The sequence below is a fragment of the Mya arenaria genome, chromosome 10 (assembly GCF_026914265.1).
Source record: "Mya arenaria isolate MELC-2E11 chromosome 10, ASM2691426v1".
Classification (NCBI taxonomy): domain Eukaryota; kingdom Metazoa; phylum Mollusca; class Bivalvia; order Myida; family Myidae; genus Mya; species Mya arenaria.
Window position 1 is genome coordinate 57727661 of NC_069131.1, and position 72089 is coordinate 57799749.

The 72089-nt window shown below is 34.3% G+C and overlaps 1 protein-coding gene, 1 long non-coding RNA gene and 1 pseudogene across 3 annotated transcripts; all 3 read right to left on the bottom strand.

Annotated features, from left to right (window-relative positions):
- Positions 1–287: 287 nt before the first annotated feature.
- On the bottom strand, positions 288–4781 carry LOC128206866 (uncharacterized). Its single transcript, XR_008256606.1, has 3 exons — positions 4547–4781; positions 3444–3587; positions 288–2653 (listed from the first exon to the last, which is right to left on the bottom strand). It is a non-coding gene; the product is annotated as an uncharacterized LOC128206866 (long non-coding RNA).
- Positions 4782–28018: 23237 nt separating this feature from the next.
- Positions 28019–41086, bottom strand: LOC128206297 (uncharacterized). Of its 2 annotated transcripts, XM_052908665.1 has the most exons (9): positions 40931–41043; positions 36990–37018; positions 35571–35647; positions 35174–35356; positions 34671–34847; positions 32963–33057; positions 31688–31842; positions 29867–30036; positions 28019–29471 (listed from the first exon to the last, which is right to left on the bottom strand). In XM_052908665.1, the coding sequence occupies exons 3-9, from the start codon at positions 35641–35643 to the stop codon at positions 29428–29430; spliced, it is 897 nt and encodes a 298-aa protein (XP_052764625.1). In that variant the 5' UTR covers positions 35644–35647; positions 36990–37018; positions 40931–41043; the 3' UTR covers positions 28019–29427. The 2 variants fall into 2 exon arrangements, with proteins under 2 accessions (XP_052764625.1, XP_052764624.1); XM_052908664.1 differs by lacking the exon at positions 36990–37018 and having other exon boundaries at positions 40931–41086.
- Positions 41087–65570: 24484 nt separating this feature from the next.
- On the bottom strand, positions 65571–67386 carry LOC128204849 (putative nuclease HARBI1; annotated as a pseudogene).
- Positions 67387–72089: the final 4703 nt, after the last annotated feature.

The window sequence follows — 72089 nt, forward strand, 5'->3', positions numbered from 1 at the left end:
AAAAAAAGTAGTTTTCTAGTTATGCTCCGGACAGGAAAAGGTACAAAGGGAATAACTCTTGCAATACGCTGAAAAAGAGTTATTGTTCATGTACACTGCAGTTCTAATCATATTGGGGGAGGGGGCAACGTCACCATGCTGGAATGACAACTTGTAGGGAAGAATAAGTTTCCTCATTCATCATGAAGAAGTGATATGAAATAACAATTTAACAATTTTTGTAGTACCTTAATAAACATTATCATTTCGTCTGAAAGTTGCAAACATAAATAGAGCATAATTATTGAACTGTTATATAAAAAGTGAACATTGTTTACTAGTTGAAATGCATTTATAACATGACATGCCTTGTTTTTAGCTGTTTAATAATACTAAAATGTAATGTAAAATTGCATAAAAATCTGGTCAATGGAGTTATAATATTAACTTCTTTACATGGTAAAGGAGAGTTGAAAATGGATGTTTTTAGTTGATAATGATATTAACACAAAAACAGCATGTGTCTTAATGGACAATGGCAAATTTTTCAAATATGATAAAAATAACGCATTCAAACTGAATATGTATCAGACTATGTATGAAAGAAATAATACTGTTTCTATTTTTCACAAAGGTTTCGAAATACAACAATGCACATATAAGCATAAATAGGCCAAATATGCAAAAAAATAATAGTAAACAATGTGTGAAAGTGATACTTAACACTTAAAATAATTTCTTTGTGCATTAAATGAATATATACCAGAAAAGCAATACTAAATCAAGTCCAAAATGTATAATAACATGAAGAACACCCCTTTATGAATATATTCATAACAAATCAGAGTACATGTAAACAATAATCATTTATATCATTAGTATCAAATGTGTCTAGTTTAAAGTGTGTTTTCATTTGCATTAAATTACATTGTAATATATACCAGAAAAGCAATTATAAAAATCCTTAAATGTATAAGAAACTGAAGACAACAAAGAATAACACCCATTTATGAATATCTCCAAAACAAATCAAAGGTCACCTAAACAATAATCATTCATATAATTAGTATCAAATGTGTCTAGTTTTTGTGTGTCTGTTTATTATCTTTTAATGAGCATCTTTAAAGTGAAACTCTTATTTGAAATCAATACATATGATTGTATTTATAACACACATCAAATTGGCTGATAAAACAATAACTACTTACTAAATAAAGCATTTACTGAAATATTGTTTACTGATAACAAGCTTGTGACCCTGTTTATAATAGCAGAAAGCATGACAAATATTAAATGATTGGTGATTGCTAAAAGATTTACTGTGGTCTACTATAGTATCACAAGGCAGAAATACCATGTTTTATGTCCATTCTTTTTAGCAAATTGAACTCAAGATCCTTCATTAGAAACATTGTTGTTGACATCTATCAACCCATTTAAAAAAATCTAAACAATATTAATTGTGATAAGTCTTATTTGGGAGTAAGAGTGCATCTTTAAAAATAGTGTGTGTGTTTTTTCACTTAAATATGTAACAATTCAATTTGACAAATGAGACAAAAATTTAAAAAAATAAGTTAGGAAATAGAAGTATTAATTGTACATAATACAAAACAACAAAAAAAAAATGAAAAAGCTCAATATAACAGGAACTCTTTATGAAAACAAAAACCTTAAAGGCCATAATTATTTAAACTGAATTAAGGTATAAGTAATACACACTTTTATAAAGCTTTTACCGACAACATAGTTATTATCATGGCACACTATGGGACTTTTATCCAAATTTTGAAGATTTTTTACCGTGAATTAAAAAATATTTTGTCTATATTTGATTTTTTTCACATTATCAGAGATTATGAAATAAACACAACAGTTTCTGGTAAAATAAACTTCAGTTAACAGAAAACTTAAGTTCAACCGAACATATTATTGATACACATGGAAAAAAAATCATTTTGATTGATCTTGTGAGTCTTCGGAACAGAGCAGTATTTCGATGTTTGAAAATATATAGCAGTTTTATAAATTCATAAAAAATAGTTAATAATAAGACAACCTGCTGAAATCATTTTAAATATTTTCTATGATGTATAATGAACAATTTAAAAGACAATTTATGATAGTTTACCATTCAGTTTTGAAGAATATATACATAATGTCATGTAACTATACATTTTTATAACTAATAAAATGCTTAAAAATCAACCTTTTTCTTGTAAAAATTGATAAAGCTTAATTGGACTTATTCATAAAATGTAATCATTCAAATAAATGAATTTTACTTATGATACTAACTCAGAATTCAGATTTAAAAACAATGAATGTACTTTTAAATTAAAATATGTAAAGAAACAAGAACACTCAGTAGGCGGTAATGCCCCTCCAAAAATGTCAGAGTGAATTTTAGTTCTCAACTAATGTCTTTTTAATATTATAACATGTATACAGTCTCTGTGGGTAATCGGTGTCTATTTGTTTTATTAAGTCAATGGTATTCTAACATTTAGAATTTTTCACAATAATTCTTCACTCTTCAACATTTGTAGTTTGGTTTGTTCCCATGCATTTGTAATTGTAGTGTGTGCACAGATGATAATTACTCAATGCTGAGTCAATGCTGATTTGGTTTTCATGCCCCTTCAGGTTCTTTACCAATCTAGAATGTTTAGTGCTGTAAAAGAAAAAAAAGTTCTTTCTAACTAATTAGTATAGATAATAATCAGGGTGTGTATACCACGTGATAAATGACGTCATATATGCTACATCGGAAGGCAAATATGTGCTTAAAATGAAAACTTAAATCAGAGATAACTTTTCATTCACAGCACCATTTGGAATGACACAAAGGGCAGTCTATGCCGCTTAAAGAGCCCAGCATTTGTTTTATTTCCGAAATTTGATGAGGTCATTAGTTTCATCAAACACTTCGACAAACCTGTTTCCAAAATAATGTTTTGACAATGCTCCGTCAGACGGCCGTATTGTGAAAAGGTTTGTCGAAGTGTTTTAAAAAACTAAAGTCGTTATTACATTCTGGTAAAAGACTGAAGGTGGGGCTCCGTAAGCGGCGTAGACTGCGCTTCGTTTTATTTAAAATGGTGAAGAAATAGTGAAGTAATCTTTGTTTAAAGTATTTTTTTTAAATCAAAATATTGCCTTCCGACGTAGCATTTATGACGCAATTTATCACGTGGCTTACATACACTGATAATACTGCCATACATATACAAAATAAAATATAAACAGTTTAATATTTCTCGACATTATTTAAAAAAACCCACAGCAAGCTGATACATACATGTATATAATATAAGAAAATTACTAAATTTATCCATAAAATTCATCATAATCACTATCACCACCACCACCACCACCACCACCACCACCACTGGATTATTGAATACAGTGAGTTTATAAAACAACAAACACTAACTCAAATATGTTTTATATGAAATACTCACATCATCTCTATCAGATGTGACTGCCTTGTGGATAGACATGGATGTCAAATCTGTCTCAATGATCCAACAAAGTATTTAATGCAGGCTGGAATTCTTCATATAACCCCGATTTGTTGACTTAGTAATATTTAGTCATTTTCCTGCCTGAAAGAAATTAGACTTCTGATTATCAACCAACAGAAACTACAACAGTAAAATACAAATGCACATGTATTAATTATACATTCTGCACTAATATCCGTTTTAGCCAAGAGTAAGGGTTGGTAGGCACAAATGTGTAGTTGTTTTGCATATGGTTGATAATGATTCACAACAGTATGGCGTTCAACGAGACCTACACCAAGCAAATGAATGTCGCTTGTGTCCAAGCTGTCGTGGCTTCCAGCCCGAAACCATGTACATCTTTTCTTACAGGTTTATTTTGAAAATATGCAGTTTGTAAACAAATAATGGGTATGTTCATGTATTATGGTATGTTAGAACACATCATTTTTAAACAAAATCTTAAGTCTATTATTTTTCTAAGATAAAACAATCAAATAAAAGATTACATACTCATATCATATACATAAATGATGTACATAAGTACATTTAAAAATATGTAACATGTACATAATGCACCAGTCAATTGTAACCACGCCCCCCCCCCCCCCGCCCAGGTCTGGGGATATGCCGGGGAAACGGGCTGTGTTTTTACCTTTCAGGTGGCCTCGCAGTGCCGGGTGAATGCGGTGGTTTTGTCTTTGAGCAAAATATAGCAGGGAATATGCCTTACCTAGGCTCCCTGGGGTACGGGGGCATATGGCGGGGATTTGACCATCAGTTCGTCCCCACAGGACGAGGATTTTACCCGGGGTTGGCTGGACCGAAAGTCAAAGTCCCAGCTTTTCCTCGGACCTGGGGGGGGGGGGGGCGTGGTTACAATTGACTAGTGCATTATATTAATTAGATGTAAAGTATGTAACATGTATATTTATAGTACATGTAAAAATATTAACACGCTGTCTTAACATTTAGCAAAATGATTTAAGAATTCCAAAGATAAATTAAAAACCAAACTTTTTTGAACACATAAACGTACACAACTACTCAAGGATACTTACATGAATAGCCCTTTGATACGAATATCCCAGTTCCATGCTGATTGTTGACATTCGTTTTTTCGACAGAAAATCTTCTCTTAGTCTTACGCGTATAATTCACTTATAATCCATGTTTTACTGTAATGACTCAAATTGTTAGATGTATCGTAATCAACTGTCAATGTGCACTTTTAGTGTTTACTTATTTTAAACGTATATTCATGAGAAAGCATCACCCAGTTTCCAACTATTAAACGACGATGTAGAAATTCAATTATTGACTTATGAATAGCGGGGAAATACCTTCTGGTTCTAAAAATTGCAACATCCGGATATCCGATATGTGTAGTGTTCTAAAAATAAAACAACTCGGGGGCAATCGTAATAAAAGTTTACTAATGTCACCTTCAACACATTAACAAATAAAGTTAGGTGAACATTTAATTCCAATATCGATTAAATTAAAGAAAACAGCTGCGGCGCCAATCAAGGGAAGCAGACAACACAAAACATTAGAAATGCAGCAGACAACTCTCTTCACGAATGTTGAAATATTCACAGGGCTACATTATTATCTATCTATCTATCTATCTATCTATCTATCTATCTATCTATCTATCTATCTATCTATCCATCTATCCATCTATCCATCTATCTATCTATCTATCTATCTATTGGAGCGTCATACAATACATTCAATTGTTTTTGTGATATGTCTAAATCAGAGGACTGTTAATATGATAAAATTAATCATTACCAAGTGTGGTATTTACTTAAAAGAACACTTTGCAGAAAGAGTACAGTTAGATATGTTCGGGATTTCTGATCTACATATAAATTGTATATAAGAAACGATTCAGATTTCGCTCGCTTATATTTGGTAACTGGTAACTAAAGAAACATAATCTACTTTTTGCATCTATTCCGTTAAGTCGATCGAATATTATATTAGGCAAAAATAAAATAATCTCACACTTGTCCACAAACAAAACACATTATACATGCGCTTGGCCTTAACTTCCTTATTTAGACGTGGGATCCCACGACAATCATTATGAGTCGATTAAATAGAGATTTCTGAAAATCAACTTTCGGTTTCGTTAGATAGTTTTTGTTTCATGTTTACATTATTGAAAGCACACAAAGTAAATAAAACCATAACGAACCTCAGACATTGCCTGTCATAATCATTTTAAGTTGAAATATTCGAATAACCGTTACTTTTTATTAATAATGTAATTAAATGATAAGTGTTCTGCATGTTATAACAAGTTATGATGTAATAACATTTGTTCTCACTGCAAAACTAATATAGTTGCAAAATCCGCGGAAGAAATACTAACTTTCGCTTTCGCATATATCATTTTGTTTGTTTGTGGAAGAGTTACACGCGTAATATGTGCAAGCTGTACTGAAATAAACAATCTCTTACCTTGCATTGATCAGTTTAATCCCAGGCTAAAACAAACCCATTATCTGATTTGAAAACATTAAATCAAGCGAGATCCCAGTGATTTTTGTAATAATTTGGGGAAGGTGAAGATTTCTGATAATTTAATTTTGATTTTAGATTAAATTATCATCATATTGTCAGTTAGTTGTTTTAGGACCAAAAATTTTGCATTAATATGAGAAATTGAAATGAAAAAAGAGATACTTAAAGTTTACTTTTTACTTTCAAAACATTTAGATTTATTAGATATGTATAATAAATGAAGTTTTCTGCAGTTGTTTGAAAAGTTTTACTTTAAAATACGACGGAAAAACATGGACAATTTTGAACATTAGTTAAAGTGACGTCAATACATACACATGTGTAACAAACACAAATTTTGAGTGATAAACCTTTAACTACTTACAAAATAATGCATTTATGGAAATAGTTATATATGATAACAATATTTTAACCGTGTATTAATAGCTGAACGCGCTCATATATTTATTGACGGGTGACTGATGTGTCCTAAAAAATTACAGAGATCAATGATCGTCTCATAAGGTTGAAATACCGTGTTTTACATGTATGCACCTTTCTTTCATTTTAAACCCGATATCCTTCACGAGGACCATTTCTTTCGCTATTTATTCACCATTTTAGGTAAATTAAAATTATTGTATTAGATGTACATCTTATTTGTGAGTAAGAGTGCATCTTAAAGTAATTGGATGTACGGTCATATGACGTTTGCATGCCTGGGAACGCTATACAGATGTTGTTTAATTCGAAAAAGAGACAGAATATTAAAAGTCAAAAAGTAGATCATTTCACGCCTGATTTCGGTTAAAATAAAGAACACAAATAGAAACTGCCTTCCCTTTATCTATATCCCTTTTTCGGTTAATTATGTTGCATAATAGTAATCAGCATTCACTGCTCTTTCAATTAAAGGGCTAGACACCAGATGGTTCCAAAATTGGCAAATTAATTTCTTCCACAAAACTAGACTAGAAGTGTCAATACGAGCCAAATGATGAGGCCGATGATATATCATTTTACGTGATTAAAGATGTCGCTGTCTCATCTAAGTTTACCCGTTTAAGAATAGCGCATAATGGTTTACCAGTTTATTGTGTGTATATTTAGCATGTGAAAGGTACGTGAAGCAAAACCCATTCAAATAAAACCAAAATTATATGTTGTCTCGAGAAATGAAAAGTTGACATATACAGTCGAACCCCGTTGAAAGCGGGAAAACATACGTTCAGTTAAAAGCATTCGGTCCTTAACATTCAGTTCGAATCATCGAGGAATTCGAGCAAAGCGAGTTCGAGCACACGGGGTTCGACAGTAAACGATAAATGGAAAACCATATTTGTTTATCGTATAACTTAAACTTATAAACCAGAACGTGTTTATTATTTATGAAAAGCTATAACTCATACATACTAAGGAAGGAATTATTTTTGGTTTCTGGATTGGATAACCATGTTTACAGAACAATCGGAATATATGATTTCAGACAGAACACACATTTTTGTATGATGTTATTTTTTATGAAACCGGACCCCTGGTTTATTGCTATGACCATTGTTATTGTCGTTAATATTGTCATAGCTGCTTATGCTTCTTATACTGTTACATGATTATGTGTTGAAATATATAAATGCCCTACCAATTTATTTTTGTATTAGTACAAGGCATTTTGCATGGATGAATGTAGAAATATACTACATGCTAATCTTTATTTTTTTAAATAACAGTCCAATATGTTATTTTGTACACTCTTTAGTTATACATGTGTGTAGTAACAGAGTTACAGTCGAACCCCGTTGGTTCGAACTCGTTTGGCTCGAATTCCTCTTTGCCTCGAACTAGTGATGGGCCGATGATCGATTATAATCGAAAATTGATCGGAAAGCTTCAAAATCGGCGATAATCGATTATAAATTATCATAATCGATTATCGCGGAACATCATACAAATTTATCAAGGGAGGTTACTCAGTATTCATTTACGATTTTTTTTTAATCTTGCCGACATTTCCGCTCATTTTTCTTTGGGTACAATTCGTAAGAATGGCAGACGACAATGACGATATGCTGTACAATTATCCGGGTGGGAAAGCAAAATCTAAAGTCTGGCTCTTTTTTGCATTTAGAAAAATCAAACCAGGACCTCCAACCAAAGAAAACCTTGACATAAGCAAGGCGTATTGTTGCCTAAATGCAAAAAGGCTTACGCAAAATAGGTATACAGTAACTAGATCACAGGTGATGAGCAAGAAGAGATGTAGAATGAACCCATATCTCATTGACCAGACAATATTTCTAAACAAACATTTACTGGTAGATTCATACTGGTGACTTTGAAATTTCTGATGTATACATTTCAGTTTAATGTTTTTTTCTTTTTAACTTAAAAATATAAAAAAAATTATGTTTTATGTTTGTTAGTTTCCTGAAAAATGAATATGTAAGTTCTATTGTTTGGTTTATATATTCAATTCAGCTTACATAGACGAAGTGATACCCATTACCTTCAAGTATATCACTAGCAACCACTGCTCTATAATATCCGTTTATAGCCGATGTCTAATCGGTTGATGGTCTCCGATTGTAACCGATTATCGATGGTAAAATTCAACCGATTGCCCATCACTACCTCGAACTGGATGTATAAAAAACGATTTCCATTAACTGAATATAAAAATTCTCGCTTGGCTCGATTATTCCGAGGCTCGAAGTATTTTCGCCGATCCCTGTAAGATCGAGCCAACGGGGTTCGACTGTATTGTGAAGTTTAATGCGAACGAACCTCTTATCTAAACATAACAAATATTCATAACTAGTTAAGTATGAGAGTCATAGTGTGTCACTTAAGTACATTCGTATCATATACTTTGCTTGTAACGTTATCTCAAGGCATAAGGACCGATTGTTTTATACATGCACTCTTACTCCAAAATAAGAATTACCCCAATAAATACAAATGTTTTAATAACCAAAAATGATGAAAAAATGTCGAAAACAATGCTTCATATAAAGGATTCAGAGTTTAATTTGAAAGAAAGGTACAGAAAACACGATGTTCAGTAAAAAGCATTCGGTCCTTAACATTCAGTTCGAACCATCGAGGAATTCGAGCAAAGCGAGTTCGAACCAACGGGGTTCGACTGTAAACGATAAATCGAAAACCATACTTGTTTATCGTATAACTTAAACTGATAAACAAGAAATAATTTATTATTTAAGAACATTTATAACTCACACAGCGGACTAAGCAAGGATTTCTTTTCGGTTTTCGGATTGGATAGCCATGATTACTGACCAATCGGAATATATAATTTCAGACAGAACAAACATTTTTGTATGATGTTATTTTTTTTATGAAACCGGACCCTGGTTTATTGCTATGACCATTGTTATTGTCGTTAATATTGTCATAGCTGCTTAGCTGCATATGCTTCTTATACTGTTACATGAGTATGTGTTGAAATATTTAAATACCCTACCATTTTTTTGGTATTAGTATAAGGCATTTTGCATGATTGAATGTAAAAATATACTGTTAATCTTTATGTTTTTTTTTTAATAAATCGCTCCCCGATTGATCGGTTTCAGAGCTTTACATGAAAGGAAATCATAACACTGCTTAAGGCGTTCATAGAATATATGTTTATTTATGAGGGTATACAGTTGATACATAGCCTCCTTAGCATAGTAGGTAAAATAAATTTATTTCTACAAAATACAAATTCAACATAACAATATGTTAAAAACATAGTAATATATCCATAAAAAATACAATAGCATCGTCACAACAATCACACATTCTTAATATTTTTTACGTATAAAATATGTGTATTTTATATTGTTTGATCGTGTTTTCTTTGATATTGTCAACACCTTAACATCCACATTGGAACGGTTAACTAATAACTTAAACTTCTTTGACTCCAATATGTTATTTTGTACACTCTAGAGTTATACATGTGTGTAGTAACAGAGCTACAGTCGAACCCCGTTGTTTCGAAATCGTTTGGCTCGAATTCCTCTTTGCCTCGAACTTGATGTATAAAAGCGATTTCCATTAACTAAAGGTAAAAATTCTCGCTTGGCTCGATTATTCCGAGGCTCGAATTATTTTCGCCGGTCCCTGTAAGTTCGAGCCAACGGGGTTCACCTGTTTTGTGAAATTTAATGCGCACGAACCTCTCATTTAAACATAACAGCTATTCATAGCTACTGAAATATGAGAGTCAAAGTGTGTCACTTAAGTGCATTCGTATCAACATGTACTTTGTTTGTAACGTTATCTCAAGGCATAAGGACCGATTGTCTTATACATGCACTCTTACTCCCAAATAAGATTTAACCCAATAAATACAAATGTTTTAATAACCAAAAAGGCTGAAAAAATGTCGAAAACAATGCTTCTTATGAAGGATTCTGAGTTTAATTTGAAATAAATGTGCATAAAACACTGTACTTCTACCTTATGAGACTATAGTAGAAAACTGTAAATCTTTTAGCATTCACCAATCATTTAATATTTTTGCGTTTTCAGCTATTAAATACATGGTTACAATCCTGTTACTAGTAATAAATACTTTCCATAAATGCATTATTTAGTAAGTAGTTTAAGATTTATCACTTAAGATTTATGTTTATTATACATGTGTGTGTATTGATTTTGAATATGAGTGTCACTTTAAGCAGTTGGTTCAACATGATCATGTCTCTTCCGGAATGCAAGTTTCCAATTACCCCAATTTGGGTAAGTTAATTTTCGACGTTTCTTTCGACTTCTACCTACATCGACAACATCTATTATCTTCGGAATGGGCCCTTTTTCCAAGCGCTTCAATGCCTTTTTTCGGAAAACAAACAGCGTGTGCTCTGTAACATAGTCCTCTATCTGCCGAAGCATCACAGTCTTTCCACAATATTTTCGGAATATTGTGTTTGCTAGTTCCTCTTCGTCTTGCGTATTTCCAAGATGGAGTGGAACTCCCTGATTCAGTACCTTATAATCAGACATTTTGAATGTTCCTTCATACTGAGAGCATGTGTTAAACGTTTTTTTCATTGCCCTGAATGCCTTACTATGATTGGCAAAGTGAATGAGATGGTATATAACACTATTATTTTTCCCTCTCATCTCATAGAATTGTGCATACTTTGATCGTGTGCGTTCTTTCATATGTTCTATATAACTCTTGGTGCAGGATTTTGGATTTTCGGATGTTCTACCTTCCGCGTTTTCTCTTACGATTCTCACAAACTCGTCATGATTTCCTCTAGGCGTTTCAATGCCATACAGTTCTGCAACAGACCCTGCATGTCTTTGACAAAATCTATTCACGTAACCGCTCATAAACGATATCAAAACCTCACTAGTTTGGTCAATAAAATCCTGTACATGTTGCATTGGAGTATGGCTGTAACCGAAAGGATCAAGGATAGTCAATGTCATTGAGTTAGCAACAAACTGAGGCTGGAATTCACCGAACGTTTTTCTGTCAAGATGTATTGTAAAAGGAAACTGGGGATTAATCACCCTGATGATAAAATTTCCGTCGATTTTGAAAATATTAAAATGCTCACGTGAACAGAAAAAAGCTTTCATGTACATCAGTATATTCCTTTTCAAGGCTTTGAAGTATTTCGGATTGCTCTCCACGAGATAAATATGTGTTCTTCTGGTGTCGCCTGACCCCGCATCCCTGATCTCTCCTTCGTCCTCTTCGTTACTTTGGTGATTTAATCGACCGATAGCAGCTCCATGTAGTTTATTCCATGTAGTACCTTTCTTTTTTAGAGATGTTTTCACATCTATATAATTGCAGTAAAACTGCAAGACCACCATCAATATAATCAGCGGAGAGCCATAGCTTTCTATTTCTTTTCCCCAATTACTCACATATCTCCCTTTTCCAGCAAATCCATCAATGACCACAACGTCTAATTTAGAATATAAGATCTTTGCTACATATCCCTGAAGGTATTTCTTGTATATCACTCTTTTCAGCAACCCATGAGGAGAGTCTTTCTTGAAGAAATCATCCATTGCAAACACTTATCTCAACTCTGATCAAGTCGTTTAAAAATCTGCTTTTATACATATCAAGTTATGAGGAGGGATTCCAGGCGCGCAATAGCATTAAAATCAGACCATATTTATATGTCGTGCGCCTAATTTACTGCACCTGTTTTTCGAAAATGTGTAAAAAAAACCCAGAAGCAATCTAGCGACTGCTCCATTTTTTCCCCTCAGATTAAAAGCAAAAGAGGTTTATACGAATATTGTGATGACAAATATACATGTTATCGTTTAAAGAATCGGTGTAGAAAATGAAAGGGTTAAATAACTGATTACTACGTGTGATATTATCTTTAAATTACGATTAGGCTGCAAAATAGAGATCATATATCTGTTCGGGATTTTCGTATCAAATATTGACGCAATTGGTAAAATGATTTTCGGCTCATCAATTGGAATCCCAAAACAATCATATGATACCATTAGATAAAGATTTCTGAAATTGAAGGTTAATCATTGCATTTTTGCATTATTAGTTTTACTACATGACAAATAAAATCATAACGAACGATAAACATTGCCTACATATTCTTTTCCGTATTTATTATTTTTCTTCCGTGTTACCAACCAAGCCGCTTTTGTTGGACGATGCGATGATAAATTGAGTAGTTCGACCGGACTTAGCGACCCATTACCCTTAATAACTTCCGTGTTTTCAGGGTGTCCATTATTGCGACATAAGGTTCGATTGGTTAACCATTAATGGGCCAATCTATGCCATAACTGTTTACTTATGGGGTACCATTCACTGATTACTGGTAGCAAAACCTCTAAATTGCATAATGTACTCTGACGGTTGATTGTTAAAACTAGTTCACCGGTAAAACAACTGAAATCGATAAAACGTTGAAGAAAAGTAAACAAGTGGAATAAAATCTCCAGTGGAATAAAATCTCCATTAAACGCAAAAAGAACAAACTGTGCATCCCTGGTTAGACACAGAAAAACGCTTAGCTATCGTATTTATATTTCGTAGTCCTTAAACATTAACTTGCTATTATTTCGTTTTTGAATATTTCCGGATTTTATCAAGAAGACAAACCTTTAAAATGAGTTCCTTCGTCGACGTGTATTATTTCAAGATGAATGCCAAACCCTTAAGAGGAATCGTACGCGAATTGACCATACAGATGGCCAAGTTCCGTCTCCTTACGAATCAGGAAGACGCCACCTTATACTAAAAAATGGTCAAACGACCCAAAAATCAAGGCAAAATCATCCGACTGAAGATTGTTCTGAAATAAATTTTGCTGACTGGCACAGATTTGGGAAATGATCTCAAAATATCTGACCGACAAAAGCCGAACCAAGCTTCATTATAGATCGTGAACTTCGGATAAAGTAAATAAAGGTCCTAATCAGCATAGAACACGGGGGAACATGCAGATATATAAACTTTATCTGATTTGTATCACATATAAAATCATCAAGAGGGATCCCATTGAAATTTATAATGATTATGTCAGGTTAAGATTTCTGTGAGCTCATTTTTAATTATAAATTATTGATAATTATTATCATTAATGTGTTTTATCAAGAAGTGTAAAACCTATTTTAGATGTCTTATGTATTTCGGCTACGATCCGTATACTATAAATATACCCTTCAATTTACCAGCATATGAATTGTTCTGCGCTATAATACCCCGATAGTTTTTCACGATCCGTATATTTTACGACGTTTCATTGTGACCATATTTATTATTTGACATATCATGTTTTGTCAGGAAACTGTTATTTACATATTTACGACAATAAAGAACTCTGTCTGTCTGACGTATTCTATAAATATACTCCTCAGATTACCAGCATATAAATAGTTCTGCGCTGGGATACCCTGATTGTTTTTCACAAAGTTTAATGATAGAAAGGATGATATCATTTATATCGGATGCATTGTAAGAAAGCTTGAAGTTGATATGAAATGAATAAAATTGGCTGGAAACACCGCCTGTTATTTGCCTATAATTACACGCTAAAATTGATTGATTCATTGATTGTCTGCTAGTAATCCGGTAGCGTTACGCCCCAGCGTCTAATTTCTAGATGTCGGATTAAAATACATATAAAATGTATATAGAATGGGTCAACCGAGAATTTATTTACTGGATGACCCCACTTTTGTCATTTTTAGAACATAAAATGCAAATGAAAAAAAAAAAATGCTGACAAATAATATTTTATTGTGAAATGTTTACATTACAATTAAGATTATCCACATGGTTCACCATGAACCACCTTGCATATATATTTTCGGACGGAATTGCTTATTAACGCAATTATATAATAATTGAAAAATACGTGAAATTTGTCGACAACGCTTATCATGCTATACATTACTGGATTCATTTAAAATACTAAACGGTTTTATCAAGGGAAAGAACCAAGTCTCTTACTTGAATATGACATATACATTTAGTATTACCTCAATTTAATGATTAATGGTACACGTATTCTATATACGCCTTTATTTTTGACTGTGTTTTGTGATAAATACCACCAACGGTGTCAATCACATTGACTATATAGTAGTTGCGTTTACTTTGACCCCCAACATTACATTAATAAGAAAAAGTTATGATAAAAAGGTGAAAAATCGCTTATGATGATACACTTGTTTATTTCACGACTGACACGTAACTGATGGAGGTCTGTTAAGGACGATCGGATCGATGATACATTTGTTATTTAAATGTTAAACACGTAACTGAAGTTTTTGATGACTGGATAGATATTTCTTTATATGCAATCGCTTAATAGCGAGCAATTTCAAGCAGTTTCAACACACCTTAAAATGATAGAAAACGCGTCTTCAGTAAGTGATATTTACAGAAATGTAAATAGTTTCGTTAAAAGTATTGCCAATATTTGCAAGTCTTTATTTTCTAGTAATATGTATGCAAAACACCAAAGGCATATAACATAAAATCACAAACAATAAACATGAAAGAACTGTCTGTAGTATAATATAAATAATACCCTCAGATTACCAGCATAATAATAGTTCTGCGCTTGGATAGCCAGATAGTTTCTCACAGAGCTAAACACTAGGAAAGATGTTTTTCCTTATATCGGATGCATTGTATGATAGCTTGAAAATCTATTGACTTGAATCAAATAATATTTGCGTGTAACACCGTCTGCAGTTTGGCCTATTATTACTCCCTAAACAACCATACTCTGACCAGATAATTATCAAAGCACTGAAAGTGCTGAGGGTGGTTCTGATTAAAGCAGGCAGCAGGAGTGGTGCAAATGGGAATATAAACGTCAGTTATGTGGTAAGAGTAGAGTGAATCGGACAATACGACATCACAAGTTTGTGTTTTCTGTGAAAAAGTACCTTGTATGGCAATTCAGGACTGTCACAATTTAAATAGGGCAATCCTAGGCCAGAGAGGGCGCTTTTGGTGCTTATTGGATGAGTTTTACATTCATGCCCTGTTTGATATAAAAGTGTTTTCGTTATTATTATTTATAGTGCATCAAATAACAGTAAACGGAGCAATAATGCTTTTTATCTGTAACGAATCTCAGGACAATTATATAATAGAATGTGTAACGCTTTGCTATCATAATTGTAAAAAACAGTACCAAAGTGTAAAAAAAAAATTGTGTCTGAGACGGGTTCGAACCCGTGTCGCCAAAATTGCAGACCAGCCTCATATCCACTGAGCTACGACGGCTTACTATAGTTGGGTGACATAATTAAGCTATACACCTACCTCGGTAATATCACGTGATAACACCGACTAGCCAATCACGCATAACGAATAAATTCTACCTGGTAGACATAACCAGTAATCTTCTTTAAAGGAAAAATACGATATAAATGCTAAACTTAAATACATTGTAAACTATGTGTTACTTCAGTTAGTAAGTTTCAATGCATTGTACACATCGATGCCAAGTTTATGTCAGTTTTCGACATTTTTCTCTTTTTTCGCTATTTTATCATACAGAGTACAGCCCCTTTAAATCGGCGAAATTGAATTAATTAGAAATATGTCATCAGATTTTGTTTCTGACACGCAAACCTGTGGTCATAAAAGCTCTAATGTGTATCATTGATATGTGTTCTGTTTAGATTTTTAGCTCGATTATGAATATAAAACTGCAAAATATATCAACACCTGCCGTTTGTTAAAATCAATTTAAAAAAAACAAACCCATGCGTGTGGAAATTGTTCCATAAATATACCAAAAACCTACCCATGAATCGAATAACCCCCGAACGTGAAACAGTTTCTTCTTGGGATTCTTTAAATTAGCCGAGCGTACTCCAAAGAATGAATTTTCGGGCAAGTCATCTACACAAAAGTTCATGCGCACACACAAACTCTTTAATAAATATTGTTGTTAACAGAGTACACGGTGTTTTACGATTGCTTTACGTCTGTGTTTAAATAGTTCCGGAGACCATAGTAGCCTGTTTTTAAAACTATGATATATAGATTATGAGTTCGGATGTATTCACGTAAAAATGTTTTGTTCTGTTAATATCATAGAATTGTTTTCGGACCATCTATTTTGTTAGGTGTTCTTATTATAATGACACCAAACCGTTACGTTATTTCATACAGTTTCAACACAAATGTAAAACAACGCAAAGGTTACAACATGATGTGGACATTTGGACTAAAACTCTATTTATCCAAAATTCTCAAACTATACTTAAATACATATAATTATGTGGGTATGTTTTGTTCTTTTGTTGAATTTTAAGTAGCATGTGACCGCACATATACTGAAGAATTATCTTTGATTTACAACTAACTAAACTCATAACAAATTGTTTTCTTCCTGTTAAATTATCAATATGCATTAACAAAAGCCTCTTTCAGTCCACCTCAAAAGCCTCTCACAAAGCTTCGAATGCGAAGATGATCTAATGATCTAAGGGGGAAAATATTTGGACTGTGTTCGTGTCAATTTCGTTTCATTTGGCAAACAAAGTATTTTCTCATTGTTTTTGCATTTGTTTCCTTCTTTCCAATCATAAATAACATGCCTTAGTTTGTAGACGTTATGAAACATATCCTTATATAGTAATAATGCAATTTGAAAATTGAAATATGAAAAATGTATACATACGAAACTGCCAAAGCATCAGCGGACATAATCGTGGAATCCTTTGCATGGATAACAAGTGAATTTATACTTTTATCAGGTATGAGTTATATTATAATATCCACTATACATCATCCTTATAGGATCATAAATGTGCATATAAATATTTTGTATTAAGAATAACTGGTAAAATATAACTAATATAGAGATGTGGGCATACGTTTTTGAATTGTGCATCAACAGCGAAAACAAAACTGTACACGCATCATCTAGTATAAATAAGCTGTGTAAAGTTAATTACTGTTGTAAGTTGCCATTATAAATTTACAATATTTAATGAATAGTACATAAGATGATATATTGTAACGGTGTATTCAATTTTTCCAGTGAAACATTATTTAATATATATCCATGAATTGTAATTCCATATTAAAGTTTTGGTCTTAAGAAGACCGACACTTAAATGAGTCTTATGATCAATTTATGGTGACAGGTCATCCAATATGCATCATATATCATTCGTTAATACTTACTTAATAGCCAATAAAATGACCGAAAATAAATCTTACCTGAAATAATAATAGTTTGTATATTTGTTTTTTTTAAATGAAATGAGGCTTTAAATTTCTTATACAATCTTTAAAGGCCTGGAGAGTAGAAACCAAAGAAAGAGCACACATGTTGATCACATTTAAGAAATATAAACGGTAACTAATCAACATTTCTTTCGATTTGTAGGAACGAGAAGACGGTTAAAATAATGAAACAAAAAATAAATCATAAATTCAATTTCATTTCATTGTTCTTTTATTATCGTTAATTTCAGAACAGCAAAACATCTATGTTGGTAATAGTTAAAGAACATCATCGGCTTTATCTATGATATCAAAGCACGCTACAATTCAAGTCGGTAAAAATGACACGGAAGTGGCATTAAAGGTTATTGCTATCGTAACACCATTATGTCTTGGTTATGTTAATCTACCAAATTTAAATGTCTAATCTTTATAGAGCCAGCTTCACGAATTTACAAATGGCGAATATTGGACAGTTTCTGAGCTTTTTGATGCTCGTCATAATCCACATAAGAACATTGCAAGGGTCTACAATCGGAAACGACGTAGAAATACGGGAAAAAAATAGTCCGGATCGAAAATAAATTCGATCGACAGGAACAAATGTGGACAGCCACACTGGTAGGTTACCGACAGGAACTTCATTACCTACGAGCGGAGAACGAGGCTTTAACTGTTGCTGCAAATCCTGGTATGTAGTCAATTTTTGTTCGGATATTTTCAAGTGGGTTTTACACTGATCAATCAAATTAGATATCAGTCAGTTCCAGGTTTCTGGACAATGTTCAAGGCTGTGCAATTTAAAAAGGTACTGTATCTAGCCAATAAATGGAAACAAATTATTTCTTCATATATTGATACATGTCTTATTTCTGATCCATTTTTAGCGTTTGTTTCCATTAATTTTTCTGATGAGAATAATATATATGGATACACTCTATAAGAGTATATGTTTCTAACAAAGAAACAACTACAAAGTGTTGCTCCATGTTGAGGTTAATGAGTTATTGTGTAATAACTTTATAACAACTCGTCTGGTAAGTATAATATATACAGACCGTACGTGGTAGCTATTTGCGAATCACTACTAGTCCAGTACATGCAACGGAACGAGTAAACGTCGTAGTTGGCCTTCATTCACAATCTCACTTACTCTCACCAAAACGATTTCTTTTGCATTACCGTTTATCTAGCACGAGAACATAAACTGCAACCTGAATAACGTTATATGAATAAGTATATTATTGATACACACAGTACATATACCTGGATGACGTAGCACTTAATAATAGTTCATAGGTACGCGCACAAGTACTGTTCCGTAATACTTTCATAATATCACAACACGTTACATAGCTAAACATTACCTAATAGTCGTCACGTGATGTACGCATTCACTAGAATGCTAGTCTTTATACGAAAAAAACAAAATTTTAAATTTATTATCACTACACGTTTTTGCATTTACACTTTGCAGAGGGAGAAGTCGTTGCGTTCAAGGCGATTCATGCAAGAGATCGGACAGTGGATAAAGGTCAAATACTCGTGTTCAAAGACTATGTCATGAATCACGGTAACGCTTATGACAACCTGACGGGAATCTGCGTGGCTCCAACAAAAGGTCTATATTTGTTTAGTGGACAGATCTGCACTGAGGTGGGACAAACCCTTTTCTTTGGACTGATGGTCAATTTCAATGCGTATATGAGAGACCTACCCCATGATACTAGCTCTAGAGAGTGTTCTACATTCACAGAGCCAATCGTTTTGAGCGAGGGAGACAGAGTCTGGGTGCAGGCATTTCGTGATAATGAGAACATCTACGAAGACGAACATAGATGGAGCTCTTTTGCTGGAATTCTTATAAGAAATCTATAAGTATACTTGATATGTCGCATCTCTGTACATGAGACTTTAATATGGACGAACTAGTAAAACCCAATTTGACCAGAATTTTCTCGAATATTCTTTTGTAATGCTCTTTATTTTTGTTTTTCTTTTGTTTCTTGGAGGACGGCGGGTTATGAAAGGGCAATTGCTGTAATTTTCCTTAGATCTATATTATTACCTTTTTATGTAATGTTATCGCATTATGTATCGCTTCACTGGCTCGCCATATTTGTTGGTTACAAAGTCGATTTGGAGGGATACAACATATCTACAAAGTCGGTTTTATCTTACGTATTACAATAAAAAGGAATCCATTAAATTCGTAAAGTTATTGGTTCTTTTAGAATCAAATATTTGTGGGCAAATGACATAGTAAACATGTAATAATGAATTAAATATAACATTTCTGTAAGACTGATGATCGTTAATAAAATAATTCATCTCTCATTAATAAAAGGTTATATACAATTTTAAAAACTGATAAAACAATTAGAGTTTGGACTATTGATAGTTTTGATTGCATATGTAAGAAACAATAAAAAACTATCTTTATTTAAAAATACAGCTTTATCGAAAGGAACCATGTTATTAAATTTCACTGAGACATGCTATGAAACACCACATTTAAACGTATATGGCCATGTTCAAAGTATTATATCAGTTATTTTACACACTCGATTGCACAACTGTTTTATTATGTTATTATACAATACGCTCTGGTTTTCTAAGTTACTGGCTCATATGCATATTATCTTGTCAATCATTAAAGCATTCTTGCGTAATTATACAGCTATGTCATTTAACTTTAATTAATTAACTTGAAATATATACCAATTTCAAAATTATATTAACAATAGATAAAACAATACACTGTCATCAGCTTCAATGAAAACATGATGATTATATCGTTTCAGTTTGGTGAATGAACTCTCTTTTAACATGCATTATATATATATATAATTGTATAATGAATGTTCAGTGAAAAAATATTTCTTTTCTCAAACGAACTTGCTTTTCAACAATCATTATTCAAAACTTTGTGATATTCATTTTTTTCTAACGAGTGACCTCAATAGTGTTCTAAATAAGGAAGAATTATATTTGTTTACATTCATTCACCGACACGCTACTGAAACAATAACAACTTTATCTCCTGTAAAATCATAAACAGGTATTTGTAAAATCCGTAAACATTACAATTTATTCAGTCAATCTACTAAGCCTTTCACAAAGTTTTTTGACGAAGATGAACTGATGAAATTCCATTCTAAAGAACGTAACTTTTTTTGGAATACATTCATGTCACAGTGTTTTGTCATTGACAAAAAAATTATGATTTAAATAAACATTTTATTTAAATACAAACTTTGTTTGGTTTCTACGGATACACAGGTAAACACCACACTCGTCATAAGCATCCTTTAAATTATGAATAATTTATAAATTATTTCGGTTACAACCAAAAGTAACAGACGATATAAACAATATCGATAATCAACGTGTTACTTTAACTGGACCTGTTTTATCAACAACTAACATTAAAGGCTGATTTATTTCTGATAACCCAGGTCAAGTTAAAGTTACTAGTTGTTCATCGCTCTCTTGTATTTCTGTCGGTTTATAATTCCTTACTATGAAACCAATACGCCCTAATAGCCAATATGTTTAACCACCCAAGACGACGAGGATAAAAGGTGTATTTTACCTCAGCTGAAGAGACGTTGTTTTGTACTTCATGTACTGCAATACTTTGCTGCCGCAATATACCCTATTTTAATTATCAGGGTTGTTTGATTATAAAGTTAATCATATAAAGAAGTAACATACATATAATTTTGTTGCATATAAAAGTCGTCATTTTTTAAATTTTATTTGCTGTATTGAAGCTGTTTGTTTTCCCCCTTTTTTCTTTTGATATGCCTGTGAAGAATGAACGGAATATACTCATGGAACTGCAATCGTCCGAGCGCGTTCGGGTGAAAAAAAAAACGGCAGACCGAGTCGGTCCCGTTAACAAGCCTTATAGCCACCAGCCCCTCGCCTAACAACCACCAAGACCCTCTGGTATCCGAAATTAATAGTCCTGCATGGAGCACGCCATAAGCTTTTGGCACTCTTCCCCCATGTTTCCAAGCATATTTGGGAGACTCGGTCTCGCTTGTAATAAAGTTCATAGATTATATCCATTTACCTGGTAGCTATGAAGATTTACCTACATATTTCGAGGTTCTCTCGACGTTCATTCATTGGAGAAATGACCACGTGTCAACGATATGCCATAACGGTGACCAAACAATGGCCCCCGAATAATATGTGGTCATTGTTTTGCCTTCACTTTGGTAGGGTTCTCTTTATACACTATGAACACATTTAGGATGACATGCACGATATTACACTGAAAGTGATGTATGCAAGTTTCAACGAGACTGTAAGTACAAATAGTACAGTGGGATTTTGCAATCGATCTGTAAACCCAATTGTAGTTTTAACGTATAGAACAAGTACACGTGTGCACTGTGCTTCGAAACTTCTTTTTATTTTTCGTAAAATCTATATTATACATGTTATCGTCATTCTAGTCAATGTTAAAAGAACAGTATAGATCTTGACCAAATATACTGAAATAACCTTATTTTCTTTGGTATGCAAATACATGTGTGCCTTGAGTTTGTTTATAATTTAGCTTATCAGAAAAAGGTTTAGAGAAAATATTTCTCTTTGAATAGGACTGTTTTATTTTTCCGATTTTCTTCATATGTAATGGACCGTATACGAAGCCATACACAATCCAAACCATATAAAAAGGATAAGGCAAAGGAATATTAAACAAAGGGAGATAATTAATATACAAACTTTGTTAAAAGTTGCTTATACAATTGTACTTCTTCTTTTAGCTTTTTAACACTTTTCACCATTTCATTGTTTATTTTTTGTTTGTATACAGTTTTCATCTCTGCGTGTTGTTTTTTCTCCAGACTTATTTTTAAGATATTAAGTATTCATTTCATTACTTTCAACATGTATTGCTTTCGTCCTTAAAATATTTCATCGATCATTCACTTCTTTTACTCCAGTGTTTGCGTTATGCTATCAATATTATCAGGGATGTTACTGTTTAGCTGTTTTCCTCCTCTGTTTTGAGTATAAATTTCCTAACTGAAACATGTTTATAATTATGTCACGCATTTAAAAAATCACCTTAAACCAAGGCAAACTTGTTTTCGCCTTAATTCGCCTTCCACGCTTAACTGAACACTTGATAACATGGGTGCATAAGTTGGCTTAACATGACATTCTTCATTCAATATAAGGTATAAACGATATCCGCAACGATTCTATTTTTTGCTCTTAACGTTAACAATATTTACAATATTCACAACAGAAGCAAAAATTTAAAACCGTCGCGTTTTTGAGGCATTGACAAAAATTGGGGCCATAAACAAGATTTGCGACTTTTACAAAACTCACGACATTAACGACCGGCCCAACTCTCTCAATCGAGACGTCACCATATTCGCGACATTCAGATTTGCGACATTCACACGGTTTCCGACATGCAGAAAATGTACGGCATTGGTGACCTTTATTATCATTGTCGTAGCGCTTCATACATTGTAAGTGTTATGAATGTCGCGAATATCGCAAAAACTTCGTAAGCTGTGAATGTTGTAAATTCTTAAAATCTTTCAAATGTCTTAAATGTTGCAAATGCTGTAAAAGTTGTTAATATATTAAATATCACGAAATTTCTAATGTTTTGATTCTCACGAATATCACAAACGCCGTAACTACTGTGATTGCTGTGAAAAGCGACCGACGCGCGATAACGAACGACAGCTGCGCAACAACCCATGTCCGATATTGCCGCGCGTCACACAGGGGCCGCCGCACAACAAGCATCGCACAACAGCCATGTGCAACTAACGTCAACCATTTGCATGCAGCGCCGCAGCCTCGTCCTGTCGTTGAGTTACTTGTGGCAGCAGACAAGCAGCGTCGTCTTGCAGTAAAGATTCCAGAAGCCGACATCCAACATCGGCCTGCAACGCCTCAGCCTCGGGCATTGGTCGCCGGCAACTAACATCGTCCTGCAGCGCCTTAGCCTTTTGCATCATCCGTCGACAGCCAACACCAGCCTGCACCGCCTCTGCCTCGCACCTTGGTCGCCGGCAACCAACATCGGCCTGCACCACCTCATCCTCGCACATTGGCCATAGATAACCGACATCGGCCTGCACCCCTTCAGACTCGCATATTGGCCGCCGGCAACAAACATCGGCCTTCACCTCCTCAGGCTCGTCTTATCGCACAGCTAGCTGTGGAAGACGACCAGCGACAAGGACCTGGTAGAATACAACCTCGGTCTGCCCCAGAGAAAAGGGGTGCAGCTCCAAGGAATCACCTAAACGCAGCCGCGGCTCTTATGCAAAAATGCAGTTTTACCTTAAAGAAGGCTTTAGAAACGCTATGTCGACATACTGAAAGAAATCATTAAATTTACTAATCATTTATGAAGACCAAGATTCCGTAAATCCTGAGCAAATTTTACATCTCCAGAGATTCCGATTGAATGTACATTTCTTGAAATACTAGTAAAACAAAACAAAAATATAAATTACAAATCATCTTTTTCAAACGATACGACCAATGGTAAAATATGCTTTCAATAAAGGGTTGCATATACTTTAAACGTTTAAAAAATCACACAACACTCTTACCTCAGCAGAACGACATGGCACAATTCTGCCATTATAACGATGTACGAGTATGGTGGGTAATTTTTTAATTGGTTATATTTACTATTCCGTAACTGGATGAAAAAGGCGATAAACATGAGTACCATACCGTGGCGAGGTTTGTGTCAAGTTGCGTGCTCCGTTGACAATATATATATATATATGGATGTGTAAGAATGCTCCACTCTCTCTCCCGAAAGGAAGTAAATGTGATAGTGTATATTGAATAAAGGTACAATTTTTAGTTTTTTACCATAATGCCACTTTGAAAATTTGGGGTGATTGGTGATGACACTAACATTTTCATGCGGCCTAAATGTATTCAAGTGCTCTTGAGAAAACTCCTGACTTGCACAAGTAAATTGGCTAACATCGATATCCAGATAGGAATAGGGATATTTAACACATCTCTATTCCAAGTAACACATTATGTATTTACTTTAATCTTGGTACTGAAAAGAATAATCATTTTTGCATATGTGGACGAAAACAGTCATTCGACTATTTTAACTTTGTACCCCTATAGCAGAAATAATGCACCTGTAAATTGTAACAACGCCCCCCCCCCCCCCCCAGGTCCGGGGATATACCGGGGATAGCCCGGGAGATGGGCCATGTTTTTTTACCTTCCAGGAGGCCCCACAATTCCAGGTAAATGCGGTGGATTTTACCCGGGGTTGGCTGGACCGTAGGTCAAAGTACCCGTTATTCCCTGGACCTTGGGGGGGGGGAGCAGTTGATAACAATTGGTAACCATTGACTTGTGCATAAGTGATGTATAATGTACACAGTTTAACATATGTTTAACATATGTATATATATATATATATATATATCAACTGAATAATAAAGCCAAGTCATGAGGTAAAACTAGTAATCAATTGTCAAATATTCTTCAGAAGTGATACCGGTGTACATCAGGGTGACAAAATTTCACCTATTTTGTTCTCAATAATTCTGAGCTATCTGGTTACTTTTTCTATGTCCATCTTCTATTGCTGTAGTGATTATAATGTTGATGTGTACTTAACCATTGTTCTTCTGTGCTACACAAATGTTATTGAATATCATTGTTTGTGGGATATCGAAACAAATAGTACACATGTTATACCGATATTAGTTTGAGCCATTTCCAAGTTCATGTCGTAAATATATTGAAAAAGAGCCAAAATGTTTTGAGTTTGAAATAATAATTGGTTGCCACAAGATGCATCCATTTTTTAATAATATTTCGGTTGTACTTATCTTTTAAACGTGACCTGAATTTGTTAAGCGTGTTATTGCTACGACAAATGTCTGGTAATGTATCATTGCTATGCCTATTTCCATACAGATAGTAGGCCGTTTGTGCCATTTGTTCGCAAAAATATTGAGGCGAGCTATCATTCTTTTGGCGATGAATTAAAATTAACTTAGCATGTTTTACGGATAATTAGTAGAATTCAACCAACTTCAATCTACAGTCTCTGGACTGAAATTCATCCAATTATCCCGGTTAACACTCTAGCTGTTACATTTGTCCTCAGCATTCTTTTCATAGACGGCACAAATATTCCATACTAAAGGTGGACATTCAAGCAAATACCGCATGTACGAGATAACCATTTTGTTGAACGTTTTTTTACCAAATTTGAATTTCAATATCGTCATTTGCACAAAAACTCAGAGGCTAATTTAATTACGTGTCGTATAAGCTAATGCCATGTTAAATTTGATGTAAACTAAAGTTTTAAGTGTTAATGAGGTTCAGTCAAAATAAACGAAGTGCCGAACAACTTGTTTTGATTCACTTTTTCATTATTGTTAGAAATTGTTGCTATAACATGCCCTTTATATGCCTTGATATAAAAAATCCGGATTAAAATCAAAAGACTCTAGTCAATCGCATTCTTTAAACTGATATTTTCAAAATTTTCAACGACAAGTGATTTCTGAGTGCCATATAATATTAAGCAAATCATAACATTTGCCACTCTATTTGCTGAAATCATGATACTGGCTTACCTTAAGGTTCAGTGTAAGTTTGACCTAGAAATTTACTTAAACGAACGTTAGTCCGATTATGACTCGACCTTATGTATCATGCCCCATGTCATACTAGGTTCCCTAATGGCTATTTGCATATGCTTCTTTTAACAAAACATTATATTTAGAAAGACACATCGGTACTTCGAGTTGATAGCTATTGGCTTATATTATATCAGTTGAAATTATTTAAGTCGGTTAAACTTGTTGTCTGTCTTATATTTTTCATGAAACTATCCACATATAGCATTGTGTTCCTTATATTTGCTATGACGTTAGCAACACGGTCTACTGTATTTCCTCATTTGCTTTAATCATTGTCAGTTGCGTTGCTTAACCTACGCCAAGGATTAAAGTGTAAAGAAAATATATACTACAAAACATTGATAATTCTGCAGTAATTATTGCCTCAATTCAGCTTAGTAATCATAGTTGAGCTTTGATTGGTAAATGCATCTAAATCGCGTTTGGCAAAAGGGATGTCACTCATAACAGCGATAACATTCATATTGTATGTGATTCTTATTAGCGCTTATTCGAAAAGGCTGTCAATTCGAAACACAGGATCGATAGACCCTTGTGCGAAATAGTATGTGACACTCACTGACCCTCATTTATGAAAGGATGTTACTTGAAATCAGAGTAACTATCCATAATCCCCAGTACGAGATATTCGGTTATACTTATTGTCACTCATTTGAAAATGATGTCATTTGATATCATAGTATCGAAAACCTTTAGTTCGATATATTCTCTGATTCTTATTGTTGCTCAATCGGAAAGCATGTCACTGTAACTCATTTTATTGATAACCCCTTGAGCGAAATATTCTGTCGGCAATACGATTATAAGTATCTTTCATGACCCAGAGTGCAAGATAGGTTCATCCAAACTCGAGCAAAGGGTGTTCTGCGGAAAATCTTACACAAGCGGCTATGGTAGATGCTTTTTCTCACATCTCAGGAAAACAAAACAGAGTTAAAATATATCTTTTTGCTAGAACTCTTTTGTGCGTAGTGAAACTAATTTGCGTATCCATATTGGATGATTCGTGGTTGTCATCGATATGCGCGCAGTGATTCCGATCATGTAATTAGTCAAATCGTTCTTTAAATATTTCTGAGGAGAGGGAGCGTTGTTTCTTGAAAGCAACGTAAAAGACTTTTTTATGGTGCGAAAAAAAATTAATTTGGATTTTAAATATTGACAACAAAAATGGTTTTCATGATGCTACAGACGACGGTCTTCGACAAGGTAGGTAATTGTGTGATGACAATTAAAAAGGAGTTCCATACGGGTGAGATAAGAATTCCCAGCAGGGACAAAATTTTGAATCTTCTAATCTGAGGAGGGAGCAAAGGATCTCACTTGAAATCAATCCCTTTCATATTGTTGGTGATAATTTGTCACTTGAAAAATCAGTATCAATATTCTCTTATGCGATATATTATGTAATGCTTATTTTCGCTCATTCGAATAGGTCGAAACCATTAATCACAGTATTGATTATATTTAATGCGGAATATTCGATGATACACCTTTTCGCTCGTTTTTAAAAAGAATATCACTCCAACTCAAATATTCGATAATCCTTAGTGCATTTTATTTTGATATTAACCTCTGAACTGCTGTTTAAACAAATAAAAACAAGAATATATGAGTGCAATTTTTTATTAGCGATATGTACAAGCATTGGATAATTACGATGTATGATGTCTTTTTTAATATTTTCTTCAAACAAAGTTCATTTATTCACCCCAAAACACGTTCAAAACATATACGAAGCAACATTCAAAATAACATGCAATGGTCAGTTCTTGACATCACTGACACAGATTGTTCCTGTGTTAATAAATATAATTGTTAAAGGATAAAACAAAAGCATTTAAAACATTTCAATCTTTCAATATGTTTTGAAACAATATCCATGAAGGTAAAGAAAAAAGAAAAAAAGAGATTTAAATGATAGCTGGCAAAGACAATTTATTAAGTTAACCCTAAAACGTATTTTTCCACTCATTTAACGATTTCAAATGTGTCTACAAATATTGTCTATGAAGAACAAAGTCATTTTATTTATCAAAATCAGTATTTGTATAACTATTTTTTTATTATCGTTGGTTAAATGCCTTAAATTACAATGATTACCATGTTAAACCACAACCTACGTCAATAAGCACATAACTTATAAAAGTTAAGTCAAATAATACTCTCTCTCATAAAGCACAAAGAATAGTAAAATATAGAAACTGTGCATGTGTAATCAATCAAATACTAATAAAAGATATAAAACCAAACCGAAACCGGAATATATAATAAGAGAATACAGAAGCTTGCATGGACAATCAATCAAATACTATTAAGATATATTAAGCCAATTCGAAACCGGAACAAATAATAGCCGAATACAATCAATCAAATACTAATAAAAGATATTACGCCAAATCTTACCCAGAATATACAATAGCGGAATATAGATAATGTGCATGGACAATCATACTGGATCTTAACAAATCAGCTGGAAAAGTAATTTATAAAATGGCGACCAAATGGTCAGTAAAGCAGATTGAATAATGTTTTGTTTCATGAAACGTTTTTCAAAGCGTTCCAATTTGTCTCAGCGTTGCGACAATATAATTGTACATAATAAGGGACTTGTCCATAGGTTGTATGTCAGCAACGTGTTTGTTAACAAGATTGTTGCAATTGAGGTATTTTCCTTACTATTTTGAAATAACACAAAACATTAACTTGCAGGTTATCACTTGAAAATAATTTCGTTTATCCAAGCCTTAAGTCATTTAATGTTAATCAGCGTTACTTACGATTTCAAAATAAAGAATAATCTGCAGATGTTTTAGAAATCTGTTGACAATAGCAGTACAGGGTTTTGCTAGGTTTGGTGATGTTTTATCATAGTTACACTCTTTTTGTGAGCATTTTAGATGTACTTATATTGTTGGATGTCTGACCCTTTGAACCGTGATCGAGTCCCGTTATATAGTCGTTATGTGTAGCTCACAACTATCTTTCCATACACACTAATTCGTATTCCACTCGGATTTTATGTGTATGTGAAGAACATGGTGTCCGCAAATTCCATTGTTGCTAAAACAGAGAAAGAAAAACAATTTTGTTACAAAATGTAACTCGTACACATAAGACATAATTACTATATTTCGTCATAACATTTGCATTATGTGGTACTTAGACTCGCAAACTAGTTATGTTTTAACGCAAATGATCAGGGGTTAAACCCTCGTGCATGCCAGAAGGTGGTTTTCCAAGGTACCTTTCCAAAATTGTTGTGTTGTCATCCATCATTAATACAAGTAGTAGTTACTGGTAAAGTTTCATTATAATGCTACACACTGTTAAGTTTGAATATTTTTCAAGTTTTCACTGTATTATTCAAAATGTAATCTAAAATTGACCAACCCATTTTTGCATCCTAATGATGGATGGTTTACCTTAAATTAAAAGGAAAACTTTAAAATACTTACCAGCTGTATAGTCAACTGGCGCCTTGCAACTCTGAGGGTGATACAGAATTACAGGTTTGTCATCAGGAAGTAGTATTGTGCACGAAGAGTTACCATCTTCGATCACTCTCAGATAAGTTTTTCGAGGGTTCGAGCAATTAGCATCTAAATCTACCTGGAAAGGGGTACCACTGAAAAATACAATCTTCTTCTTTTACATTGCTTCCTAAAAATTCCGAAATATAAACGAAAGGTGGCGGAGGAGTACTTTAATTTAATGAATACAGTCAAATTGAGATGTGTAGCCGCAACTGTGGTAAAGGCTTAATTATATAACTTTTAAGTTGCAGTGTTGAAAAAATTAAAGCTAAGGTGAGTGTTAAAACTTAAAATATATCGATACCGCATGATTATTTGACTTTTCGTTGTCTGAAGATGTTGTCAGGAACTGAATAAAAAAGGATGTTTCAAGTATGACGAATGAACGAAAAAATACAAAGAAGCCCGTTCATTCACAAAAAGGATTGTCCAATCGATCCCAAGTCACACATTCCTTTTCTGCATGTGTCATGTTTAGTTGTTACCATTCTTTATTTGAAAAAAGAGCCAGGACAACGAATCGAGTTGTGATTATTTATTTCATAGCTCTTTTTCATAACTGTCTGATATTAAAAAATGTTCGGTCGTGCGAACAAATTCGTATTGGTCAAAAATCAAGACTACACATGAAATCACAAAATGTTCGGTCGTCCAAACACATTTGATATGGTCAAAATTTCAAACTAAAATACAAATCCGATTACTTTTCTTCGGTCTTCCAAACAAATTAGAAATGGTATAGATTAAAAATTATTGGAAAGCAAAATATACATTCCAAAACGTTCGGTCGTCAGAGCACATTTAAATGTTCAAGTTTGAAATGTTCAAAATTGAAAACAATGGAAAATCAAGATATGAAATCACAAAATAATCGGTGGTCCAAACATATTCGGAAAGGACAAAATTTAAACTAACATCAAAATGCTAATTGAGAAAATGTTCGGCGTTAGAAATATATTACGCAAACAGATAGTAGTATTGATTTTAAAAGATTTTTGGCGTTGTACAGAGGAGGAAAACATAAACTAATTAGCCCTTTGCGGACTTACATTTATGAGGCTAGGTTTTGTTTCTAAATGTATTAACAAGTAAACTGTTAGAAATATACACTTACAGCTGTGTATTATTTAACACCGTATGATCTTTTTATTTATAAATATTTATGCACGAGATTTGGAATAATGGCTCTTAGCATTTTTTGAAAAGTAATTATCGGTTTAGGAAGTAGTTGGGGTTTACCTATTAGTTTGTTATTATTTGTTTTATTCTTAAGTTTCCTCATATTAATGCATACTTTGATAAGATTTACCATTTACGTTTTTTAGTTAATTCGGGATTGTTGGATAAGGGTGAGGTTGTGCACACAAATTAGTTTAAACCCCATTAAATTTACATTTTACTGACCATTCAAAGGCGGTACCTAACAATCCTTGATAAACACCTCTAGTTTTATATATTATATGTAGTGTGTGGTTTGTTGAAGTTTTGTGTTGTTGTTCCACGATTCTGGTGTGTGATTGTTTGTTTTAGTGTTCAATGTCATTGGCGTTGACCCTGTGCCATTAAATGGGGTTTCGAATACTGGACTTGTTTCTGTAGTTTTTCATATACATATTGATATTAACAATTCAAATAATATCGTGCGTTTTACAATTAAAAGACAGAATCATCAAAATGTTATGAGTGTGCGTAAAGGATATTGCATAAACTATATACATGCGCTTTTCTATACTTATAACTTACCCAGGCCCAAAATAGAAAGAAGAGTCAACGTCTAGAGTTGACCAGCTGGTGGCGATTAAGGTCGCTGCGGAAAACCAGTTTGTGCTTGTAGATCCAGTACCGTTAAAAGTGATGAACTGTACAACATTGCCATCTTTCAGCAGTGTTATGCTGACCTGTAAAACAACTTCGAAATAAGGAAACGCCTGTTACGGGCTCTCGGTAGGTGGTAATATTCTCGCATTATATATAAATATATAACCGATAACCCCACCGATCATCTGCAAATAATGTTAAACGAAGACAATCCGGGTAAATCTTCCTCAAAAGCCCGACGATTTACCCGAGCAATGACTTATTATACTTCTTTTCATTGTCGGTTTGTCTAAAAATACGCGTAGTAACCTTCGATTTGCAAATATTTAGAAAGGCAATGCAATCTTAGGAGAGCGGTTATGATACTAGGTGGGCTACATGTTAAAAATAGTGTTTGGGTACCATAGGCAATTTGATGACAAATAAATTACTAAAATAAATTGTTCGGTTTGTCTTTAAAGTATCAATAGTTTGTCCGTGGTCAGTTGCATTGAACGTTTGTATAACCTTGATTTTGGCATACCTAGACTAGGCAGGAAATCAGAGCCTGGACAGATAACAGTCAAAAATATCAATTAAGCCAAACATGAATAGATTAGAAAGCTAATGCTAATTCTAACAAAAGGTAATTAAAAAAATAAATAGGCAGTAAATAGATTCGAAAGGTCATGTATGTTTAAGACGAATTGATGAGTTAAATTGTAGACCTCGATTAAATAATATAATACAAAGCGGGAACTTGGGTTGTCCATACCACTGAGATGGCAATTGATTGCCTAAACAGAAAAAATGCAGTATTGGAAATAACATTTTTACAACGACAATATCCAAAGTACTACCTTAATTGCTAAAAACAGGTTCATTTAAAATATTATGTATAATATTACGAAAATAGTTTAAAAGCGTATATTTTCGCCAAATGTAAAAAAACGCAAAAACAACAACAACAATTAAACTATCGAAACAGATGAAAATACCTAGATATCCTATTTTCACTTCATGTATCTATGAGATAGTTAATAAATAATTGCATTTTTCCCATTTGAACTACAAATTGACCAAATTATATTACCAAGAGCAGGATTTGGGTGGTTTGGGGAACAAACTGTCGTGCGAATCAATACATAGTGTAAACATATAACAAATAATCCGACAGTGTCCTTAAGTTTAATTAAGAGTCAATTGAATGATATACATCACCGTGTCTGCAATGAAGTCCATCCAATTGCCCAGTTGAGAAACCCATATATTATAAATGTCTGTGCTATTATCTCCGGCATTGAGTTGAGCCAATACTGAAAAATACAGTACAACTTTAAAACATTCACTAAGAATACCCTTTTAAAACCACATCGTGTGTATATGCATTCAATTTAGTTTAGTATTTTTAACATAATTATTATATAATTATATAAGTAATCCAAGACAATAACAATCGTTTACTTTCACAAGCTTGACAATGATTCACAATGTATTGGTGCAACGTAGCATTACTATAATATTTACACCTCAACTTCCATTCCTTAAATGAACTGTCTTTCGGCAATTGCGTTCATCAATCGATGAACGCAACATCTTCGGATATGTTCGGATCGCAATTTATCGAATGACAATATACATGAAAACTATTGATATTGTTATTGTTTGTATTGTGTCAGCAGGTCCCGTAAAATATAAATTAACATTTTAGAAAGTGTTAAGTTATTATATTTTAAACGTTTTGTTGCAAAAAGTGTTTCAAATTTACGTTTAAAAGTGATTTCAAGTGGTTGATCTTTTCCCGGGTTATTGTGACGTCATTTGAAAAAAAAAGTTTCCGGTAACGGTCGGGTCGTCCTATTTACAATGGGTAAAAAAGGATTACTGAAAGGTAATCCGAAATGAAATGAAGTATTTTTTTTAACGTTTTATGAATGAAATAATGAACTATTGGTGTAAATATAAGGAATGAATGGCGGGATTGATGTCATTATCGGGGATATTAACGCACACTTAGACCAGCCCAATTGCGTTCATACCCCGATAATGACATCAACCCCGCAATTCATCCCTTAAATGACAACAACAGGAGCCAATAATTCAATAATTAAAAAAATAGAGGCACAATGCAAGCGCCCAAACAAAGCGAGAACAATCCAGGGACCGTGGCCCACAGAGTCCACACAATCCAGGGACCATGGCCCACAGAGTCCACACAATCCAGGGACCATGGCCCACATAGTCCACACAATCCAGGGACCATGGCCCACAGAGTCCACATAATCCAGGGACCATGGCCCACAGAGTCCACACAATCCAGGGACCATGGCCCACACACAGAGTCCACACAATCCAGGGACCATGGCCCACAAAGTCCACACAATCCAGGGACCATGGCCCACAGAGTCCACACAATCCAGGGACCATGGCCCACAGAGTCCACACAATCCAGGGACCATGGCCCACATAGTCCACACAATCCAGGGACCATGGCCCACAAAGTCCACATAGAAATTGGCCTACACATCATTTAAAGCCAAACAACGGTCGTGGTCAATTGTACAATACATTGAGATATTATTGCGGTATACGTGTGCTGTAGGACGATTTAAAATCAGTTATGTACATGTTTGTTAAGGATTCGTGCAAATGGTGATTCACTTGATAATACTGATATGACGTTTTGGTAATCTAACTCCGGTGTTAATGCCATAAAAGTAAATCTTGACAACGAAAATAAGATGTCACGTGACTAACACGAGCGTTGCTTGTAATATTATCGAGAATTTTTAAACACACTGGCTCTTATTAATAGTCGTTCGTGTACCGCGCCGTTATAAGTCGCTATGTCTTGGTATATATGTATAAATGCTCATATCAGCTATGTTATTTTGTTAATAATGAGTAACATCAGAATTAATCAAATTACCTTTTCCGCAAGGAGGCAGTTCAACTGGCCGTGTTTCCGTCAGATTATTCCCGCTACATGAGCAGATGTTATCTGGTTCAGGCGTACAATTACGGTTGATTGTCAGGGTACATTGCCCGCAAGTCACCGAGCAGGTCGAATAGTCGGTGCATTCTTCTGAGACCTCCCCGTTTCCGACTGTAACCAATAGATGTAATTTATTGTATGCTAGTAGTAGTAGTAGTAGTAGTAGTAGTAGTAGTAGTAGTAGTAGTAGTAGTAGTAGTAGTAGTAGTAGTAGTAGTAGTAGTAGTAGTAGTAGTAGTAGAAGTAGTAGTAGTAGTAGTAGTAGTAGTAGTAGTAGTAGTAGTAGTAGTAGTAGTAGTAGTAGTAGTAGTAGTAGTAGTAGTAGTAGTAGTAGTAGTAGTAGTAGTAGTAGTAGTAGTAGTAGTAGTAGCAGCAGCAGCAGTAGTAGTAGCAGCAGCAGCAGCATCAGCAATAGCAGTAGCAGTAATAGTAATTACCTAGTCCCATGCATTGTGATTCACATTTGGCTTCGGTTTTGAACGAGTTCGGTCCATTCAAACATTGCGAGGACTGTTCACACTGACACGACGTTGAATTAAAGAAGAACAGTCTTCTCGCCTTAATGTTTTTTGGGCATTTGTTGTGTGTTTTCAGATCGGCGAAGCATTTCTTCTTCATATCTAGAAAGGAAACTTACGATACTAAATTTCAATAGCCACACTCAGTACTAATTCACAATATTGTAGTGTTATTGTGACCAAAACAACTTGCTTAAGAATATTAACAGGACACAAAGGAAAAACATATCTAAGCACAGAATATTCAGATTTTAAAATATATCTTAACAAAAGGGATAAAGAACCACTAGCTGATGTGCGCTAAGAATATCTTTACCACTATTATCCCCGTTAACTCGCAGTGATCCGAAAACTGCGACGAGGGCCACAAGTGTCAGTAAAATATGCATGGTGCTGAAACAGAATACTTATCAATTAAATATGCTCCTTGAACTCACAGCATATTCAATTAAATATAGCAAATCAATCGTTATCAAGGACACGGCGAAAAGCGACAAAATCGTTATGAAAGACACTGATAATCATTCATTATGCAAAGCAGTGTCAATATATAAAACATGCTTGGAAAATAAAACGCAATATAATTTATTAATGTGATATTGTTACAAAAAACATGTTTTCCATCGAGTATTATGAATCCAAACACTTGCCCTCTTTATTTCGAGGAACAAAACAATTATTTGATGAAAGAGGTTTTTAGCCGATATTCCTTTTTTTAAATTACTCAAAATGGTAAAACACAGTGTCTTCAAAAGACCAGTCAAACATCTATATATTGGAAGACACATGTACACATTGCTCGAGCAGCCATATCTTGTCGTGATTAATTAGATATACCGATGTTCAGGTCTTTGTCAAAGTAAATAACGTTATTAATGTAATTGTTGTTAACTTGGAAATATTTTCTATTATGAACTTTAAATTGATACGATTATTCTAATCGGAAAAATTGATACATATTTGCTTTTTTCATTAAGTGTCGCATTGTGCGTACAGGTAAAATAAATATTTTATTTTTTAAATATATCTTTACGTGTCGAATGCTGCTTGTAGGTAAAATATTATATTCTCATTAATTTTATCATTAAGTGTTGGTAGCACTAATACATTCTTGCTCATATTATCATTAAGTGCCCCATACTGCACGTAGGTAGATGTAATATAATTGTGTTAGTTTAATCATTATAGATTTTACAACGATTGTGAGGAAAGTTATGATAACGTATACTAAATCGCTTTCGTTACGCGATGTTACGCGAGAGTGTGGTCTTGTGTTGTGGGGAAAACCGGAGTACCCGGAGAAAACTCACGTGTCCGGCTTGGTGACCACTCACCAAACTCACAAGCGAACATATATTTATTTTTTATCATTGAGTGTTAGATGCTGCATTTAGGTAGAAGTAATATATTATTTTTAATTTTATTATTAAGTGTCACGTGCTGTGTGTAGGCAGAAGTAATATATTTTTTTATTAATTATATCATTAAGTGCCACATGCTGCGTGTTGGTAGCAGTGATATATTCTTGTTAATCACTATGTGCCACATGCTGCGTGTTGGTAGCAGTGATATAATCTTGTTAATCACTAAATGCCACATGCTACGTGTAGGTAGCAGAAATATATTCTTGTTAATTTCATCATTAAGTGCCTGTGGGTCGATTTTACAATTTTTTTTGCTAATTATATCAAATAGTGTAACACATTGCGTGTAGGTTTAATGAAAATTTTCTTACTCATTAAATCCCTGACTGTGACACGCTGCCTGAAGGAAGAGGTAATACGCAATACATAATTTGAAGAAAGAAAAAATGAATCATTGCATACTGCTACTGAGCAATTATTTGAATACATATGTTCCAATTTACTATAACATTTTATTAGAGTTGTATTGAATGATTTGTTTGGGCCCTAACCTTTGCCCTCTAAACAGGATTTACTTTCTAATGTTTGCCTTCTGGGCTTATTCTTGTTTTCATTGTCAGTGTGTGTATTTCACGTGATAAATTGCGTCATAAATGCTACGTCGGAAGGCAATATTTTGCTTTGAAAAAATACTTAACACAAAGATATCTTCGCTATTTCTTAACCGTTTTAAATGAAACATAGCGCAGTCTACGCAGCTTACGGAGCCCTGCCTTCGGCCTTTACCAGACTTTGATTGAGAGTTTAGTTTCTTTAAACACTTCGACAAACCTTTTCGCAATACAGCCGTCTGACGAAGCACTGTCAAAACAATATTTTGGTAACAGGTTTGTCTAAGTGTTTGATGAAACTAATGACTTTATCAAATTTCGTAAATAAAATAAATGTGGGGCTCTTTAAGCGGCATAGACTGCCCTTTAAATTATTTAAAACGGTGTTGTAAATGAAAATTAATATTTGATTTAAGTCTTCATTTTAAGCAAAATATTGCCTTCCGACGTAGCATTTATGACGTAGTTTATCACGTGGTATACACACACTGATTGTATTATCTACAAACAGTCAAATAAATTCAATCTAAGCTTAGTGTAAATACTTTTGAAAAACTTTCAGTTGAACATGCAGCTGCCTATGCCTGTGCAGCCATGTGGCAATTACAGTCTAAATAGACGGGAAAATTTAAGGTTGATTGTTTTATGTGCTCTCTTGACCACTGCACTTATGTCGGTTTGTACTTAAAAACATTGATTGTTTCACTTGCTTGCTCATACACTTGTGGTTATTATTGATTGGCATTTTTGTATTTGCTTTGCAATGTGTTGAAATGATCATTTTTTATTTAGCTTTATTTATTTGTATATAGCTTTGTCATGTATTTTCCTGACAAGATACTTTTTAGTACTGAACCCGAAAAAGGTAGTTCCATTATGTTCTGTAGGTCTCTACTCATTCACTTACATATGTGGGTTTGGCTACGGATGGTAACAGGCATGGGAAAATGAGAGTCCGTGTGGTGTGGGCTACGATTGTTTGATTACATCAATCACTGAATGAAATGTTGACGTCTTGTTTTAGGATGGTGTAATAATTTGACTGAACATGTCTATTATTTATTATGTTATGATATGTAATTTTCATCTTTTCAGAGCACTCAGATCTTATGTTTACGTTGATAAATATGTGACCGTACCTGTAAGTTATAAACAATACGTTAAGCGGGTGCTCATATTGTAGCTCTTTCTAAATGATCACCAATACTTGTCATTTTAGGTTTGTCAGGTTCTCCTCTATGTGTATTTGTGTTCCTTAAGTTATTTCTTGCGTTTAAGGAGATCGTACCTTTTTATTCTCGATACTGTATTCGCTTTATAAGACAGATTTGACAGAAATATGAAGACGCTTGCCTTAAGATTTTCTCAGTTTCACAGTTGACGGCATTTTTTTGGCAAATCAGAAAAATATACAAATGATATTCCATCACCAACATATTTATAACGATGTATAAATACAGGTTCAGATAGCCAGTGTACATTCTGGTAGCAGATCCATTCCGTTTCGCGATAAATGAAAACGCTCATGAAATCCTGTACCGTTATCGATCAACCAATGGCAGAGGCAATAAAACTCTTTAAAAAGACCAATTTCACAGGTTTTGACCACGAAGACACTAGCCGCGATGCGAGCTCATATACAAGATACAGGCATGGGGTAGAGAACATTACCTTTAACAATGCCCTTCACGACTCAAGCTTAAATAGCAGCAAACAAGCATTTCATTTCTCGACTTAAACAAAATATTAAAATTTATGGTGACGATATCCGTAAAAAGGTATAGGTTTAATATGCGAATCCCTGTTTGAAGTTTGGGATTAGGCATTACGCGAGCAAATATTGTATCCGATCGAAAGTGGAGAATTGCTATTAAAGAAATTAATGTTTCTACTATAGCGTGAAAATGAAAAAAAGCTTAATGGCAGAAGCTGCCAATTTAGTCCACGCCGTTGCAAATGCTACCTTTTCGAATAATGAAAAATCGGAATACTTCTACGAGTCTTTGTTGTCAAGTGGAATATGTGGTTATGACGGACTAGCTGGTGTTGTTTTGGGTGTTTTGTGCTGTCGTTCCATGTTTCAGGAATGAAAACTGTTAAGGCATAGCAGACACTTAACCAACATAAGACACACACTGTCACACTGTCACACAAATACAGATTAAACGAACATCAAGGACAAATCACGACTGTTTTGATAACGAGTGTTGAGCATTGTTTAAGAATGATATTGCCGTAAACTGGTTTTCCGATCAATGAAAAGCACACACTCAAAACAAAATCTAAAAAGTATACATATTCCTTTGTCTGATATTAACTGCTCCTTCGTTGTCGTTATTTTGTTGTTATTGGTCGAAACTTGTACAAGGTTATTCAACCCTCTATGATTTGACTATATAAGGAATAACTATGGACTATTTACGTTTTATATTATATATAATGTTGAACTGAATATAAGAAATAAAACGATATTTAAAATCAAAACTGCTACTTATAATACAAATTGCGGTAATATTAGTTTCGTTGTTTAATCTCCAGTTTAATGTTTACTTTTATACACCTGCCATTGGGATAACCCGATGATTTTTCGTGTCTTTTAGAAAACATTCGGCAAAGAGGACTGAAGTAATATGAACTGATATTATAAGGAAGTATTTTCTGCTCTTGCACCAATATGTTCTCTTGACCATTTTATTTGTTTTAAGTAAATAAAAACGCGGCAGATGGATTGAACAAGTGTGAACAATCGTTGGCGAGAGTAAGATGTTCTAGCCATATTTTGTTTATTGAGACTGGTCGACATTTGGGTATCAAAAGGGAAAATGGAGTGTCTAGATATTGCCTTATTAATTTTTATATTAGATGTGTAGACGATGTTTTTCATGATTTTTCTATCAATGTAACACGTTCAGACAAGAAAAGCAATTTTATCTATCCGTGGTACACAGGTAGGCAAGAATTTTAAAACTTCAATAATCTTTGGCCTAAAAAAATATGTCCGTTTCGGGTAACCCGACCCTACCTATAAAAATGCGCCGACCCTAACTATTTTTTTCCGTTTCTGAGCAAAAAAAAATATTTGTTAGCGAATAGAGAGTTACGAAATGCGGATAAATGCAGATTTTAATCAGAATTATTGTTTATATGATAAAACAAATTCAGGCAATGACAGTAATGTAGGAAAGACTGCCATGTGCAAGAAAACACTCTGACAGATTTTGAAAAAAAATTAAAAAAAAAAAAAAAATCCCTACCTACCCTTCCTAGAAATTTTGGGAAGGTTACCCTAAACAAACAATTTTCGGCCTTATGCAAAGTCTAAACGATGACAGAATTAAAAAAATATATCATTCTTTGTAAGTGTAATAATAAAACAGAATAATTACTGCCAATGAGAAAACACAACTACTCGTATATACACATGTTTTGTATTGTATACGCTGTATTTTGTTCGGAGGCCTTTCTTTACAAATAAAATTTGACTTGACTTGACTTGAATCAAAACCAAACATACATGTTACTCAACGGAATCTGCCCGAAAAGTTCAGAAACCAGAAAAATGCATAATAAAGTGTCCTTCATGCAACTGCATGATTTCGTTGCTTCATGATGTATACAATATATCTAAAACTTTGATTTTCCTGTGAACTATTAAGACTATTAACAAAATAAACAAACTATTGCATACGAAAAATACTTACAAGTTTCCTCGTATATTTTAAAAAAAGTTACAAAGTATCAGAGCTGGTGTACAGTCACAATCACAGTAACTTTTCAAAAGGATTTCTCCACTAAACATTATCATATTGATAAGAAATCGAACCCATATGCATATGCGTCAGACGCATAGCTGTTACAATATAATTACATAATATACGCACTGCACACATTTTTTCAACATTTTAATGATTGCTTCTGTACCATGAGCGTACTTGATTATAATTTTTTCAAATGAATTTCTATTGTTTTTATTATAGCTGGAAAAAAGGATATATAAATTAACCAAAAAAAAATTTTCGTTGTGCTGATTTGATAAAAGTTTGATGTTTTACTAATTAAAAACCCCAAATGGCATAGAAGTGTTTTTACGCTTTTTCATTTAAAATTAGCTATTTTTAAAAATATGTTTTCCAATGGCAGACTATTCAAGACTATATTATTCAAAAGTAACACTTTGTGTATGTACAATTTATTCAGCTAAACGTTACGTTTATCCAAATGACGTGAAACTATCTAACACCCTTATCTAAAATGCATTCAAGTCTTTATATCTTTATATGAAATAAAACAACATCCTTAGTGGTTAAGGGTGCTCTTTGAAATCAGTTAAAAACGACAATTTGCTGTCAAATTCATAGAAACTAGTTTTTATCTTGTTCGCTCTTCTTTGCCTATGTATAAAGAACCAGTTTATACATCTTGGTGAGGTGATTTATTTGTTAGAAATATAACCAAATGCCTTATCTCTTATTTTAACATTTGTGGTCAAAGTAATCATAGTGAATGCCAGTGTCCCATCCGTAGACACTAATTACCATTCGTAGACACTGGTTTTCCGTTGAATGCTTTTATGAACAGAAGCAGTTTATATGTCTGATCGAGATGGTTTGTTCTGCAGAAATATAAGATATATTCTTTATCTTTTTGTTTTAAGTTTTGTGAAAGTTATTCTAGTGAATGCCAATGTCCCATCCGTAGACACTGTGTCGCATCCGTAGAACGGGTTTTCTTTTGTTATAAATTGTAACGACCCCGGCCGATGCTAGGGTTGTTCTTTGATAGTGGTTTCGTAAGCACTTTGCTCAACCTTCGCTTTAAAGAGGATTCGTGTATACTTTCGCTTTTATCTTTTCGGTAGTTTGTGCACCCTGCACTTGGATCAGGGTGAAAGGCGAAGAAGCACGTTGTTGAATTAATCGTATTTATTTGCGTTTCTAATAACGCTTTTGCATGAAAAAAGGCGAAAAATTACGCGGTGTGTGCAGTAATCCACAGCAAATTGTGACAATGTCGCGGCTACAGCTTAACAATCGTTCAAATATAAGCAACTGGCACGGCAGGCGAACATGTGCGAAATAGCACTCTTAATATACTAGCATCAGGTACGCAAAGTTTTATTTTGCTCTATTTATCTTCGTCAAAATGTGTATTTACTTGCAAATAATTATATGCAATCTGAAATATGTTTATTGTTATAGCTCTCCTTTCTATTAATGCTTTTGAAGTGGCTCTTTATGTTCATTTTCAGGAAAATGGCGAGAAATGGCATAAAATGGCCTTACAGTTAAAATTCTGGAAATCGACTCTTTTCTAACTAGAAAATTACGGCCCTTATATACTGATTCTGAAATGGGCACGCCCAAATAATTGGTAGAAGATGGGCAATATTGGTCCAAGTTGGGCGTCTGCCCAAATTGTTGTGCTAGAATGGCTCAAAATGTTGGGCGAAATTGTCAGTCAGCAATGAAAAATCCAAGATGGCGGCGTTTTGAGCCAAAGACTTTGAAAATTTAGAAATGGGATATCTTCTTCGTGAAACAGTATAAAGGCGAGATCTGTTTCCTTTTATGATTAACTGCTAACTTGTTTGACATTGATAAATTCCATCGAGTTTCTTTTTTAAGCGTTGTCTTAGTTTTAAATTAAAGTGACGTTTGAAGAAAGAATGTTGAAACGGCCTGTCTTAATTCAAATATTTTTTTTCCAAAGCTGCACACGTTTTATCATTTCGTCGTGTCCAAGGCGATATCAATATGTCAGAACCAATTTATCGATGAATAATCTTTGATATAATACAAACACAGAGTTTCCAGTACATAATTAGTTTATATATTACATAATTGAACTATTGTGATTTACTCGGCCCAACTCAGTTCATTTCTGGTCTTCTATAACTTGCTGCGGTTCACAGCAATATTCCTGTATATTTGAATAATCTAAATTAAATTGTTTTTTATCATCAAAGAAGGAATCATAGTTATTATTTGAACTATCGTTAAAATTATCGACAGATAAGAGTTTACTGCCCATGCGCACCTTAATACGATGTTGCGAAAACCCTGTATTCGGTATCAATGTTGGGGAAAGCCGGTACGACACAAAATATAACAATAAAACCAACAGAGATACAAAAGAAAAAGTATCCATCCTTATAATTCCACAACAGCTATATAACTCTTATAGCGATGCCTTCAATAAGATATAAGTACTCTGCAATGCAATACAAGGATTTATAACATAACTTACAGGGCAGGAGTAATATAACCCCATGTATTAGTTTTTATATATAACTAGTGTAATAACTATGCAAATAGGGAACCGCATCACAGAAAACTGTATTCATACGCGCTGTCAAAAAACGTAAACAAACATGGGGTCGGCTGAATTTTCCGTCGACGACATAGTGTCAAAAGATGGCAAATAGTCTGGTGTTGTTACAGAAATTGTTTTTGTGGCTTTTGAGCATTGGACTTTTTAAAAATAGACGGCACTGAGTTTGAAGCATAGCTTGAACATGAGTGTTTAACACTCTTGCCTGAAAATGGTCCAGCGTCGCCTGTTGTGAACAGCATTTAATACAACGCAAACAAACAGAAACACTCTTGTAAAAAACAAAGAAATATTAAAGGCATTATTTGACCACCCAGAAATTAATGAATCCCGAGAAATTCACGACATCTCGACTCAAGAACTGTCAACTTTGCTATGTCGCTTCATAATTAGTGTAAAAAAGCAGAATGGCGATGATTAAGAGCCTTCCTGTCTCAAGGGGATTATCTCTAGCTTCGATAGGCAGTTGCAGAGAAAAAGGTACGGGGAGAGTATTAATATTGGACATGGGATTGTGAAAGTTCTTGAGACGCTGGCGACGAAGCAAAGGCAGTTGAAAGGTGAGGGAAAGGGTAATTTGCCAAGGAAAAGCGATCCACTGACTGATGACGACATTGAACGCTTTTTGGCAAACTGATCAATTCGGAACAGCTACACCAGATAGTTTTTTGCAAAAAAATGGCTTTATAATACCGTCCACTTTGGCCTTAGGGGATTCCAGGAGCACAGGGATATGTGTTAGGACGTAGAACTAAAATGTGAGGACAGTGGTCAGGCAATTTTGGAGTTTTCCGAGAGGCAAACAAAAACAAGGTCCGGGGAAAATCCAAGAAACGTGCGACTAGTCAGGCCTAAACATTGGGACAACACCATAAATCTGGAACGATGTCCTGTTAAACTGATCAAACTATATGTTGAAAAACGGCCAGTTGGTTACTCTGATCCAGATCATTAATTCTAAATTGCTGCAACAACAGTTCACTTACCTTGGCCCCGAGACACTTGATTCAAAAGAAATCCTGTCGGTGTCAACAGACTCAGCTCCACGATAAAATGAATAGTGAAAAAGGCTGGGCTCAATCCAAACAAACGACACTCTAATCACAGCGCCAGAAAACACCTTGTCAAGAAATTGAATGTCAACAATGTTCCTGCGAACCAGATCATGCAAATATCGGAACACAAGAACATTGCATCTATTAATATCCGAATCAACACAGAGAAATATCAAAAATTCTGTACTCCAGTGAAAATATCCCATCTACTTCCATGCAGATTGCTCAGCTTAGCAATGCTCAAGTTCAAATAGTAAAAGATTCAACATCAAATCACACAACTTCTGGTGGATTTTACAACATTTTTGGTGCTCCATTTCATGGAAGACTTGTTCATGTGCACATTCATCAAAATGACACTAATCCATGTGATACTCCAATGAATCAACCAGCTAGAAAGCAAATTCGCTTCATTTAAAGCGACAGTGACACTGACTAATGGTCTTTTCAAACTTCGTCCGCGAAATGAAATGATTACTGATGACGTCACGCATTTATGATTTTACTATTATTAATGATTTGTTTGGTTGAAATTGACTGAAATACGTATTTTTGTTTAAGTGAAACTTTTGAAAATCGGTTGATAATTGAGACGCGATTTATGTTTTTTTATTGTAAATAAAATGTTATTATGTGGGACTATTTTCTTTCCAGTGGATGAAACACCCTAATAACACACAATGTAAATTATTCGAAGTTACGACACGATAATGTGTATTGAAGAAAGTTTGACATAGATTTCGATCGTAAAGGAGTTATGTTTTAATAGAACCATATTTTTATATGATTATTATTGTTATTAGATAGATAGATATATTTAGATAGATTTATTTCGGCATAGGAAGCATATACTTAGTTCACAACATAACATAGGATAAAATAATGAGCATTATTAAATACTACATCACATACGAGAAAACTATGACATACACACCAACACCAAGGATAACACAAAAAAGGGCAAGCCCTTATTTCCATTGTGGTCCTTTGTATTGGCGGCATGACATAGAGAGGCGGACCTAAATATAATCATGTTTAAAAGTACTATTGAGTCATAAAAATGTATATCACAGTCAAATATTGATTTAGTGACACTCCTGTTTGCAGCTAGGATTTAAAACACATTACTAAAATTGTAAAAAGATATTAGCAAATAATTTAAAATCCTGAGCCGAAATAGGTAAAAACAATTTTAAATACTGTTCATAAGATGACTTTTGATGGCAACCTTAAAACTTTGTAACCTGTTTATCTCCGTTAACTCTACAGGTAAATCATTCCATAGTTTAATTCCAGAGAAAGCAAAGGACTTAGAACCATGACTTTTGACTTTAGGTAGAAAATACCCACCCTTTTGACTAAGTCTTGTACTATAACTATGTACGGAATCTTGCGAAATAAAGTGTTCACCCATGTAATCCGGAGACAGGCCATTTTTTTATCTTAAAAACATTTATAACATTCATATTATACAATATGAAACAAATCGTTCTAACAAAAGAGCATAAAATACATGTAGAAAACTTTGAACTTGTTACTTAAGGTATTTGATATCGATAGGAGATTCAATGTCGGTAGATCAGAGATTTTCTTAATTTCTCTGATAACAAGTTTACACTTTTGTTCTTTGTTGGCCACGTGTAATAGTATATTACTATGACTTTATGCAAAGCCCCACACACCTTGCCAGTTCACCAAATCCCTCAATCGTGGCCAATTTATCCAATAACGATGACCAGTTTTTAACGTTATTATCTATTACATGACATCACATAACGGAAGCGCATGGGTGCTAATATAAATAAGATAGGACCTTACACAGTAAAGATGTTAAGATTGTAAATAGACAGCAAAGCTCCCATCTTAAGAACAAAATCAGACAATGTTTGTTCAGAGTAGGGGAATATCTTGACCCTTACCCAAACTGACGTGCACACATACAAAGTGTGTGTATGTTTGTGCGTGTGTTTTTGTTTTGTTTTTTTTTGGGGGGGAGGGAGGAGGCGAATAGTAAAAGAAAGAGATGGTAGCAACAACAGAGTAAATAAAAAGTGCAATATCGCGTGCGAGCTTTCAAGAGGGAAGAACTTATTAAATTGATCATTGAAGAGCACACAAAATATCGTTGTCGCTCGGACGCGATCAACCAGACCCTGTTTGCAAGAGAGACCATCGCAAAATCTAGGAAGACAAAAGTATGTTCTTCGGCACTGAAGTACTTTACAATCTTATTGAATCTTCCTTTCAAGACGTTTAGACTTCTTAATGTGTGCTTTTGTAGCTATTTTTGCGTCGACAAAATAACGATGAAAGGACCTCTTATTTATCTTATTTTTTGTTGCCATGATTTGAATTTTAAGTTATGGTTATATGTATAAAAGTGGCTTTCATTGAACTCTTATATGTAATGACGACTTAAATGAGTTACCAATTTAATTGCTATAAGTTATTAAACAGTACTTTTTATCGAAACAGAAACAAGTCTAAAATAATCAATAATTGTTCTTTTTACAGATATATCATATTAGAAGGCATCTCACTTCATCTTTGTTTCTTTGAAAAAAGTGTTTTTTAAAATATTTTATTTTAAATTCCTTAAGTTTCAGATCAATTCCAAATGATACCAACGTTCATTATATTGGTGGTATGTGGCATCTGTTGGACAAACCAATCAATTCGAACTTATCGATAATTTCTACTGTCTGACGCTCGTATGTACATGGCTTGCAGGTGTCAGCTGTTCGATACATCAAATGCGATTTTAGCTAATCATTTTCCTTCATGAATAACAGTTATTATAGCAAATTTATACATTTTTTGACGTTTTGGAATTACCTCATGGCACTCTGTGAATAATATTTATGGAATTGGTCATTTGACGCTCAGACGGGATCAAACAAACATCGTATTCAAAATAATCACTTCAGCATTTGTGGAATTAATAAATGTTCGATAGACTTTTTTATTTTAACCTGTCACTTGATTTTGTGACAATTAATAACAACGAGCAGCTAGAATTGAGCAAACGGGAGCTTTCAGTGAGTTCATTGGGCCTGTCTCACTAGTCTGAGTATTTTTGTAGCAGGATGCCGGACGAACCGCATGGCAAATAGCCAGACAAACCACGTGACAGGGACTCTGGGACATATCGCAGTGAAGAGACTGAAGGAATCTTCAGTGGCGGTAAAGAGCGAAAAGCAGCACCTGCAGAAACCTTCGTCTACCTGGGACGTTCTTCCGGTGCTTCCGGACCCGTCTTTCCATTGAGGCTCATGGTGACAGGCATGTGGGAATCTTTCGTTCCTACGGTTCCTAACAGTATTAGCCCCTGCCGAAACAGAATCATAGAAATGTCGGCAAACCCAACTGTTTCACATGTGGAAAATAAACACTTCCGGCGCGATTGTGAGTGGTCATCCAGGTTTCAGCAGCCAGTCATTTGAGATGACAAGTTCAGCGCAATACCTTCTGTCGCTAGCTAAATAATTATAACCTTTGCAATTTTGCTACAGAGGAACATTGATTTGAGATTGAATCGGATTACATGTATATTAATAAGTCATGTGTTGTTAAAGTAACTGAGGGCTCGAATTTAAGCTCGCATACTCGCTAAATGCGAGTCAGTTTGGTTTTCGATTTTTTTGTTTTCACAGAAATATTCCGTGAAATAGTTAAGTTTTGGAGATTTAACGGCCTCATAATTGTAAAGTTTCATTAACAAGACTCGTGAATAAGCTACTCTCGATGCATTTGTTTTGTAAGATCAGGCTTGGTGTTTATCATAAGGAAAAGTTAGCATTAGTACATGATATTCAAATCTAGAATGGAACAATAATGAACAGTAAATATTCTATCTGTATTTCAGCACGTAGAATCAGTAACTTTAACATGTCATTTTTTTAACTTTCAAATTCTCTGACTGTTACTGCTTGAAATCTAGCGAAGTGTACTGGGAAAGTAATTGACATGATGCCGTTAATTTGCAATAATGCGCGTTTAATGGCGATGTTTCTGTAAATAAAATTGTGTTCAAGGAACAGTTGTGACCGTGCATACACAATAAAAATAGACTGTCATTGCAGTGAAGATTCTGGCTTAATAGTAGATAATCTAAATTTCTCAATTTAAACCATTCTTTGAACGATGCAGCCAATTTATTTGCTAGTACAGGAATACTGATTAATAGGAGATTATTCCTCACGTTTCAGCTATATCAATAGGAAATGCGGACCGTTTATAATCGGTAGATTTGTTTAAAAACTGGTTATAGGAAATCACGCAGGTCTATTTAATATATACCCGATTTTGAAACTGAATAAGTTTATTCATTCACACAGAACGAGGTTGAATATTTTATTTGGTTAGTTCAATCAATTTATCAAGTGAATTGAGCTATTTTCCATCAATAAACATGTTCTACACTTACTACATTACTAACGCAATCTCTTTTGTATGCGGAAGAGGTACGGAATGGTACTAAAATAGTTGAAAGCAACTTCACTGGTACAGTGAATAACACATTTAGACCAAAGGTAGCCTATAAAATAGAGACTAATCAACACAATAGACCTGAGCAACAAGACAAGCAGGAACTCAATTTGCCTTGCAGCCATAACGTAAACATTGGTGTTAAAACAATAGCGATGGCTCTTCAAGTAATCAACTCTTGAACAGACAGAGCAAAAACTCTCAAAATGACTCAAGCAAATTTGAGGCAACACCAAATGGCGATTGTTTAATCAATACAAACATTCATATGGCAGACACACGCACGATACAACATAATACCATGTACTTTTATAGAGAGAAGTCGCGCTGGATACGACAACAGACAGTTGAGCAGGGAAATTCTAAGCCAACGTATATCCAAGAAGTTGAGGAATATTACCCGGAAGAAGACGCATACATATTGAATCCTTAATTAAGTCCAAGAGACTAACAACTAGTAATGTATATACCAATGTGCATGAAGGATCTAGCTTTAAATTTAAAGGCAAATATCATTGCGGGAACGAAGCTATTTTATTAATAATATTGACCTGGATTCGTCCGAACATGGACTCAATCAGTATCTAACAGACAACACAGTAACTCCTGTTGAATCATACATATTTCAGTGTAGATCTGGTGACCTTGCAGCAAAGGTAGTTGTTCCTGATTACCAAAGTTATTTACTTGAAGATTATAACTTTTGGCCAAGTTTTATGAAGTGCCAATGACGATGGATGTCAAGACATCAGTGGTACCAGCATCGCCACTCAAATAACTATAGACAGGAACTCGTTCGCGACCATTGATATGAACAAAACCGTTATGAAAATGACAACAGACAAAATTATCAATACTACTATGACGAAAACCACGATCGTTACTGGCATCCACTAGAATCCAAAGACATTAACTAATACAAGTGTACATAATGGTACTGTAATAGCCTACGAATTTGCACTTGGAAGATTCGGGGAATAATATTCTCAGCTTCCAGTCCTTCAAAACCTTTACTTACATTTGATATATATATATATAGATTTTATCTCAGAACATAAACTTTTTGATCACTCGAAATACTTTTTCGGCACGAAAGAAAATGGTTATCGAAATATAACAATATGTGATAAAAACTTTAACACATAAAGTAACCTTTACTGTGGCAATGGGGGCGTCTCTAATATGTATAAATACAACAAATACTTCAGTGTATCAACGAATCCATAACCGATAGAAATTGCGGAATAGAAATAGACTGTGTAACTGTAAAGATATTTGTTTCTTTGTGTCTTCATGCTCTCAGAAAATTATGCTAATGATGTTTTCACCAATTATATTATTTCTTTATATGCTCGCTATGATGCTTTTTCAGAAATTGGAATAGTTATGTTTCTAGGAGACATGAATGCTGATATTGTTGCACGAAACAACCAAAGTAATTTTCGAAATAAGTGTTCACAGATATTTTACGTAAAAATAACTAACTAACCTTAGGGCATCTTCCACTTTGAAAAGGTCCAATATATACTTATACCACGATGCAATCTATGTTACACCATTTTATTATTTCAAATTGAGATACAACTCTTATTGAGAGTGTAATTATACTAGACGATGCAATGTTTAATGTTTCTGATCACTTGCATGTTTTTGCAATTCTGAATGTACCAGTCATACGTGTAATTAATGAAAATGTAAATCGCCACAAAGCATCACGGAACATTAATCACGCACACATTTCAGAGTATCAAGCCAATCTAGATATAAATTTACAAATAAGAAATACAATTGACTTTGATGGAATGTACGAAGTTATTGTTACGCAATATTATTATCGTCTAACCAAAGTCTTCCACAATCTAAATTTAATCGCCATGCGAAACCGTACTGAACTCCCGAAGTGAAAAAAACATATAGTTCACAGCGTGAAGCAAGACAAGTTTGGATCCTAGAAGGACAGCCAAGAGGATGGCATCACTCATCATACGCGGAATGAAAACGCTACAAATAATATTTCGTAACGGCACAAACGATAGCAACTGAAATGTTGAAAAAATGCGATAGCAGATTGTTTCGGAGTTTAATTAGATCTAGGAAAAATGAAAGACCATCTTCCTGTTCGCCTATATTTTACAAAAACACCTCTGTAAGAGAACCAGGCGGTATTTACAAACTACTTTCGCGATATGTATTCGCCCCTTCAGTGAAAACACATGAATAACGATTTTCAAAAGCTTGTAGAGCAAAAAAGTTAACAATAAAAAACTGTCCCAAGTTTCTCCACAATTTTCAAGTTCTTACCTAGCTGTGCTTTTTTTTAATCGTTTGTATATTGTAAATAAAAGGAAATAAAATATTGTTTCTTGGAACATCCTTCATATATTGATGCATGTCTTATTTCCGATTTATTTTTCGCATTTGTTTGCATTCAATTTTCTGACCAGAATGACATATATCGCTATATTTTATGAGAGTATATGATTCTAACAAAGAAACAACTAAGTGTTGCTCCATGTTGATATGAATGAGATATTGAATAATAACTTTATAACAAGTCGTCTGGCAAGTATACCATATACAAACAGTAAGTGTTAGCTACTTGCAAATCACTACTGGAACAAGTACATGCATCAGTACAAGTAAAATTCCTAGTTGGCCTTCGTTTGAAACTAATATCTTCAAGTTCACTGGCTCTTCCCAACATGCTTTATTTTGCATTACCGTTTATCTAGCACGGGAACATACTGTTGCCTGAATGGTATTCTATAAATCGAAAAGTATGTTATTTATATAAAAAGTGCAAATATCTGGATGGCGTAACACTTACAATAGTTCATACGTACACGCACAAGTACTGTTCCGTAATACCTTCATAATATCACTCCGCACGTTACATAGCAAAACATTACCTTATTATAATCACTTTGTGTACTGCATTTACTAGTATGCTAGTCTAAATATCAAACATTACGTAATAGTAGTCACTTTGTGTACTGCATTTACTAGTATGCTAGTCTAAATATCAAACATTACGTAATAGTAGTCACTTTGTGTACTGCATTTACTAGTATGCTAGTCTGAATATCAAACATTACGTAATAGTAGTCACTTTGTGTACTGCATTTACTAGTATGCTAGTCTGAATATCAAACATTACGTAATAGTAGTCACTTTGTGTACTGCATTTACTAGTATGCTAGTCTGAATATCAAACATTACGTAATAGTAGTCACTTTGTGTACTGCATTTACTAGTATGCTAGTCTAAATATCAAACATGAGTACGAATTAAGAGAAAACTAATTTCATAGGAATCAGTTCACCGTATGCGAAGTACGATTTTAATTTAATATTGCACTATTTTAATCACTGCATGTATTTGCATTCACATTTTGCAGAGGGAGAGGTCGTTGCGTTTAAGGCGATTCATGCAAGAGATCGCACAGTGGAGGACGGTCAAATACTCGTGTTCAAAGACTAATCATAGTAACGCACATGACAATCAAACGGGAATCTTCGTGGCTCCAGCAAAAGGTCTCTATCTGTTTAGTGGACAGATCAGCAGCGATGTTGGACAACGCATTCTGTTTGGACTGATGGTCAATTTTAATGTGTATATGAGAGACATTCCCTATGACAATCAATCTAGAGAGTGTTCTACATTCACAGAAACAATCGTTCTCAGCAAGAGACCGAGTTTAGATCCAGGCATTTCGTGATAACCTTAACATCTACGAAGACGAACATAACGTTCATTATATTGGTGGTATGTGGCATCTGTTGGACAAACCAATCAATTCGAACTTATCGATAATTTCTACTGTCTGACGCTCGTATGTACATGGCTTGCAGGTGTCAGCTGTTCGATACATCAAATGCGATTTTAGCTAATCATTTTCCTTCATGAATAACAGTTATTATAGCAAATTTATACATTTTTTGACGTTTTGGAATTACCTCATGGCACTCTGTGAATAATATTTATGGAATTGGTCATTTGACGCTCAGACGGGATCAAACAAACATCGTATTCAAAATAATCACTTCAGCATTTGTGGAATTAATAAATGTTCGATAGACTTTTTTATTTTAACCTGTCACTTGATTTTGTGACAATTAATAACAACGAGCAGCTAGAATTGAGCAAACGGGAGCTTTCAGTGAGTTCATTGGGCCTGTCTCACTAGTCTGAGTATTTTTGTAGCAGGATGCCGGACGAACCGCATGGCAAATAGCCAGACAAACCACGTGACAGGGACTCTGGGACATATCGCAGTGAAGAGACTGAAGGAATCTTCAGTGGCGGTAAAGAGCGAAAAGCAGCACCTGCAGAAACCTTCGTCTACCTGGGACGTTCTTCCGGTGCTTCCGGACCCGTCTTTCCATTGAGGCTCATGGTGACAGGCATGTGGGAATCTTTCGTTCCTACGGTTCCTAACAGTATTAGCCCCTGCCGAAACAGAATCATAGAAATGTCGGCAAACCCAACTGTTTCACATGTGGAAAATAAACACTTCCGGCGCGATTGTGAGTGGTCATCCAGGTTTCAGCAGCCAGTCATTTGAGATGACAAGTTCAGCGCAATACCTTCTGTCGCTAGCTAAATAATTATAACCTTTGCAATTTTGCTACAGAGGAACATTGATTTGAGATTGAATCGGATTACATGTATATTAATAAGTCATGTGTTGTTAAAGTAACTGAGGGCTCGAATTTAAGCTCGCATACTCGCTAAATGCGAGTCAGTTTGGTTTTCGATTTTTTTGTTTTCACAGAAATATTCCGTGAAATAGTTAAGTTTTGGAGATTTAACGGCCTCATAATTGTAAAGTTTCATTAACAAGACTCGTGAATAAGCTACTCTCGATGCATTTGTTTTGTAAGATCAGGCTTGGTGTTTATCATAAGGAAAAGTTAGCATTAGTACATGATATTCAAATCTAGAATGGAACAATAATGAACAGTAAATATTCTATCTGTATTTCAGCACGTAGAATCAGTAACTTTAACATGTCATTTTTTTAACTTTCAAATTCTCTGACTGTTACTGCTTGAAATCTAGCGAAGTGTACTGGGAAAGTAATTGACATGATGCCGTTAATTTGCAATAATGCGCGTTTAATGGCGATGTTTCTGTAAATAAAATTGTGTTCAAGGAACAGTTGTGACCGTGCATACACAATAAAAATAGACTGTCATTGCAGTGAAGATTCTGGCTTAATAGTAGATAATCTAAATTTCTCAATTTAAACCATTCTTTGAACGATGCAGCCAATTTATTTGCTAGTACAGGAATACTGATTAATAGGAGATTATTCCTCACGTTTCAGCTATATCAATAGGAAATGCGGACCGTTTATAATCGGTAGATTTGTTTAAAAACTGGTTATAGGAAATCACGCAGGTCTATTTAATATATACCCGATTTTGAAACTGAATAAGTTTATTCATTCACACAGAACGAGGTTGAATATTTTATTTGGTTAGTTCAATCAATTTTTCAAGTGAATTGAGCTATTTTCCATCAATAAACATGTTCTACACTTACTACATTACTAACGCAATCTCTTTTGTATGCGGAAGAGGTACGGAATGGTACTAAAATAGTTGAAAGCAACTTCACTGGTACAGTGAATAACACATTTAGACCAAAGGTAGCCTATAAAATAGAGACTAATCAACACAATAGACCTGAGCAACAAGACAAGCAGGAACTCAATTTGCCTTGCAGCCATAACGTAAACATTGGTGTTAAAACAATAGCGATGGCTCTTCAAGTAATCAACTCTTGAACAGACAGAGCAAAAACTCTCAAAATGACTCAAGCAAATTTGAGGCAACACCAAATGGCGATTGTTTAATCAATACAAACATTCATATGGCAGACACACGCACGATACAACATAATACCATGTACTTTTATAGAGAGAAGTCGCGCTGGATACGACAACAGACAGTTGAGCAGGGAAATTCTAAGCCAACGTATATCCAAGAAGTTGAGGAATATTACCCGGAAGAAGACGCATACATATTGAATCCTTAATTAAGTCCAAGAGACTAACAACTAGTAATGTATATACCAATGTGCATGAAGGATCTAGCTTTAAATTTAAAGGCAAATATCATTGCGGGAACGAAGCTATTTTATTAATAATATTGACCTGGATTCGTCCGAACATGGACTCAATCAGTATCTAACAGACAACACAGTAACTCCTGTTGAATCATACATATTTCAGTGTAGATCTGGTGACCTTGCAGCAAAGGTAGTTGTTCCTGATTACCAAAGTTATTTACTTGAAGATTATAACTTTTGGCCAAGTTTTATGAAGTGCCAATGACGATGGATGTCAAGACATCAGTGGTACCAGCATCGCCACTCAAATAACTATAGACAGGAACTCGTTCGCGACCATTGATATGAACAAAACCGTTATGAAAATGACAACAGACAAAATTATCAATACTACTATGACGAAAACCACGATCGTTACTGGCATCCACTAGAATCCAAAGACATTAACTAATACAAGTGTACATAATGGTACTGTAATAGCCTACGAATTTGCACTTGGAAGATTCGGGGAATCATATTCTCAGCTTCCAGTCCTTCAAAACCTTTACTTACATTTGATATATATATATATAGATTTTATCTCAGAACATAAACTTTTTGATCACTCGAAATACTTTTTCGGCACGAAAGAAAATGGTTATCGAAATATAACAATATGTGATAAAAACTTTAACACATAAAGTAACCTTTACTGTGGCAATGGGGGCGTCTCTAATATGTATAAATACAACAAATACTTCAGTGTATCAACGAATCCATAACCGATAGAAATTGCGGAATAGAAATAGACTGTGTAACTGTAAAGATATTTGTTTCTTTGTGTCTTCATGCTCTCAGAAAATTATGCTAATGATGTTTTCACCAATTATATTATTTCTTTATATGCTCGCTATGATGCTTTTTCAGAAATTGGAATAGTTATGTTTCTAGGAGACATGAATGCTGATATTGTTGCACGAAACAACCAAAGTAATTTTCGAAATAAGTGTTCACAGATATTTTACGTAAAAATAACTAACTAACCTTAGGGCATCTTCCACTTTGAAAAGGTCCAATATATACTTATACCACGATGCAATCTATGTTACACCATTTTATTATTTCAAATTGAGATACAACTCTTATTGAGAGTGTAATTATACTAGACGATGCAATGTTTAATGTTTCTGATCACTTGCATGTTTTTGCAATTCTGAATGTACCAGTCATACGTGTAATTAATGAAAATGTAAATCGCCACAAAGCATCACGGAACATAAATCACGCACACATTTCAGAGTATCAAGCCAATCTAGATATAAATTTACAAATAAGAAATACAATTGACTTTGATGGAATGTACGAAGTTATTGTTACGCAATATTATTATCGTCTAACCAAAGTCTTCCACAATCTAAATTTAATCGCCATGCGAAACCGTACTGAACTCCCGAAGTGAAAAAAACATATAGTTCACAGCGTGAAGCAAGACAAGTTTGGATCCTAGAAGGACAGCCAAGAGGATGGCATCACTCATCATACGCGGAATGAAAACGCTACAAATAATATTTCGTAACGGCACAAACGATAGCAACTGAAATGTTGAAAAAATGCGATAGCAGATTGTTTCGGAGTTTAATTAGATCTAGGAAAAATGAAAGACCATCTTCCTGTTCGCCTATATTTTACAAAACCACCTCTGTAAGAGAACCAGGCGGTATTTACAAACTACTTTCGCGATATGTATTCGCCCCTTCAGTGAAAACACATGAATAACGATTTTCAAAAGCTTGTAGAGCAAAAAAGTTAACAATAAAAAACTGTCCCAAGTTTCTCCACAATTTTCAAGTTCTTACCTAGCTGTGCTTTTTTTTAATCGTTTGTATATTGTAAATAAAAGGAAATAAAATATTGTTTCTTGGAACATCCTTCATATATTGATGCATGTCTTATTTCCGATTTATTTTTCGCATTTGTTTGCATTCAATTTTCTGACCAGAATGACATATATCGCTATATTTTATGAGAGTATATGATTCTAACAAAGAAACAACTAAGTGTTGCTCCATGTTGATATGAATGAGATATTGAATAATAACTTTATAACAAGTCGTCTGGCAAGTATACCATATACAAACAGTAAGTGTTAGCTACTTGCAAATCACTACTGGAACAAGTACATGCATCAGTACAAGTAAAATTCCTAGTTGGCCTTCGTTTGAAACTAATATCTTCAAGTTCACTGGCTCTTCCCAACATGCTTTATTTTGCATTACCGTTTATCTAGCACGGGAACATACTGTTGCCTGAATGGTATTCTATAAATCGAAAAGTATGTTATTTATATAAAAAGTGCAAATATCTGGATGGCGTAACACTTACAATAGTTCATACGTACACGCACAAGTACTGTTCCGTAATACCTTCATAATATCACTCCGCACGTTACATAGCAAAACATTACCTTATTATAATCACTTTGTGTACTGCATTTACTAGTATGCTAGTCTAAATATCAAACATTACGTAATAGTAGTCACTTTGTGTACTGCATTTACTAGTATGCTAGTCTAAATATCAAACATTACGTAATAGTAGTCACTTTGTGTACTGCATGTACTAGTATGCTAGTCTAAATATCAAACATTACGTAATAGTAGTCACTTTGTGTACTGCATTTACTAGTATGCTAGTCTGAATATCAAACATTACGTAATAGTAGTCACTTTGTGTACTGCATTTACTAGTATGCTAGTCTGAATATCAAACATTACGTAATAGTAGTCACTTTGTGTACTGCATTTACTAGTATGCTAGTCTAAATATCAAACATGAGTACGAATTAAGAGAAAACTAATTTCATAGGAATCAGTTCACCGTATGCGAAGTACGATTTTAATTTAATATTGCACTATTTTAATCACTGCATGTATTTGCATTCACATTTTGCAGAGGGAGAGGTCGTTGCGTTTAAGGCGATTCATGCAAGAGATCGCACAGTGGAGGACGGTCAAATACTCGTGTTCAAAGACTAATCATAGTAACGCACATGACAATCAAACGGGAATCTTCGTGGCTCCAGCAAAAGGTCTCTATCTGTTTAGTGGACAGATCAGCAGCGATGTTGGACAACGCATTCTGTTTGGACTGATGGTCAATTTTAATGTGTATATGAGAGACATTCCCTATGACAATCAATCTAGAGAGTGTTCTACATTCACAGAAACAATCGTTCTCAGCAAGAGACCGAGTTTAGATCCAGGCATTTCGTGATAACCTTAACATCTACGAAGACGAACATAGGTGCAGCACTTCTGATAAGAAATGTATAGGTATCCTTGATATGACGCATCTCTGCACATTGGCACTTAAATTAGGACGAACTAGTAAAACTCCATTTGACCGGAATTTTCTTGATCCTTTGATATATTTTGGAACATACTTTTGTAATGCTGTTCTTTTTTGTTTTTCTTTCGTTTCTTGGAGGACGGTGGGAGATGGAAAGGCAATTATTGTTGTTATTTTCCTTATTTTAACTTTTATGCAACGTTATCGGCTATGTATGGCTTTACTACCTGACCATTTTTGTTGGTTATTACATCGATTTGAAGAGTGCACAATATTTACAAAGTCGGATCTATCTTAAGTTATCTAATACAAAAAATACCAGTGCGCTTACCGGACAACAGACATTGACTTAATGTCGTCCCAATAATTTAGCGACAAACATTTCACAGAAAAATGAATAAAATCTTCATTTTTGTCGACGAATGTGTATTGTGTTAAAACTAATCTTACATTTAATACAACATCGTTTGAAACTCGTTACAGAAAATCGATAAGACTCCCTTATAACGGCTTGTCCTCCGTAACTGTACTCACTCTTGCCTTTACCTTTCCTCTGGTTAAATTTTGGATATGCTCCGTTGACTCGTAGCTCTGATGTATATTGGACCAAAGTTGACACATACCTAATTTGTTTTAAATTGTCATTGCCCAGTCTTCCCTCCTTAGCTAAACAAAAAATCATTGACTTTGGAGATGGGAGTGGTGTTCGCTGTGTGCTTATATCTGACGGTAATTTAACGTCATGATAAATGTGCTTTTTTAACCGATTTTAACCGATAAAAAAATGTTTCGTGTCTTCTGTCTTAGTGAAGGTTCTTGTTGTTATGTTGATAATCTTAAGTTTAATGAAATGTCTTATGAATTGTCCGCACCGTGTTGTTTACCCATTAACATGTTTTCCAGAAATAGATAATTAAACTCCTGAACTATTGTACTGGGATTAGTATATTCACAAAGTCTAGGTCATGAGCATTATGACGTCTCATGTTACCTCTTACAAAAACTTTATTTTCGGAATATGCCCTCTTTTCCCTCTCTAACTGAATAATTAAACCTTAAAATTAAACATGGAGGCGTTGATTTTGAGCTGCGTGACATGGAAGATAACTGCGTTGGATATTTTGCGTACGTTACGATGTTTCGATGGCGATAGCCGTACCGGATCTGTTCAATTCGATTTATCTTCCATGTTGTTATTGTTTGCTTTAAACAAGTATCGTTTAGCATTATAAACCCAAAGGTTAACAAGCTGCATTATAGATAATTAGGTGATATAATGGGTTTTGAACACAGTTGACTCCTGCAGCCGATTGTATAAACAATGGTAAAATTTTACCTGAGTAACAATGTCGGAAAAAAAACCGCTATAGTAAACACTTTAGTGACCGAGAAGTGTCTGTTTTAAAAGACATAATGGAAATTAAGTATGATTTTATACGAAAATATAACAGCTCTGCAAATGGGAAAAGAAAGGTAGACGAAACCTGGGGCGAAGTGGCTGACGCCGTGAATGCTGTCGGCAACGGTCCAAGGACTGTTGTTCAAGTAAAGGAAAGGTGGAGGAATTTGGTAAATATTGTTTTTGATTTTATGGGGTTGGGGGGTTGGAATTGTTGTGTATACCTTTTAAAAGGGTTTTCAGTGTCAAGTAAAACAAATTGGTTCCTATCATTTCAAGAAAACTCATAACAATTTCAATAATAATGCCCAGAGTAGATGAATGAGAAAAATATAAACAATATTAAATTTCTTACCGTTAAACAGACGTATCCATGGCATTTGTTTTTGCCATGTATGGTAGACAAAACATGAAACCCGGATATGGTTTGTTGTCCGGAACTTTGTATCCGAAGTTCCATGCATTGTTAAATTCAGTAATGGTTTAACGATAAATCCTGATGAATATATCTCACATCTATCAACATTTAAAGTCAGTGTACTTTTAGACTGAAAATGACTGGTAATATATAAGAAAATGCTCGAATAATCCATACAACAATTTAAGAACAAAGTTGTTCAAATTCATATTCTAGCATTCATATAAAAACGTTATTTATAAGGCTACAAACAACTATTACCATACGCTGCGGCAGTAATGTCCCCTTACCATATTGCTGCCACTTATCGTAATTTGATTTAGACGTTCCGAGTTACCTTGTTTACAGAAAAGAGAAAGTACGTTTAGCAGCCGAAATACTACATGTTAAAATCAAGAAGTATTGTAATGAATTTTACAATAATTCTTAAAACAAATGTTTTGAATACTTTGTAGACTAAAAAGGCAAAGACAGACTACACTGCAGAGCAGGCTAGTCTTGGAAAGACAGGCGGAGGACCTGCTCTGCCAGAAATGTCAACTGGGTCTTATGCTATAATAGACCTGCCTAAAGACTCAGCGTCCTTCTCTAGGATCACTGGAGCAGATCTTTGTGAGACGGGTACATGTGATATTAATTTATTCAGATTGATTAAAAAAAATAATTATTTAATAAATTCTTTAAATATCAAATGATTTTTTGTTTAATTTTGATATTCATCGAAGCATTAATCTAATGACCAAGTAAGTTTGTGAGTGATTGAATGGGCTCATTAGCAAGCTTAAAACATCAGTTATATTTTGCAATCTGATTGAGTTTAATAAGGTTAACTTTACCGTGACGATATTTCCTTCCATTTCTAGCACTAGCCAATGACAGAGTGGAAGAAGGCAGCCATCCTGAATATTTTCTGTGGGAAAGTTTTACAAGTAAGGAATTCATTATCAGTTGTGAATGGAAGTAAAACTAAATTTGGTGGTTTCAAAATATTCTAGAGGCATCAAGTAGGAAGTTCTTTAAAATACTTCTACAATGTACATAAGATTTGCTTTATTTAAAATATTTATGATATATGGCATCTTCAAATACTTCACTTTTTGTGAACGTTTTATAGTACATCAGTATTTGCAAACCTATTACAGCTGCAGAAGTGAAAACTTTTAAGTCACGATTGAAATAGAATTCTTGAGTTTATTCCAGTGTACATAATTCATTTCAATAGTTGTCATTCCGTTTTTCTTCTCCAACTGAAGGAAAAGACACTGAATCTGCTGTTAAGTTCAAAGACCTGGGAAAATCAAATCCACAAGGTGAGGCACTTCTAGGAGCCTTGTTTTAATTCTAAATAGACAACCAAATGATCAAATTAATAACATAACTTATTCATTTAGAAAAATGATGTTATTTCTTATTTGTTTGCATATTTGTTATTATAGCAGCAGAAACCTATGCCAGAGCCAGTGCCAGTGCAAGTCAGAAAATGTCTGCAACAAGGGTTACACCACAGTAAGTAGCACAAACAGATACAAATAGTAATATACCTAACCGGCACATATACGGTGTTATAAAGTAATGGTAAGGCATTAAATTATTAAAACTTCTTAAACCACCTTCATAGTGCTTAATTTTAATGCAATGGCATGTTTGCTATATGGAAGTTTTTATGACAGTTGAACTATAAAGATACAAAGAAAGATATTGATACATGATTGAAAGCTTCTATTTCAATTAACTTCATAATCTTACACCAAATAAATGATATATCTGCACATATGATTATGACAATCTCAATAAAAAATTGTTTCATGTTATGATTAATTCTGAATATTGATATGATATATGCTTATAAACACAACTTTTAATTCTCATTGTCCCATGATTAGAAGTGTAATTGCAGAAATAAAAAATGCACAACTGTTCATTATACTTCGTTTAAGGAATGAAAAGGCCAAGACACTGAAAGAGTTTCAGATGGCTAACTACATTGAAGCAACAGAAAATCAGAAGGCACAGAAGGAGTGCTTTCAGAAACTGTCCACACTGGCCGATGTTCTTACACTGAAATGTTCGTGCATGTCTCATAAATGACTTTCTTTTTATTTCAATTGTAATATTATTCTATACACTCTGTTAATGTTAGTTTTTAGCTTGACTGTTCGAAGAGAGCTATCCTAGTCATCCGAGCGTCCGCGTCGGCGTAACCACTTATGTTAAAGTTTGCGTACAACCTCACATATTTTCAAAGTCCATTGACGTATGGCTTTGAAACTTTGCAACACTTGTTGACCATCATACCCCAACCTGTACACAGGAGGAGGTAAATCTATCAAGCATTTTGACAATATGATTCCCCTTTTTCTACTTAGAATTTACGTTTAAGTTTGTGTACCACCTCAAATATTTTCAAGGTCCATTGATATCTGGCTTTGAAACTTTGCACACTTGTTCACCATCATGATCTCAACCTGGTTACAGGAGGAGGCCACTGTATCAATTTTTCTATTGTCAACACTGAGAATAGTCGAGTTCGCTGTCTATTGACAGCTCTTGTTTTGTTCTTTTGGCAAGTTTCATTAAATACACCTTTTCTCGAAATTTATATTTGTAGATTGCCAGTTTATTTGAAAATTTTATGTGCATCACAAACATTGTTAAACATATTAACTACCGCTTAGTTGAACATAATAATTGAAATATATCATTTTATTGTGTGCTTTAAATCAATTTCGATAGATTTCCTGCATACAAGTGTTCAGTTTGATGAATGTCATGATATTAAGTTGAAAAAATATGTTTTAGATTGTTGAAAGGAATTGATCTGTTTTAGAACATTCTGTTAAATGCTTCATTAAAAAATAAAGCTTGATATAAACCTTCATAACTGTGTGCATGATATCATCATCCGTCAGATAAATCATTTTGAGATAAAAGATTTAAAAACAATACACATATTTGACTCCAATTCATTTATTGTTGCATAGCAAAACACTATAATCACTACTGGTAAAAGAACGAAACAAAGTATAGCTATCGCAGAGAGTAATTATTACCAACAAACACATGACCTTGACATAAAATGGCAGTCAATAATTTTAATAGAAAATAAAGATGTTGACAAAGGAAAATGTCTTTGTAAAAGGTAACAAAAGGGTAATGGTTCGTTCACACTGTCCTTTCTCTATTTGAGTTTAACTATGTATGAAGTTTCATTAAATTTCATGAAGATTTTTTTAACGCACCTGACAAGGCAAAAGTTAAAGGGCAATTCATCATAAGATGAAATAGAGCTATAATGGTTCTTGTACTTCGCACTTCCCCTTATTATGATTTGTTGTGTGCTGTCAAACAATTTAAAAAAAATATTTCCAGTGATTTGAAAGTTAATGTTTTGACAAGATTTTGAAAATGAAAAAACAAAACAAACAAAGGGCACGGAATCTATAGCTAAATTAGAGAAATGATTATTAAACAATGCACTCCCTCATGCGACTGACTGACCACAGGGTGACTCCATTACGCCCCCTCCAAACTTTGTTTGGCACATGTATATTTATGGTGCACAATGTAAAACAATCAAACATAACAACATCAAAGTACAAAGATTTCATTATAATATTGGACCTTAAATGCCACTAAGCCAATAAACCAGTATACAGGAAATTGGCCGCTATTGTGACACCAGTGCAATTAGCAGAAGATGCACAGCAGGCCCCAATTTCCCGAAACTTCTTAAACTTAACAGACTTAAGTCGCTTATTTCAATTAGACAAAAGACACACTTAAATGTGATTTTGGTACACAAAATATGGTTTATTGTGTAACCATAACAGTAATTCCTATCTAAAGTCTACAAACTGAAGTTGAAATTACACAAATTAAAGACAAAGAAAAAATAGCGCGATTAGCTTAATCCTGTTATAAGAGACTTGATCAGTTTCGAGAAACTGGGGCCCAGGGATTATCATGCCAAACATTCCGTAAGCTAGGCCTTTAACATAGCATTTGTAAGCATCATTGAATTTCTAAAATGTATATTATCAACAAACTTCTCTTGGAGCTGTTTCTTTTTTTTAAACTTGATCCAAGATGACCCATCATATCATCAAGATTAATTTAATGGCAAGGTTTCATGGAAGCACAGTCTTATCATTTTAAAAAGGAAACCTGTCTACTTTGTTTGAACATCATAAATAGTAATAATTAGTTTTTACCTATTCTTTGTTAAGTACTAGGTATCAGGCTAAAAAAAGTGAACTCATTTCATCACAAGTTGATAAAGAAGTATAATTTACTACTAAAGTAAACCTGTTTATCAAGATAATCAGCAGGTACTTGTTTTAAGAACAACAGTATTGTTAATATTAAATAATTCACTGCAAATGTAAGTAAAAACATTATACCTAAATAGCAATCAGTCCTTTACAGAGATTCAACAATTGGAATAAACATACCATTATGATGATCAGTCAAAGTTTAAGTATAAGGCAAGGATGATTTTTTACCATAAAAGTCTATATTTCATTTCAAACATATGATAAATATGCATTCTTACTCCCAAAAACAATTTAGGACGATTATAATTATTGTTTTAATATTCCAAAAAGGTTGTATAAATGTCAAAAACATTCTTCTGAAGGATACGGAGTTTAATTTGAAAGAAATGAGCATAGACATGGTATTTCTACCTTAAAGGAGTATAGTAGACCACAGTAAATCTTTTAGCATTTACCAATAATATTTTTGCACATTCTGCTATTAAACATTAATTATTTTATCAGTTATTAATATTTTCATCAAATGCAAACTGAGTTACAAGTTAAAGTTATACATGTGTATGTATCGATTTTGAGTAAGAGTGTCAATTTAAAGCTGCACCCTCTGACATTGAACGTTTTGACAACATTTTTATTTTTTTGTCTAGGAACGAGCCAATTTTTGCGAAGTCCATCGAAACCAGTTATAAAAGATTGCAGACTTTTACAGTTAATTTAAAAAATTGATATTATATGCAATTTTCTTAAACCGTAATGCTTTGATCTATAAAACGATAATTTTCGAACGGAATATGAAAATCTGCTATATGATTTTTTTGTCAGTAGTCTTTTATCACTAGTTTGCAGATGATATCTTGTACGCAAAAGTTTGCTCTTGCCAGGACAAAAAATAAGTTGTAAAAATGGTGAGTCTGTGAGAGTGCAGTTTTAAGACATGAAACCATTAACAGTATAGGATTATGATTCTCTATTTTTTTATGAGCTGAAATATGTCTGTGAAATATGGGCTCTGATCCCCTTGCCATCCATAGGTCCATTGTAAAGCAGGTTTGGTGGTGTGTCATCTTCTTCACCACCTTCTTCAAATGGCTCCTTCTAAAGAATCGAAAGGTTGTACAGGACTGCACAAGCAACAATCACTTTGCAGACCTTTGCAGGCTTCATTCGAATCTGCAATAAGAATTATGAATGAAATACATTGAAATAACTAATTTTTGTATGTATTCTATTCTTGAATGACTTGAAGTTATGAGGACTTTCTTAGATGAATATAAAAAGAGATCAATTAAAAATTATCTCTGTCTATTTTGTTAAAACTATATAATAGATCATCCTAGTTTAAGGAATGTTTGCCATGATAATCCCCTACTGTGCATCTTCTGCTAATTGGGCTGGTGTCACAGTAGGGGCCAATTTCCTGTGTATTCGTTTATTGGCTCAGGGCCATTAAGGGTCCATTTTTTTTATAAAACATCAAAAACTGTTCAGCAGGATACTCAGATTGGAGATATGATAAGCCAATTAGGCAATAAAATTAAGATCAATTAACAGAGGTTGTGTACAAATACACAGGTGTTTTTTTTTGTTTGTTTTTTTTGGGTGGGGGGGCACTTATAGAAGGCTTCAACTAGGCCTTTAACCAAACTAAGCCAAAACAGTACTTTCCAATGTCTGCTAGATGGAACATCAGATGAACTGGAAATACAACGTATGTGTCCCTATGATGTTAGTCCATAAATACATTTTTCAGCTTGCATCAATTCATACTTCTTGCCTAGGAAAAGCCCAATGATCATCTTGATAGGTCACTTACAACTGCAAAACTACACAAGCTTACTTGATGATTGCCAGAACACCATTAGTGAATACCCTTATGCATTAGAAAACATCTTAACATGGTTGCTTATGCATAGGATTTTTTATATACCTTGTGTAGAACATGAAATTTCCTTTTCCATACTCCAAAAACTCTTTCAATGATGTTTCTGGTTTTGACGTGAGCCTTGTTGAATCTTTCCTCACTGGCGTTCCCTGTCAACATAAGTCATAATTTGAGAGATCATTTTTTTATTTCATTTTCATTTGCTTTGTTCATTGTACAACAAAGAATAAGCACAGCTGTATGTATAAACAGAGGTTAGCTAATTAAAATATACAATTGAACTTAAATCATTAATGTTGGTGATAAAGCAGTTTGCCAGACCTTGATGTTTTGACAAAATGCAAGGTGGCCCTGGTTTAATTCTCAGCCTGGGGCATGTGAATTTGGTTGATGGTCACAGAGCTGTATGAGTAAGTCATTTTCAAGTACTTGGTTTTCCCCACGATACATGTAACAATGCCAACTTTCAATTACCATAGCCACAATACCACAGATACTACACATCTCTTAGACATAATTGGTTCAACAACTTACTTGGATTAGCATATGGTGTAAGAAGAAATGTCCTGCATGGGTATCCACTATCCCCTAGCAATATTCCTTTCTCAAAATCTGAAAAGTATGAATGATTTGATAAAAGCAATAATATTAACAAAATTATGAAAGTTATTCTCGCCCAATGAATATTATCATTGATTTAAAAATAGCTTCTTAGCTACATCAGAGAAAATAGAACTTACCTCAGGTTTTATCCCTAAGCAACTATTACACAAGGGGCTTCAGTTGAATTAATGAAAAAAACTTGTATATACCTTGGTGATTCTCTCCCATGTGTTTGCATATACTGGAGGTCCTCCACACATGGGCATCATGACATGACCCTGGCAAACGTGCACTGATGTTTGTGATTTTGCCTGCAGTTCAAAACAGAAAATTCAAAATATATTCAAAAGCTTTGTTATTTTTGTGATTTGTAATGATTTAAACATGGTTGTATTAGCGTATGCTTTAGTAGGGCCTGAATCCTGTTCCCTTAATTTCTTAAGCAAATATCGAGCACTATTTACAGGAAAAGCAATAGTAAGAGTAACACTAGTAATAGACTAGTAATGCACCAGTCAATTGTAACCACGGCCCACCCAGCTCTTGGGGTATACCGGGGATTACCGCGGAAATGTGCTGTGTTTTTACCTTTCAGGTGGCCCCGCAGTGCCGAGTGAATGCGGTGGTTTTGTCTTCGTGCAAAATATAGGAATTGGTCTTACCTAGGCTCCCTGGGGTGCGGGGGCATTCGGCGGGGATTTGACAATCAGTTCGTCCCCGCAGGACGGGGATTTTACCCGGGGTCGGCTGGACCGAAAGTCAAAGTCCCCGCTATTCCCCGGACCTGGGGGGCCGTGGTTACAATTGACTGGTGCAAAACGATAGGACGCTTTTGTGAGTTTCTGTATCATGTCGAGTTTACTGTTTAAAAGTGTATCCATAGCGACCCAGCATGATACTATCACAATGACACGGATTTGTTTTTTTAATAAAGTGTTGTTTTTTATCATGAATATTTTGTAAGCATGACTGTAGTCCTTATTTATCATTCCAACCACAAATGAATCATTAAATGTGTGAAATAAAAATGCGTACCTGATACTTGTAGCTAAAACGTGTAATCCAGGCAAGGGATGGTACTGTTATGTCCAATGGTATTAAGACATTTCCCAACGCGATGTCATTTAACGAAATAATGTTATCGACCGTATTGCTTTTTGAAAGGGTGAGCTCCCCTACCCGAAAGAAGCCAAAAATGCAATGATATAGACTGAAGAACACAGGGATAATTCGTATCTATTTGTGCAAACAATCGATAACTTCGAAAGGCAATTCTTAAAATAGGTAGTGTGATAGGCAGGCGTGTGTCCTTTCCCGCTCGTTGACGGTGGTAGCTTTTTAGGAGTTTAATCACTATAAACTAAGTCGAAGGATCTGGTGCTCCCATCATTTTGGACTTATAACCGATTGCTGTAACATATAATCGTGCAGTGGCCGGGGCGCATGAATGATGGGACACAAATTAGATGAAGAGTACTATGTTATCAACAGGTGGGGGCCATGATTATCCCAGGTTGTGAGTCTTACGAAACACTGAGCATACGATGACAAGCTATAGCCGAATTTAAGTCTTTCAACTTCTGTGAGTAAATGAGGGTGAGGAAATTTCGTCGGTAAAACTTCCGGAAATGCCTCTGGGGACAACTGGCGGAACTTCTACCACATCTTGCTTGAAATATAATCACAAATTGAATTTTCTTTGGTTGTTTTGTAACGCGCTCTAAAAACAATGTCATGCTACATGATGCACAGTATTGAGGGGCGGAGTGGGTGAATCACGCGCTTTGATTTTGAAGATTATTTGTTAATTAAGTATTTCGACTAGGCCCATAGTGTTATACCACATAATCAACTTTTTAACGGAGAGACGAGGGGCCAAAAATGTATACGGCTATTAAAACGGGAACTAGCTCTAAAAATGTCATATCCTTTAAAGTCCCCAATTTGACCAATTGTGATCATTGTGCTGGCCATTTAAACATGCCCTGCTTTAAGCATGCTGCGCCTAAACTGTCGGCGCTGTCAGTCCACCATTCATATCATTTTTTCAGCATGTGCGGACAAAACAAATGCTCGAGAACTTGACAAAAGCGTCGGTGCATGCCTCGATTGAATAAATTTTGTCTTGAGACACGGGTTTTAGGAAAGCCCCAAAGAACGCCCTGGGAAGAAAGTGCTACGCTGTTTTCTGGCGTCATATCAAGCGGTCAAACCAGGTCGATAATTCCACAAACAGCCCAGCGATACTTTGGCTTTGACATGAGCTAAGCTGTTTGGACAGTGTACCAAGGGAGGCAGAAATAGTTGGAAGTGGCTGAAAATCTAGCAACTGATTACCTGTTATTGTGGCACCCTGAGCCAATTCAGCGGGAAATCCTGGTCCCGTCGTAGTACCCTCGATCAGGGTCTTATACGCGGGGTACTCATTAGAAGGCCATCGACTCGTGCAGACCATTGCGGATGGCGCTGTGGCCAATGGCGGGGGAGCCGTCTGTGACGCCTTCACCGTTCACGCGTGGTGACTCAGCCGCCAGACGATTTGACCTTTTGGCCTTGGGTGCGGCTGCATTAGACGGGTCCCTGGGTCTTTTCCCTTAACGGAGCATGGACGACGTCACTATCTTTGTTCCTGTATGGTTTCTCAAATGGGAATGTTGTTATATGTTAGCAGGAATTTGGGAAATGATTTACAGTGTAAATCTTAATTATAGATAACCTTCACGTTTATGAACCTTTTAAATATAACCTATACATTTTCTTGAGGTTTGAAATACCAACGAGGCGTGGTGTGCACATTTAAAGGATTGCCGATTCCAGGCAACGAAATATAAGAATAAGTAAATAATAATTAACAATTATTGCTTGAGATATACAGATAACGTTTCGTTTAACGATTTCATTTACCAATACACAAGTAATTGAGAGAAGATTGATTGCAGAGATGGCTAAACAGAATCGCATTTTGGAGGAGGAAAAAATGTGATACCCTTTGAGAGAATATCAGAAAGGAATAGGAAGTGACGTCATCATTTCTTTCGATATATTAAGCGAAGGTCACAGACAACTTATTGTTGACTTGTGACAAGTAGATGATACAGCGATAAAACAGATTACGGATAGCCGTAACCCTACTATCCGTATTATCAATTGGATTTGTGGCTTTTGTACTTTCAAAAAGGCTATATTGCCATTTATATATTAATGTTTCAAGTTTCAGTTCAATTAGCTTTCAAAACTTCTCGATTTATTTTAAATAAGTTACATAAGGCTATAAATATGATAATATGAAAAAATTAGAGTTAACTAACTTGCCCGGAAAGAGCATATTGTTACTGTGAGTAAGTGTATGAAGTTTGGAGTGGATATACATTTAAAAAAAAATAATATTAAGATACAAACAAAAAACTTGTGGAATGTTAAAAGTTTCAAAGGGCCGTGAATCTTACAAAATTAATATTGGAGTTATTTAACTTACCTTTAATGAGCGCTATGTAACTGTGAGTTAGTTTATGAAGTTTGAAGTTGATATCTTCAATGGTTGTAATGTTAGTAGGAATTTTTTTTTTCTAAAGCAGTACAAAGGGCCATAACTCTTACAATATTTAAGTTTGAGTTAAATATCTGGTCAGGATAGAGCACATTGTTACTGTGAGTGATAGTATTAAGCTTGAAGATGATATAGTCAATGGTGGAAAAGTTATTAATAAAAAACATGAAAAACATGTATTTCTTAAAAGTTTCAGAGGGCCATAACTTTTACAATATTTAAGTTGGAGTTAATTAACAGGTCATGAAAGAGCACATTGTTACTGTGGGTATGTGATTAAGTTTGAAGATGATATATTCAATGGTTGGAAAGTTTCAAATAGAAAACATGAAAAATGTGTATTTTTTAAAAGTTACAAAGGGCAATAACTCTTACAATATTGAAGTTGGAGTTACATAACTGGTCAGGAAAAGCACAATTTTATTGTGAGTAAGTGTTTTAAGTTGATGATATCTTCAATTGTTGAAAAGTTAAGAAAAGAATATGAATAATATATAATGTTTAAAAAGTTTCTGAGGGCCATAACTCTTACAATATTTAAGTTGGAATTAAATACCTTGACATGAAAAGAGAACATGGTTGGTGGGAGTAAGTGTAAGCAGTTATAAGTAGATAGCTTTAATGGTTGTAAAGTTATTATGAAACAAGAACATGAAAAATGTGGACGTACGGACGGACATACGGACGGACGGTGTGATTACTTTAGGGCCTGCCATATAAAAATTGAACCATACAAACGTACTATTTTCATCAGCTCATTTTCGCGAAAAGAGCTTTGTGTAAGGCTTTTGAGGTTGACTGAAAATTGTTTAATGTATACGGATTTAAAAATACCTAGATAATTTTACAGGGGATGTTATTGTTTCAGTACAGTGTCAGAAGATGATATTCACCAGCGAGGTCATTTGTGACAAAACATTGAACACTAAAAAGTCATGTATACACATGTTTTGTAACTGAACATTCTTTATACAACTTCAGTTAAGTTTGGTACTATGGTCTGACAAAGAAGCTAATTTAAAATTAAAAATGTGTATCGTAAATCTAAAAATGAAAATCATATACATGTAAATACAAAGCAGCCATTTAAAAAGGAGGTCTAAGTGACATAATTATACAATGGAAACTACTCGGTCATTACCATATCATATAGCGTTTGTTTCAAATATAGTAAATATGGAATCGATACGTGGACCCCCAATTGTTCAGTTCATGTTATCACTATTGTGCTGTTTTACACGTGTGTCGAAACTCTATGAAATAACGCAAAGGTATGGGTGAATTATAATGAGGATCAAAAAAGAAATCAGATTGCCAAAAACCGTTTCATACTATTTTACACATTCGACATTGAACAATATTGATTTACAATTGCGTGATAGTATTAGAAAATTCCTCGTGCGCTTGTTTCAAATATAGAAACTATGGACTCGTTTAGTGGACATCCAAATTTCCACTTCAC

Coding starts and splice junctions, on each gene's coding strand:
- LOC128206297 (XM_052908664.1), bottom strand. CDS start 35,643: ATGCATATTTTACTGACACTTGTGGCCCTCGTCGCAGTTTTCGGATCA. Junction 35,357..35,570: donor AGTTAACGGGGATAATAGTG/GTAAAGATATTC, acceptor TTTCCTTTCTAG/ATATGAAGAAGAAATGCTTC. Junction 31,843..32,962: donor TGGACTTCATTGCAGACACG/GTGATGTATATC, acceptor GTTGTTTTACAG/GTCAGCATAACACTGCTGAA.